General features: G+C 40.3%; 1 long non-coding RNA gene across 1 annotated transcript; it reads right to left on the bottom strand.

The window, feature by feature from the left end:
- Positions 1-31,839: 31,839 nt before the first annotated feature.
- On the bottom strand, positions 31,840-44,553 carry LOC126046062 (uncharacterized). Its single transcript, XR_007508206.1, has 3 exons — positions 44,091-44,553; positions 38,955-39,125; positions 31,840-32,521 (listed from the first exon to the last, which is right to left on the bottom strand). It is a non-coding gene; the product is annotated as an uncharacterized LOC126046062 (long non-coding RNA).
- Between the last annotated feature and the right edge of the window lie 27,536 nt (positions 44,554-72,089).

Below are 72,089 nucleotides of genomic sequence, written 5' to 3'. Positions count from 1 at the left end.
TCCAACTTATAATAAATTTATTGGTAAATGGATAACGTGCCAGAGCAGAAACAAATATGAATGATGGAACACAGGACAATCTTTCAAAAATGAAGTCATAAAAACTTAATGTGTCTGGAAGAAAATGAAGTCCAAATGTTTTACATTACATTTAGGAAACCAGTGCATTTTAATATGACTTACAATTTTTACTGTAGAGCTTGTTTTCTCAGCAGTTGTAATGGATAATATGATCACAGGAGGAAAAGATAAATATTTTAAGCCAAACTGAAAGCAACTTTATATTAGTTGCTGCAAATAAAAGTAGTTACTGTCTGTAATATACTCAATATATGGATGCTCATACAAATGCTTAGTATTATTATGAATAATGCTTAATGCGAATGCAAAGAATCTGGCAGTTGAGAGAGCCACAGCAGCTAAAAAAAAGAGAAAAGTTGTAAATAAAGTGAATCTTACTCCAGCCTAATCTAGTAGAATTTAATAGAACAAAGACTTAAGATCTTGGCATGGCACTTCAGCTGTTGCTTGCATGAATCTTAAAACTGTAGCACAAAGAACTGTGCAAGCCCTGAAGTCATGTTACGGATTCAAGGGTGAAGAGTACAAATTTACCTTTAAGATTCCAAGCTGAATGCCTTAATGTACCTCTGCAGCTTAGATCAATACACAACTATATGCAAATATCAGATGTTTTGGTATACTTTAAAAATCCCATTTGCTCCTGAGAATAATTGTTCATAAGCTATTCACTGATTTCTACTTTTATATGCCTTCATTGAAATTTGTATATTTTGTGCAAATCGGTTCTTCCAGTTCTGCTTCCTGTTTAGACTCTTTTAGGGACTGATTTGCCCAAGAATATTTTTAGTGTTCTCCTCAGTCCATATTGCCTGATGTATCACTAGAGTGAATACTGCTAATATGCTAGGATATTGCAAGCAATGAGATACATTGGTGAGGGACTCAGAAAAAAGCACCAAGCAATTTATTTATGTCTCACCAGAATATTAGACTCAATCTAATGGGCAGTGCTGCCAACGGAGCAGACAAGTGAGCAATATCTGGCATGATTCACTGCCCTTGATGCATCGGTGCCTCTAGTGACCCCTCCTGATGAACCAGGAATCTTGTGGAGAACAAAAGTAGGGAAAGGCTAGTTTCTATTAGGGGTTATTCACATGGGACAGAGAATATGCTGGGAAGAGAATCCATGGAGCAAACAAGCCATTGAGGAGTGATATGCAGGGAAGATAAGGACTGAATGATCTTTTATAGTAAGGATGTTCTTGACTTCACAGAGCTCTACAGAGCAAAACTAGAGACATTCCTATTGGGAGCTTCTGCATCAACTTCAGAGGGGGAAGTAACACTGAGGGCATCTTGGGAATCTGCTACAGACCTCCTGACTGATAGGAAATAGAGGAAGAGGCCGCCTTCAAACAACTACTCAAAATGTCCCACCTGCAGGCAGCGTATCATTATGGGTGGCCTCAACTGTCCAGGCAACTGCTGTAAGGGCAATGTGGCTTCACGCAAACAGCCCAAGGTTGAGCTGTGGGAGTGACACGTTTCCAGTGCAAATGTTGGAGAGGCTGACCAGGGGTGTTGCTCTGTGGGACTTGCTGCTCACGGACTGAGAAGGACTGATGAAAAATGTGGTGACTGGTGGCATCTTAGGCTGTAGGGAGCACAAGGCAATGGAGTTCAGGATCTGGAGGAAGGCTGGAAATAAAACTGCAGAGATAGGGCTCTAGACTTTCAGAGAACAGACTTGGTTATTTAAGGAATTGCTAAGCGAAATCCTCTGGGAAGCAGCCATGCAGGGGCAGGGTGCCCAACAGAGCTGGATGACTCCTTCAAAGTGAACTCACTGAGGGATCAGGAACAAGCCATCCCTTTGTGTGGGAAAACCGGAGGTTTCAACACAAGGCCAGCTTGATGGAAAGGGAGCTTCTTGATGAACTAAAATACAAACAGTGAACATGTTTGAAGTGGAAACAGAGACAGGCAACAAAGGAAGAATAGAAAAGGATCACTAAAGTACTTAGGGACAAAATTAAGGAAGTTAAAACCCAGGTGAAGCTGAAAATAACTTAATTAAATTGAGCAATAAGGATGGGAAGGGAAGATGTTGGGCTGCTGATGTATGAGAGACAACACAGTGTAGGTTATGTGGAAAAGGCTGAAGTACTCGGGGCCTTTTTCACCTTGCTTATCACAAGCAGAACCTTCTCCCTGATCCCTGCAAGTACCAGAACAGTTTGGGGAGGAGCCAGCACTGGGTGAACCAGTTGGAAACTACTTCAGCTGAACTTATTCATATTCCTGAGACTGACCCAAAGGTGCTGAAAAAGTTGGCTGCTGTAGTTGGCTTGCTGGCTGCTGTGATTGCAAGGCTCCTGTGTATTGTCTGTGAAAAATTGTGATGAATGGAAAAAGCAAACATTACAGTCATATTCAAGAATGGCAGAAAAGATGTTCTGGAACACTGTCAGCTGCTGGCTCACCTCAGTCCCTGTGAAGATCATGGTGCATGATCTTCTCTTGGAACCCATTTCTAAACTCAAACAGAACAAGGAGGTAATCAGAAACAGTCATTCTGATTGCGTTCTGTAGTGAAATGACTGGTTATGAGAATGAGGGGAGGTGGATGTGCCTTTAGTAAGGTTGCTGACCCTAGAGCTCTCATCCGAAAGCCAAGAATGTATGGGCTGGATGATCAGACCATTGGGTGAGTTGAAAATTGGCTGGGCTGCCAGGCCCAAAGTATAGCACTCCATGGCTCCGTGCCCAGCTGGCAGCCAATAATAAGCAAAGTACTCCAGGGCTGATAACGGACCTGATGTTCTTCAGTATTTTTACCATTGACCTACATAATAAAAGAGAAAGCACTGTCCAGCAAATTTGCAGGTGTCACTAAGTTAGGGAGGAGCTGCTGATGCAGCAGAAGATACAGTTTCTGTCCAGATTGACCTTGAGAAACTGGAGGATTGGGCCAGCATGAATTTCAACACAAAGAGTACATATCTGCACGTGGGAAACTGGGAACAGGCTGGGTGAGTAGCAGCCTTGCTGCAAGGAATCTTGGGAATAAAGTGGAGGGCAAACAGAGTTACAGGCTCTTGTAGGTTGGAAAGGTCTCTGGTGGTTGTCTTGCTGAACCTTCTGCCATTACATCAGGTTGCTCAAGGCCTTGCTAACTGTGTTTTGAATATCTCCAGAGATGGAGATTCCACACCTCAACCTGATATAGTGCTTACCTACCCTCAGGTTGGGAATTTTTTCTTGTATCAAGTTGGAATTATTTGTGTTCCAACTTGTTTGCTGCCTATTGTGCTTTCTGTGCTTCTGAGAAGAGTGGCTCTGTCCTCTCTACACAAGTACATTGTTGTAGGCAGCAATAATAGTTGCCACAGCCTTTTTTCTCCATGCTGACCAAACCCAACTCCCTCAGTCTCTCCTTGACCATCCTGTGCTTCAGCCCCCTGACTACCTTGGTGAGTCTCATACTGGAGTGAACCCAGAGGCCAATATCTTTCTTGTGCTGGAGTGAGCCCCAAATTGGACAGGGAACATGTAGTCTCACAAGAGCTGGAAAGAGGGAAGAGTCACTTCCCTTGACTGTTGGCTTAACTCTTTTTAAATACAGCCCAAAAGCTGGTTGACTGCACGTGCACACTACTGACTCATGTTTAGCTTCTTTTCAGCAAGGACACCAGGGATTTTTCTGCAGAGCTGCTTGAATATGAGCCAAAAGCACTCTGCCATTATGAACATGGAAAAATGCATAATGGGCTACTGTATACCTTAGGAGGGTGTGGCCAGTAGATTGAGGGAATTTATTATACCCCTCTTCATGGCACTGCTGAGACCACCCGTGGAATGCTGCAACCCATGTTAAGCCCCCTCTTCAAGTGGATGTTGAAAAAAGGGATAATCCAATGGAGGACTACTTCAGTGGACAGGGATTTTGAACAGATGACCTTTCCAGAAGGGTTGAGGAAGCTGGGCTCATTCAGCATGGCAAAGAGGAAGCTAAGGGATATTCTGGCAGCAGCCTAGAAATACTTGAATGGGAGTCGCAAAGGTTATGGAGCTTAACTCTTTGCCATGGTGGCAGATGATATAGTATGAGACAATAGGAAAATCTTTTTTGCCAGGAGGGTAGAGAAGCACAGGAATAGGTCACTGAGGGAGCTGATGGAGTCTCCGTTCTTGGAGGTTTTCAAGACTTGGCTAGATAAAGCTGTGGCAGACCTTATCTAGCACTGGCAATTGTTCCTCTCTGAGTGGGATTTTGAGACCTGCAGGGGTACTTTTCAGAAACATTTCTGTGATTCTGTGATCTGATGCTGTTAGGCAAGAAGCCTTTGGATGAATAAACTGTGCTGCTCACCAGAAATCATTGTTCCTTTTCAACACTCAAGAAGGCACAGCTGGAATGAACAACGCTTTCCACTGATAACCGCCAAGAAGAATGGAATCCTTTTTTTAATTTGGACTTGGCTGTAATTCACACGCTGATTTTGACCTTCCTGTTTCATTTCTTTAGTTCCCTTTAGCTAGGAATGAAACCACTTACCTTAGAGTAGCTAAAAATGATTCAGGATTAGTAACCATTCTGCTCTAAGATGGCTGAAAAGCCTGTTGTTACTATTTCTTCACTGCTTTGTCACCACATTTCACAGAAGGTGTTCTAAAATGAAAGATAGATGGGTATATTTTCTTGGAAATGCTGGCAAATATCAAGAAGTTGAGAGTAAAGACTATTGGTGTAGTGCCTGGTGATTTACCTCATCTGGTGGATTCTGAAGCAGTGAAATTAAATCCAATTTCCCAGTGAACCTCATTGGCAATTTAGTCAAGTGCAACAACTGGCTGTGAAAGAATCTAGAAGTTTCAAGAAAATCCATTAATTTATTTCTTATACTATTTTTTTGCTATTACAGATGAAAGTATCATTCGTTTTTATTAGCTTAGTTATGCTGTTAGTATAGTTATGTTAAGCTATATTCAGTAGATTTATGCTTTTTCACCTCAAATGTTACTTGATCAAGGATGTACTCCTTTATGTGCCACATTTATATATGAATGTATTCTCCTGGCATTAGGAGCTCATTTGCAAGAAATGTACATGTAGGAAAAAAAGGACTCTTTTTTACTCTGGTTCTGGTGCTCAGTACAAGTAGGGAAGAAGACTTCATGCCTGGTATTCTTTATTTTGAATGAGCAGGAGGCATGACCTGGGCTGCCTCGTTTATATGTGTTGGCCAATAATACAGATTGGATGGCGGGGGGTCGGGGGGAAGCCTGATGTGGTCAACAGCATTAAACAACTTGCACTTTGCAGTGAAAAGTGGGCCTTGAAGTAATGAATTGTGTTATTTCTGCAGAGGCAAAAATAGGGCATGGCTGTTCTGAGAGAACTCTGACATAGTAGTAGAAATTTAATTGTTCTCATTATGCAAGTTTTATTAAATGCCTATATTTCAATGATGTTTTTGCCAGGAAACAGACAGCTGTTTCAAGCTGATCAAGTGGTTGGAATTTTTTGAAGTGTTATGGTCTATGTTGTTTACTGGAGTCAGACAAAGGGACTGAGAGTTTCCAAAACTTTTAGTCCTCTTGTTCTAAAGAGCAGGTTAATTTTTAAATGCATAAATGGTATTCAGTTCTCAACCAAAACTAATGTTACACTGCAATAAAAGCAAATAATAGTTCCTTTGCAAAGAGAAAGCTTACTAAAGAATTGGAGGACTATGCCATTTGGAATGCAGGTATAAAGTTAATCACTGATATGTTTAGATTGGAGTAATTTAGGGAATGAGAAATTCCAAAATGTTTTGCATTAGCCAATGTTGTTGAAGAGGTGACCTGGCAAAGCATAAAGCCTGTGTGTCAATTAGCAGTTTTCTGATAGCCAGAAAACCATTACTTTGTGATTCTTCTTGAGCCTAGAAATGGCTCCCACACTATAAATTATAATGATTTCTTTCTCTTTTTATACTCAAATCTCCAGGTTTTTACTTCAATATTTCCCCAATACTAATACCAAATGTTTGGGTATGTGTGATAGTGTATGAACCTCGGTTTTACGGATACGTAAGAACTGCATATTCTGCTTGTGAAGAGTCCTAAATCAATGGGAATATTTTTGCATGTGAAATTAAGTATGTACATAAGTGAGGGATCAAGGCCTGAACAGTGTGTGTGCTTTCTTTTGTCTGTGTCGTGTTAGACCCCAGCCCTGGGAAAACCACGAGATGTTTTTCAAGGAAATCTAGTTCAGAAAATAGTCCTGTTTCAAGGATTAATATGATGTAAAATACAGGCTCTTATAAGCCTCTTGGAAAAAAATGTCCCTTACCAAGAGGTTAAGAAAGGAAGAAGCTGTCTGGAGAGAGCTCAAACTAGGAACCGGGCCATCGTGTTCCTTTTATAGCATAACTACCTGGATAGATGTAATTCGCTGTCTACAACCACCAAGATATGCAGAAGCCAATCCAGGAATGTCTGATGACCTGACTTCTGCAGAACTTCTAAGAAAGACAAATGGTGCAGAGCCTGGAGTCTGACCTCTGTCTCAGTTAAGGAACTGTGACAAATAGACTGAGGATTTGGTTGCAATTTTTAGCCCAAGATCTGCACAGCCTTCTTATTAGTGATGCCCAGAGGGTAAAACTCTCCTTCCCTTTATGGGATAAGCAGTACTAGTGCAGTTGTGAAAGTTCTCTTTTGTTTTATTTTGCAAGTTAGGAATGTACCAATGAGTAGTTGCTTTTTGGGGAGACAGAATATTGTCACTAGAGATTTTTAGAAGTGTTTTTGATTAATTTGAAGAATGTTTTGAAGCAGGTAAGAAGCAACTGTGTTTCTGCAACAGAACTTTACTTTATTCTTCTTAATCCCACACACCACATTTCTGCTGTATTCTAAAGCCTCCTGTCTCCTAGTGTTCTAACTCTCCCTGCTTTAGACCTTCCTCTTCCACTATTGTGTGTACAGCTTGACTAAAACCTTTCAGAAATCTTTTCCACTAGTGTTTGACTGTCTCTTGTCAGATACCCCACAAGAGACCAGCTCAGTTTTAGATTCCAACATGGGAAAAGCCGATATAGAATCATAGAGTGGTTTGGGCTGGAAGGGACCTTTAAAAGTCATCTAGTCCAACCCCCCTGCAGTGAGCAGGGATGTCTTCAACTAGTTCAGGTTGCTCAGTGCCTTGTCCAACCTGACACAAGTTTTCTCACTTTTACCCTTCTGATTCTCTCCCCCATCCCACTGTGAGGGAGGTGAGCGAGCGGCTGCCTGGGGCTGAGTTGCCGGCTGGGGTTAAACCATGACAGCAAGCAACGTTCCTTTCTATTCCTGTATTAGTCTGAACATCTAAACCCACTGCTCATTTTATTGGCTAAACTACCCCACACTAGTGCTTCTGACACAATCTACTAAGTCTAAAGACTAACGCGGTGGAATAGGTAGCACCAAAACAGATAAAGAAGGGTCAAAAATACATAGGTAGGAGTTTTCATCCTCTTGCTTACAATATACCACCCCATCTTGTTGGAAGAAATAATGCATTATAAACAAAGGTGTAGCTTTCCAAACATTCCATGAGGAAGTACTAGGCTTTACCAAGGGTACAAAAAAAGGAATCTTGGCATTACAGTTCAATCTTAAATATAGGAGGAGAGCCTTTCTTTAATCTCAGTTCCAGTGAGAATAAAATTAGTAGTTTATGAATTTTTTGTCATCTAGGAGCCAAAGCAAGGAAATAAGAGGAAGATGAACTTCCTCTACTCTAAGTCAGTAGTAAACTAAAAGTAATAGTCCCTTGTTGAATTTTCCTTAAGAAAAGTGAGAGGTAGAAAGCAGCCCCCTGCCCCAGTTCCTTGCCCACAACGTTTGTAACACCAGCATGTAGAGGAATCTTGGACCTGTAGTGGTTCATTGTGATGAGCCAACAGCAACCTCCAAAGAGGCCATCCTAACAAATCAAAATGCTGGCATCTGTGAGTCCTTCAGCATGATTTCAGGATGGAGTCTTCTGGTTACAGACCCCTACAGGTTCCTGAAATTCTACTAGTAAAATGGATTTAAACTGGGAATTCCAATACTGCTGATTTCTTGGCAGACTGGGAATAATCTGCACAATGCAAGTAGTTCATCATTAGTCCTTTGTGGAAGAATATTATTTCTTCGAATTTGCTCATTATAAAATAGCCCTGGTTTAGAGTTTATTATTCAATTTGCTAAGGTTGCTTGAGAAGTAGGTGGCTCTGTTCCAGACCGTGAAACTCATATAATGGTAAAGTTGTCTACTTTATTTACAGTCCAGGTCTTGTTCTCTGATCAGTCTTTATGACAGCTATTATGACCACACTATGACTTAAGCTTTCTGATGTCTTTGTTTTCTAGGTCAGAGCTTCCCAAATTTTCTCATTTGGGTCCTGCCATTGTGCAGATGGTAGATATTATCAGTGATGGTGCCAGCAGCAGCAGCTCCTGTCTTTGTCATGGTCCATATGCACATGAGTAAAGACTTACACCTTCACTCTTTCTCCTTCACCCTTCTGACACATGTTGTCTCCTCCCTAAACTAACTTGGATGTATATTTGCAACTTGCCTCTCTTCTGCCTCTACATACCATTTTGAAAGAAATTTGGAAAACTGCTGTAAGTGGTACAGAAAGAAAAGGAAGCTGCAGAATATTACTAAGGATGAAAGTAGCATCACGGTGGAAACTGAGAGCAATTTTTATTCTTATTCTGTTGTTTTATAGGATTTTTTTGGGACTATAAATAGAATATTCCAATGAAGATCACAGATGCAGTGTCTGATGGAGATAAAACTTTGAGGGTCTTGACAAAACTAAACCCAAATTCTAATAAATTTGCTATTCCAGAAATTATTTGGCAGTCCAAGAAGGAAGTTGGGAAACATGTATTGCTTAACATGCTGTTGAAATAGAATGGTTTGTATTAGTGCATTTTGCCTGTGGCTATGCCAAACTGAAGACACCTCCAACTTGTCACAGAAACTAATCCCAGCCTGGTGGGTAATTGGATGGAGAGACCACCTGGGAGTCTCGGGTGCTATAAACACAAGCCAAAAAACTGTGGCTGAACACTTGGCAAATATCTGACAATGGAAATCTAATGAGTGGAAAGACTTCACTTGGCCCTATTGTTATTCCTGACCTAACAGACCAGAGCAGAAGAAAGTTATTACTTTTTACTTATTAATTTGAACAATGAGGGAACATTAAGAAATTGTGAATTTTTCTAGAAAAGGAAGCTTTAATCCTAGAGACGTACATATCTTCGCAGAATACTGCTAAGCCTCAATGCATTGTGTGAATTATTTTTAGGAATTATTCAAGTGGATTTGATACAGTAATGTCAATTAATTCTTATCTGAAGTTGTTGACTCACTGGAGGGGAGGACTGCCACTGAGGGACCTTGATATGCAAGCTGACAAGTATCTCAAAAAATGTAACAAAGAGAAATGCAAAGTCCTGCACCTGGGAGGGAATGATCGCAAGCTGGGGACTGGCTACTAGGGAGGAAATTTGTAGAAAGAGGACCTGGTGGTCCTGGTGGACAATATATTGAAGAGCAGTCCACAGGATGCCCTTGTAGTGACAAAGGCTCTTCACATCCTAGACTGCAGTAGCGAGCTACAGCTAGTTGGTCCAGAAGAGTGATTAGTCCACTCCACTCAGCCCTTGTGAGTCCATATCTGCAGTACTGTGCCCAGTTCTCAGCTCCCCAGTAACAAGAGAGATATTAGCAACTGTCCATATCTAGTGGAGGGCCACTGAGACGGTTAGGGGGCTGGAGCATACAAGGAATGAAGAGAGGCTGAGGGGTCTGGTTTGTTTAACTTGGAGAAGTGCAGGCTAAGAGACATCTAATTGTTGTCTCTAACTGCCCAATGGGTGGGTTAAGAAGCAGCCAGACTTTTCCTGGAGGTTCATAATGAAAGGACAAAAGGCAGTGATCCCTGTTTGCAACAAGGAAAATTCTGACGTGAGAGTGGGTAAGTGGTAGAACATCTTCCCCAGAGATACTATGAAAACTACATCCTTGGGGGATTTTCAGAACTTTACTAGACCTAGCTTTGAAGCTGACCTTGCTTTGTGCAGGGAAGCTGAACTAGCTGACCTCCAGACTTTCCTTCCAGTCTGAATTATTCTGTGATTCTAAATACTGTAAAACCCCATTTACTGAATTCTTAACCAGAAGAAATATATCAACTCCATTTCCCCATGATCAACATTTAGAACTGATACAGTGTGTATCAAGCTTTTGCTGTTAGGGCATAATGTGTAGCTAGACAGTTTCTCTCCACTTTCCCCCATTGAAACAAATATTTCTTCCAGGCCTTGACAAGAGTTGTGTTGGGGAATCTGCTTGGTTCCAGAATGGGATTTTCAATCAGAGAAAGTCACAGTCCACAATAATGAAGTCCAAGTGGTTGAAGAGTCAGCCTGGCAAATGAACATTCAGTTTCTTCCTCTGCCTAATTCTGGAACTTGGAACTGCATGGAAAATGAACACTTCGCTTGCTGTAAATGCTATTTTTAGGTTGATCTCTCATCTTTTCTGATTTTATTACCTCATGCTTATAAATAAAAAATGCTGAAGCAGTCCTTCATAGGTTTCTCTTCAAAAAAGTCCTCAATCTTGAAAGAGCGAACTTATCTGAACACCTTCTCCTAAAGGAAATTGTTCTTGTGCTTAACCGGTGTCGGATTCCATTGTAAGCATAACTTCAAATTTCACCCATGATGTTTAGATTTGATAATAACACTTATTTCCAGATTTTGTTTCCTTGTCTAACTTTCCTCTTACAAATTCTCAATATACTGTAGTATAAGAGAAATAAAATCTCTTTTTTACTTGCTCTGACTTTTGTACAGAGTATAGATGGAAATTTACTGATGGTAACTGAGTCTCTCCAAGAGTAAAATTCCCACTGCCATCAATTCTACTTGTGTGAACAATGAAAGGTAAAACTCACCTAAACTCTAAGTTACTTGCTTAATCATCCCTGGATATTTATAATCTTTTTTATTAGGTAACTCAAGTCATGGAACTGGTTTTTCACAGTAAAATAATTTTAAATAAGGCTTTTTATGCTGTGATATTTTCAAGATGCTGGCCCATTAGAAATCACTGTACTTTTTTTTCACTGTGACTGAACAAATAGATTTATGTAATTACAGTGATTATGATACGCATTTATGGGATCAGGAAGGAGATAACTTTCTTAAGCTTTTAGACAATGAGCAAATGTTACTTGGTTTATTTACCTCTCATTTTTATTAGGTAGTGTGGAGATGGTGACGGAAAAGGAAAGCACTGTTCTGTTGCTTTCTTAGCCGCCTTTGATTTGTGGACCCCCTAAACATTTTCTGACATTTTTGTAGTTCAGTGCATAGGCTTTGGCCTTTTTCCTTGGGGTTTAGTTGATACTCAGATACCCACAAACAGGCTGTATTTTGCTGTCACTGTGCATGGCTACATAGCCCTCATTGCACCCGTACCTGAGCACACCAGAGCTACTGACAGCATTTACTGCCATCTTACCTGTGTGAGGTGAGGAAATATCATCCCTATTCTCTTTCTGGTAGAGAGAGACACAGGACAGGACACGGGATGCCCCCAGCATGATGCCGGACAAGGGGAGAAAGCCCCAGCTCTTTACAGGATGGTCCTAGCCTACGCTCCCCGTTCCTCCTCCCATCCACAAAACACCAGTTGAAGAGGGTCAGACTAAACCTCTGTCTAGCTCTTCTTCCCACCCCCAGCAGCAGGCACTGGTGGATGATGGAAGAAAGCACTGAAGAGCAAAGTGCCTTGTCAGCGTTGGCCCTTTCCTGCCCCTGGGATTCAGAGACTGGGAGGCTGCCAGAGCAGGACACTGGTGGCATGCTGCCCATCGTGTCTAACAGCTGCCAACGCAACTGTCAATTTGTCTTGTCCGTTCCCGAAACCCACTTATAACTGTGGCTCTCGAAACATCCTTTAGAAACGAGTTTCACTATTCAGCTGTACCATGTGTGGAAATATGCATCCTTTTCTTTGTTTTACATTGGTATCGAGTGCTAAATAGTTTTCCCAGTAATGGATTTTGTCATCCAGGCCCTAGAAGACTGCCTAGGTATGATTCTTGAATACGTATTTGTATACGGTTCCTCTTAGAAAAACAATTATCGAAACTTCAGTAATTATTACTCCACATGTTTCTTCATTGTCCAGTTTATTTGGGCAGAAAGCTTGCCTGGGTAAAACTCATACTGATACTGAGTAACTTTCAAATATCTGAGCCCTGAATCTGCTAGTGCCTGAAGTCCCTTGCAATTTATATGAACTTACTGAAAGAAATGGATCTGATTCAGACCTCTATATGCCAATTTAAATGAAAATTGATCTTACAGAAACCCTGCAGAACCAACCTATGTGTGAACAGCCGGCCCATTATCTCCAAACAAAGACTGAGATGCCTCCCTAAGATATTTCAGGATGAGATACTTTTATTTGGAACTCTGATCAAAACTAAGGAGCTACTATGTGAGATTAACTTTAAGGATATTTCTAAAGCATAATTCAATTCCTCGTGACTTGGGAAAGCATTCTGTAGCAACAGGAATGAAAGCAAAAGCATCACCATCTCCAGTTGGTTCACTCTCTAATTTAAAAGAAATTCTGGAAAAAGAGAGACTGGTTTCATATATAAAGTGTATATAAAAATGCATATACTCCTGTACAGCTATCTTCATTCATGGAGCTGAGAACAGCTCTGTGAATAAAATGTGTGGATGGGCCTTTGTAGGGAGTTAGCAGTCCCTTTTATTGGCATTTGTGTTGGGCCAGGACTCAGGGGCACTTTATGGGCTGGCATAAAGCATGGCAAACCGGATTTATTTAATCTAGGAGCTAGAAAGCTAGGCAGAATTTTAAGAGTAACAAAATATTTTTAAGACTAACAAAAAAACCTTAATCTACTATTATATTATATTCATTATGGCCAAGCACATCCTCTTCTTTACTGCAGGGACATGAAAAATTGGCTCTAAAAAGTGGACGTTTTACTTTAACCAACTTTAAAAATCTATCAGCCCAACAAATGAACCCCTGCTGCTGCATATTTTGGTCCACTCTAAAAAATTGTGGGAAGATTGCAATAAACATCCTTATTAATGAAAATGTAGCACAGCATGTGAAACTGTTTAAATTTCAAAATTTACCAGAGACCAATCCTTGGCAGCAATTCTGTCATTTCCCAACAGTCCACTCCAAGCGGTAAGTAGTCCCTGGCCACTGCTCTTTCATCTGAACTCTTAGGTTACTTTTCAAAGATGAAATGTCCTACTGGTTTCCAGGTTGCTGAGAGTCCGAGTCACAACCCAAACTGCCCCCCGCTAGTGAGTAGTGGGCACGGGGCTTGGGAACTCTAAAATCGCTTGGAGAGGTCTATATGATCTGGTAAGCATAGCCCTGAAATCACTCTTTAGGACCAGCTTTGCCAGCCCTGCCACTTGTGAGCCTATAAGTACAGCCTGAAGGCTGGGCAACATGCACCCAACGGAGCAGATGGGATGAGAGCAAGTGTCCTTTGCTCTCTGTGTGATATGTTGATGATAAGTTGTGATATGGCCAGAGAGCATGTAGGAAGGATAGTTGTAGCTACTGCAGCTCCAGATGCTGCTTGGAAGTCTGGCACAAAGGTGATCTCTGAATCTGATCGACTAGGCTTTGCCGTGGGCTAAGCTTTCCAGAGGACACCTGTGGAGTGCACAACTTTTCTAGGCTCATTTGATGAACAGTGAAACTCCTACAGTCCTTTCATACTCTTTTATAGCCCAGACACACACATACTGAATCCCAGCCAGATGGGAGCCTGGTTTCGCTGGTTACTTCTGCAGAGATGCAAAATAAGTAGAGCATACAACATCTATAGATCAAGTTTGCAGGACATCGGGGAAGTCTGGCTGTACTTCAGTAACTGATCTAGATAAACATGAACTTCTCTGACTCTTACTCATCACTGAAAGATCTTCTTGGGGCCCAGATCAGCATCTTCTGTGCTGTACAATACCCTTCCTCTTCAGTTCATGCACTTTCTTATGAATCTTAGTCCTCCTTAACTATAAGTAACTAGTTCTGACTTGACAGGTCCCACAGCTAAACAGTTTTTCTTTAGTATAAAAATGTGCTCTTCTCCTTCTCCAGTACATTTGTTTGCCTTCTGACATACTGTGTTTTCTGTGTTTTAAGTGCCACCACTAGAACTTTTACTTCAATGTTCTGCAGATTGGGATTTTTCACTCCCAAGTACCAGTTACTTTCAGGTCTGTGGAAGGAAAGTTTATCCTAATTACCTCGGCAGCTGTCCCCAGACACTGTTCCTGTATCAGCTGCCATTGAAAAGAACGCTGTGTCGTTGAGCCTCACCAGGGACGGGATCAGGGGAAATGAGGTCGTCTCCTGTGCCACAGAGGTGCACTCCATACTCACAGCCATGCTGAGAGCCGTAAGAAAATGTCCTCTTGCTATATTGAACTCAAAGACTGCCTCATCTAGAGGCAGGTGCCCCCAGATCATAAGCGCAGTTCCTTGACGCACGTACTGAGGTCCCGTAATATAACATGGACCAAAGAGCTGTAGAGCCCGAGTTGTTGCTTGCTTGCAGAGCAGTATGTATCTGCTGGGTTGGCTTCATGCCATGCTGGCACAAAATCAGAGCATGAATGCCCTTTGCAAAACTGCTGTCAGGGTCTCGGCAGAGTTTTACTGCTTGCTGATGAAGACAGAAGATAAGGTGGTGACTTATTGCTGAAAAATCTGTACATACAATCGAAGTGACAGATTTACTACTTCTGAAATGAAAGGAAAAGTTTTTAGGCGAGCCTCCTTGCAGCGTAGCCATCTTCTGTGTCTGACGCACAAGGGTGAACGGGGGTGAGGTGGGTGGGAAAAGGCAGCTCGGAAGAGGCAGGGAGGTCCAGGTTTGCCAGTGCCTTCCAGGGAGGGCTGAGCGATGCCCCTCTGGGTGCCTCGCAAGCCAAGCATCGATAAAACCAGCAGAACCGCTCCAGCCGTAATGCTCAACACAGTAAAACTTTTCATTACGTTCTCTGGGCAGGGAAGCATGCTTTTTTCGCAAAGTTTCACGTAATTATCCACACACACCTCCCCAGCACAATAATGACAGGTGTTTCTGGTTTACGTGCCATTTGCACTTAAGCACTTCTGGCATGGATAGGCGTGCAAGGGGGAGCTGGCGGGACGCCATCACCTTGAGGCACTGCAAACTCCAGCCCCCTGGCTCTCTTCCCTTCCTTGGCTGAAAAGAAAGAATGTGGTGACACCTCTTTGCAAAATTAACTTCATTAAATATCTTCTACTTCTCAGAGATCTCCAAATCGTGCCTGTGAAGACAGGACACCTATTTCTGTTTTGGAGAGAATTCTCTAGGACCTCATAACAGGATTTTATGAAAGCTATTTGAAGTAACTTTTGTTCAAAATGTCTGTTCAGGATAGGCTGTATTTCCAAGGAGGATAGAGCCAGCTCAGTTTACTCTGGTTTTCAACATTTTTGCATGCTTTTCTTTCCTCTTCTGCCTCCCCCTGCCCCCTGTGTCATATTAGAAAGGTTTATTTTTGGAAAGAGATTTAGGTTCTTAAACATCTAGCCATTTTAAGTGCTCTACAGTATCTGAGGCACATCTGCATGGGGTTGGCACATAAGACACAAGATCTACAGAAAGATGCCTTTCTGATGTGGTGCTGGGGTATACCACATGGGCAGGACTCTCTAAGGCATATGTGATGCTGTTAGGCAGCTACCAAAATCCTGTCTTTGGTGTCAACGGTAGGAAACATAAAAGCTGAGAGGCTTAACCGGGAGCACGCATGGGTTGGATGGCTGTTGTAGCTTCCTTTTTTAATGGAACATGGAAGAAAAGGGGAAAGAAAAAGAACAAGGCAAGTATAAACTTATAAACAAATATGGTTTTGCAAGCTGCCTGCGGCAAAGACAGGCATTCCCATGCTGGAGACCAATAGCATTTCCAGCTTACTCTTCTTGTGTTCTGTACTTGGCATAGAGATGAAAGATTAAGAGTGCACAGGCCAGTAAGGACTATCCATTGCCGACACCCCACAGACTGCCATCCCGAATCACTGGCAAAAGCATTCAGTACAACCATATAAAATAACAGTGACAAAAGCAAGCAAACAAAGAGAGAGCTTTTTCCACCCAGCATAAAAATAGCTGGAAAAACCCTCTCTGGCCCCAGAATGCAACATCCTATTCAGGAAAGCAAAGAAGATAGTCACGATAATGGCAAAACCAACTTATAACTAGTTTACACTTTGCACCAGGCTATTGGTAAAGGATGCTTCTTCAGAGGCTGAGGGGCTACATAAATGGTGTAGAAATAATGAAACCCACCAGTTCTCACATAGCAGCTTCCAACCTGAACTGAAAGGTTCTCTTCTTATTTGTGTTTACTTACCATCAGTTGGATGTTCTACAAAACACAGAAGCACAGGAAGGAAGGAGCTTGTTCTCAGGAGTTGAGAGACAAAAATACATGAATGTGTGAAGGAACAGAGAGAAAAATCTAAAGGAAAGGGTCATTTCATTGGATGTTCTTAGTAAATTTTTTTTGTATTGGGTGGTGTTTTACCATTGCTTAATTAATTTGTAAGCAGACAGGTGCTCTCGTTTTTGGCTGTGAGTTAATGAGAGTTACACTGCCTCCAGGCAGCTCAGACCATAGAAGCTACTGCAGTGTAGTAGCACTCTGCAGTATCAAACATCTAAGTGGTAAAAAACAAGTAATCAAATTCTCTTTCAGCTTTCAGCTGCTTATTCATTAAGCAACTTCCTTCTACATCACAGCTGTTAAAGCTCTTGCATATCCTCAAGGTTACGTGCAATTATCACCACCTTGGATGCACCCTCTTGAATGCAAATAATCATAAACCATGCACTTAGAGCTTTCCCTCTTCAACGGTGTGCAATGCAGGCCAGTGATATCTCAGCTTCATCCCAGACAGAAGTGGGATCAGCTTGTTGCAATTACCAGCAAGGCATTGTTAGAAATTAAATTCTCTGCCTCCTTCCTGGAGCTTGCTGCTGGTGCATTGATTTCCTGCCATCTCCTGATAAAGCTCATTTTGCTGCCTACTTTGCCTGCTCCAGTTGTAGGAATTACAGAAGCTGATATGGTATAAGGCCTGTCACTACCCTTTCAAGAGGTAAGAAGGGTCTATGTAACCTGAAATACATTGTCCTCATTAATTATTCTTGTAGTGTGGTTTTGCTCCTCTTCAGATTCCCTGTCGGTAAAGGCTTCCCTGGAGAGGTATATTTATGACTTTTGCTCTAATCCATACTTTCCTTTCCTTGAGACTCTGGATAAATGCTAGAATCTAACTTTATCCCTTCTTTTCTTCTGAAACCTGAGGTCTAACTGCAGAAGAACCTGTATGTATCATATCTCTCTTCGGCTCCTCGTTGTCTCCCGTCACTATTTGGATGAAATATGTACAGTTGTCTTTTAATCAGATAGAAGCTTTAGTCAGAGCCTCAATAATTGCTTTTTATCCTCAGAAGCTTTCTCTGAGTTTCTTCATGTGCTTTGATATTTGTTACTTTTGGGGGCAGGGTGGAGGGGTGATCCCTAAGAGAGGGAATAGGGTGTTAGTAGTCTGCAAGTATGCTTGGAGGACACAGCTCCTCATCTGAGCACCGTGTGTGCTGTTGAGTCCAGGACACGTCAGAAAGACTGCTGCCATTTGCATCAGCCCTGAGTTTTCAAACAGCAGGGCTTTTGCTGCCTCAGTTACGCGTCTGCCTCCAAAAGCATAGCCTATTTACCAATACCACTTCCAATAATATTGACATCAACCGGTTTTACCTCCTTGTGATCCCTCATCGATCTATTTCCACCGTTGCCCCTCTCCTTAAAGAGCAATATGAAAGCTGACTTCCCATTTTTAAGGTGTTTACGAGTGCAGTGAAGTTCTGGTTCACGGCAAGATGCTACAGCAACCGCAACAACAAAACCTAGTTATTTGCTGTGTGAGCAGTTGTTGTGGTTTAACCCTGGCCGGCAGCTCGGCACCACACGGCCACTCCCTTACTCCCCCGCAACGGCATGGGGAAAAGATTTGGAAGGATAAAAATGAGAAAACTCATGGGTTGAGATAAAGGCAGTTTAATAATAAAAACTAAACAAAAAACTCCCACCCCCTAAAAAACCCAAAGAAAAACAATAATGCAAAAAAACCCCCAAACTGCAGTTGCTCACCACCAGCTGATTCCCAGCCAACAGCAGCAGCCCTGGCAAACTTTTCCTCCAGTTTTTGTCGCTGAGCACTATGTCATACGGTATGGAATATCCCTTTGGTCAGTTGGGGTCAGCTGTTTCAGCTGTGTCCCCTCCGAAATTCTTGCCCACCCCAACCTACTTTCTGTCAGGGTGGTGTGAGAGGCAGAAAAGCCCTTGGCTCTGGGTAAGCACTGCTCAGCCGTAACTAAGACATCCCTGTGTTATCAGCACTGTTTCCAGCACAAATCCAAACCACAGCCTCATACCAGCTACTATGACAAAAATTAACTCTATCTCAGCCAACTACATTGGAACTACAATCTGCCTCAAAGGTAAAAGGATAACCCAACAAACTGTGATGGTGATAATAATAAACATTTTCTGGCAGAATATGAGGTGTGAAGAGATCACGTGCGTTTCGTTATCATGACCTTGAACTGCGGAGGAATAAAGTGATCAGATTATTTAGTTGCTTTGTATTTTGTTAGTTTATCTTTTCAGGTGTTTTGTTTGGTGTACCTTTGGTCAGCATTATACGTATTACACGTTCTCTCTGTATATGCATACTTAATATAAAACATTATATGCATAGTAGTATTTAACAAATGTTCTTATCCTAACCCATGACTCAAGACTGACTAGAACAGGTCAAAGCTTTATAACTAGCATAGTTATAGTTTTTTCTAGGTGCCTGAAAATGCAAAATGGGGGTCTCCACCAAATGAGAGTTCAGTGCCTTATTTGTCCAGTTTACGATAGATGCCAGTAACTGGCTGAACTTCAGGGGTTCCACCACAAATGAAAAAGTCTCCTTTGGTAAATGGAAACCTTTTGGTGAATGAATCAGAGACCACATCAGGGCTGAAACTGCAAATAAGTAAATTTCATTACAGATTTAATTGGGTCCATGTGTTCAGTATCAACAGCTTCTAAGGAGGGTTTGTTACTGATGAAGAAGAACAGCCAGCAGGAAATAGTGGCACGCTGAATTAAACTTGAGCGCTGTAATCAAGACAAGGCATTGGTGTAAATTCTACTCCTTTGATGTATCACTCCCCAATGTTATTAGCTAACAACTAGTTGTTTGCTCTATATTTCTTTGAGGCAACAGTTGGGGTTGGATGATATTTATTTTCTGTGCTATTGGTTAAAAGGACAAGTAAAGATTTTCTAAAGTAATTTCAAGCAAAGGAATAACTCAACAAGCAAATTAGCAATGCCGCTGACAGTGGAGGAGAAAGAAACCCTATTTGATGCTGCTGATTGTATGAAGTCTTTTATTGTGTCCAAAGAAAGACATACTGAGGATGCTAAGAATAGTATTTCATAGGAAAAAAATGTTTATATCGTGGGAAAAAATAACGTGATGTCTGTGATGCTGAACTTAACCCGTGCTTTACCAAGGGAGCCATGATTGCTCGGAGACATTAAAAATACATCCTTTTCTCATGGTATTCATTGAGTGATGGGGATATAAGAATGGTTGCAGGAAGGTGGCAAACAGACAATTCCAGCCAAACACAACTCAATTGTTCCTCTGTAGCTATTAATTTCTAAGATACTGTTGCTAATTATGCAAAGTTTTGTCCATTTTTCTCTGCCTTATCAAAGGACAAGACTGCAGTGCAGCTTGTTTAGACAATTTTTTGTTCTTTTGTGGAAATTCTTCAATTATTAGTCAAAACAGCAGACTGATCAAAGCCTCTTGCCATTTAAAATGAAAATATTTTGGAAACTCTTTCATGCTCATATTTAGAACCTGATGAATCTCCCAGTAGCATAAAAAAAATAATCTACTTTTTATGTGAATCTATGATGTCTGATAATACGTGCTGCCTATTTTAGGGCATTGTATGTGATTTATAGGCCTAATTTTTAATCACTGACACTAAAGCAAAATTTTAAAGACTAGATGACAACCACTAGAAGATATTCCACCTAGTAGCCCTTGGTTGGTTCCAGCCTGTAGGCTGCTCCCATCTAGTTCCCATCTTTCTTTTGGAGAGGATGAGAGCAGCTATTTGAAGAGCAGACCTCCTTGAAGAGCTGAATAGTCCTTGTGTGCCTGTGGCTGTGTGTCTGTCTGTGCAGAGACCGGAGGCTTGCCTCGCTCCGTGTATACATGCATGCATAAAGGCCGACCTCCCACGTGCAAAAGCAGAACTAGAAGTCTGTCCCAGGCTCTCACATTTCTTTCCAGAAAGAATCAGGAAATGCAGAACATCTAAGTAATCTTTTCAATCAAACTATAATTGTATTTTGCATTCTGACTTATTGTACTTTGCATTCTGACTTATTCCAAGTCCCAAGTGATAACTGACTGGGGGAATCTACAGTATATACACATTTGGTATTGCTCAGAGGACTACTCGGGGATCCTGGCTTCTTGCTCTGCCCCATCAACAGCTGTGGTTACTCTGCTTATTCTCAAAGAAAAGGACTGCCCAATGAAGGAAGATAAACCAACAAAGTCCAAGTACAGTGTTCAGCTAGAGCTGGAAGAAGTAGTTCCTTGATTGCATCAGGTCAGCAAAGCACTTGGGTTAAAGTTTGAAAATTCTGCACCATTACTTAATATTCTACTCAGTTCACTGCACTATATTCCTGCATGTCATGCAGACTCAGTGCAGCGTTTCCTAGGGTTTAGTTTTAAAAGGGAACATGATACAGAATGCATCACTGTAGGGCACCGTACTTGAATTCAGCAGACTGAGCCATTAGTGAAGGTGTGCAGGTTTTGACCAACAAAACCAAAATGTTCCTCAGACGGTAATAGCATTTCAGATTCTGAACCAAATATTAAAGAATTGTCTACTGAACCCTCTAGGCCTCTATACAATATTCCAAAGGCAATTCAAGTTTTTAGAGCCAAATATCTTAGGGGGCCTAAACTTTGTGGAAAAGAAACTAGGTGTGTAAACAGTTAGTTGCACACTTTATACATATTTGTGCGTGTGTGTCTATCTGCTATAGTTGGTGTTTCTATGAGATGAACTGTCACTGCTGCCTATGACTGTGGACACAAAATTTAGGACCTCCATTAAGATGATACCTTTCACATATAAACTGTCTGACTAGTGGGAAGAAACACATTGGTTTATAAAGAGGAGATGGCAATAACAAATGAGCAATTGTCCAAGAACCTTCTTCGCAGCACAAAATAATGCCAAGACTGTTCCAGTAATATTGCACCAGAATTCAAATCGTTCCAATAATGAAGACTATGTTTTCAAAAGCAGCAGATGGTTCTGGTGTTAAAATAAAGATAGTGTATCCTTTCTCAGCTGAGAGAGACCAAGGAGCAGCTGGGTTGTAAGCTGAAATTATCTACTGTTTGTGAAACCTCAAGCACCGTGACTGTAGAGCAGCTTTAATTCTGGCCTGAGGTGATAGGGAGAGCTTTCAAGTGGTGACATGCTTATCTGAATCTTCAGAGAGCATTATTCAGGAAATCAAACTGGTAATCCCATCAGATGAATCTTTTGAAAACTTTTTAATACTTATGCTTCTTGTTGGAGTAGAAAGCCATGGGTGGATCCAAAGCCCAAAAGCAATAATTGGGAACCACTGTTTATGAATGCCTTCAAAGGACTTTGGATCAAACTCATTGTGACAGCAGGCTTTCCCCTGGTATTTTAATACTTCCATACCCAGCTTTATCCAAAGCAGGCAGCGAACTGAAAGGCAGAAGTAAAGCAAATGTTTTTGTAATCTTGAAGGGAATCTGAAGATGAGTGTAATTACCCAAAAGAATCAGTTCTGACATGAATAGGCATGTGTAAGAAAAGAAAAGAGGTAAAGGGTACTGATGCATGATCAGTAGAAATTGAAGAATAACAAGAGCGAGGTGCCTATGTTGCAGGTCAAACTCCCAAGGCAATGGCCACTCCACATCTGTTCCTTTCTGTGTCTGGAAGTAATTCTGAAAAGTGAACACATATGGGGCCATATGTTGTGCAAGCCCAAAGGTGTCTGTGGAATGGTTTAGTGTGATTCTCTCCAAAAAAAGACGAAAACCCCCAAACCCCTCAAACCAACGTTATTTATCTTAATCATTTTTATAACTCCACCTGTCAGAAGTGGAAAGTTAATTATTTACATGTAATACATGGTGTTCAGAGCAGCTGTGTAGTAGTAAGCTCATTTATAAATGTATTTCATGACAGTGATGCTGCCATTTATTTATTTATTTATATGAAAGACATTCATTGTTGAAAATTCTTGGAGCGAAATAAAGAACATATAGATAATTATGATGGCATTTTTTCAGCAGAAACATTACAGATCTTTTCCACAATTCACAAAAGTTTTTAAAAACCGCATAATGGGTTTCCTTTGCTTTCTAGCTATTCAGCACAAATGTGGTTGTCTATTCAGTTCTAGTTAGCCACCTCCTTGGAAACCTCCTGTGGAAAGCTAAAATAGGATGTAATCGATATCCCCACATTCTGAATCCTCAGCCCTTACTGAGAAATACCCTTACCAATACACGGTTGAAATATTTAAGATGCGTTTTGAAGCTGATTCTCTTTTGGAGTTGCAGTAGGAAGAGAAAACCCTTTGAGACTTAATTACTGTAAGGACTATTTAGCTTTTCCGTTTTCAAATAGATGCTTACCAACCGCAGTCATGGTTGCTTGTCAGGAGAGAACTATTGCCATATATCATTATGAAATTAAGGTCCATTTTCAAGGCACCATTACAGTAGCACAAAAGCATGAGCATATACTGGAAAGGCAGTGAGATGGCGTTTGCTTCGGACTGTGTGCAGCATCTCTCTTCTTCTTTGTCCCATTTCTGACACTACCTGTCTATTTACACCAGATTATTCCCTGCTGTTTGAGAGGTGGGGGAAAGGGAAACAGGAGCTTGTGCAGCATCCGCCAGAGACTCTGAAAAACTAGAAATGGAAAAGGTTAGTCAGCTGATTAACCACATCAAATGGCTGCGTTGGATTATGAACGGGAAGTTTATTGCCAACATGTGCACTGTCACAAGGGAAGAGGCAGTGGGTCGTGCACCAAGCTGTCGTGTGCAAGCATTGCACATCATCTGACCAAACGGGAGAATCAGGCTGACAGACTGAGGGCTTGCCCCAATTTTTTTCATTGCTGAAGGCAAAATACACGCTGATGGCCGTCGTAACAAGTGGGTGCATCAGTCAGAAACTGCAGAGTGGAGGTAATGTGCGTGTAATCCCAGTGAGCTCTAGATTTATTGACCCTTCGATGGATTCATAGAATAGGCCTAAAAACACTAAGCCAAAAACTACATACTTACAGGGAAATAGCCAGGACTAGCCTTCTCCTGCTTCCTTTCATACATTTTTAGCACTGTATTCTTTTTTTTTAAATTTTATTTTAAGGGAAGCAAAGAAAGCAAGGTGGAGGTGAGAGCCAAGGTTTGATCCAAAGAGACCTCCCCCCCACCCCATCTGGTAACTGAATTTTGAGTCTTGCACGGTTAAAGTCACTTTTATCAATGTTCTCCAAGTCACCTGAAGGTAATAGACATAACAGAAATCTCTTGGTTATATCTATGCATGAGGGCTGGAGGAACCTGGGCTCCAAACCTGCCAAAGGCAAATCACTTAAACATTTTGTTTCTCCACCTGTGAAACAAGGATGATAATAGTGTCTCTGTGGAAAAAGATGGCTACAGGGCTCTATTTTTGCTTCTGTAGATTCTGTAAATTTATTCAGCTTTGGTTCCTCTCCAGTCTCATCAGCTTCAGCTGGAATTGCAATTTTCAGCTCTTCGCCCCCCCCCGACCCCCCCAATCTCCTCCTCGGTCCTGCTGTGCTCCTCTCCTGGCCCCTGTGCCTGCTCTCCTCCCCTGGGGCCAGGATTTCCCATGTGAGCAGTGGGTGTATTTTTTGTTTCTCTCCCCCCCCCCCATCTTCCCATACCATATACTCCCTGTATTTAATTTTGCATCCTGCTTTCCTTTAACTACCTTTGGGGACCCTCAGGCTTGTCACTCGCGGAAAATAGATTGCACCGAGAATAGAGAGCAGACTGGGATAGAGCAGCAAAGGAAAGATACATCTGATGAGGTAAACGCTGGCCCAGAGTCCTGAAGAAACCACAGAGCAGCATTAACATTTCCAGGCAGCTGGCTCAGCAGTGATGTATTCTCCTACTGGTTAAGCAGTGATCCTTGTCAGTGCTCTCGGAGCTCCGCAGGAATGAAGGGAGTAGCAGGCTCGCGGTGCTATGAAAAACATGTGCTTGCTTCGCTTGTGGTTGCGACAGGATGCTCCAAAATTCTCCTCTGCCGCACCTTCTCCTGGTCCACCTAAAGAGAAACCGCAGCCCGCAGCTCCGAAGTGACTGCCCGCCCTGTTGTCTACAGAATTGTTGCTGTGGAGCCTGTATCGCCACCAGCATCTTTGCGGTGGCGAGTGTTCAACGGTAATTGTGATATACAGAATTTATTAAACAAGCCACGTTGCCGTGAAGAACACCAGCTGAAGTCACATTTACACGCTGACAGATGCCACCTGCAGCTGCTTGTGGTTTATAGCCACGGACAAATAATAGTGTAGACAAACTGGATCCGAGTTTTCTCACTTGCTCTGTTGAACTCAGCAGCGTTACGCTGCTGTAAAGGAAGGAATAGCTAGGCCTGTCTTGGCAGGTTTAACTGAGGACAGTCTGTATTTAAGGGGCGATACGTCTGCCCGTGGTTTGGGCTCTGTGCCCGCGCAGTGGCAAATGAGGATGCGAAACGTTCCTTCCCCGCGCACCCTGGCGTTTACACAGGCTTCTTCTCTGACCTCGTGTCCAGGTGTACGACGGCAAATGGGCAAAGGCAGCTTCCCAGTGTCCAACATCTCCCAGTTCAAAGGCCATCAGGACTGGATTCAGCCACGATGTTAACGGGGAACGGTCGCTCCCTGTCCTACTTCACAAAACGCGCGCCGTACCAAGCAACGGCAACGGGAGGCTGCAACTCTTTTTTGTCCTCTTACTGCCAGCAAGTGAAGTCTCTGGACCTTTCGAGGGGGGAGAGCATGGAGGGCAATAATCTGCTGCTGGAGTCACGCAAGAAGGAGCAGGGAAAGCGTGGGGATGTCTGTACTGCTGCGAGCCAAAGGTGGAAGAGGACGGTGATGGGTATCGTGTGTTAACTTGCAGCGCGCACACAGAAGCGTGGCTGGTGTGTTGTACTACTTAAAGCCACTGCCTAAATACTGTAGTGTTAAAAAAAAATGTTTCCAATGGTTCCATCCCATGGAGATCTTGTTCCATTGTAGAGTATTTTGTACCATTTGTCATATTTCTTGAAGTTTAGCTCTTTTGCTGCAGCATGGGAAGTGACAAAGCACCTTCTGTGCTGCCTCCATCCTGCCACTAAGTTTCAAATGCAGCATCTGTTTAAAGCAGCATCGGTACAGGATGAAAAGTAGCACTTTAACAGGGAAGAAGTTGAGTGTATTTGAACTTATTCTGTGTTCCTTTTCCTTGCTTGAGTTTTTCCTACAAGCTTCTACCCTCTTATTAATTGCAGCCAACCATAAAACTCTACAGGTGATCCAAAAGCTTTTAAAGGTAGGATTTTCAGGGATAGAGTTTAATTGCTTATAAAACCTCCATGTGCATGTTGAGCTCAGGGAGGATTCCCGCAGGCTCACCATCAAAAACCAGCTTGATTTGTACTTTCCTGGTAATATCACATGCTCATATTAATTACTTAATTAGAGGACCAAACAAGAACTTACAAGAGAAGTGAATACATATTCTCTACGCTGTTTAAATATGAGTCATTAATAGTGGAAAAGGACACAGAACAAAATGTGAACATGCAGGCATGCAATTAGTTATCTTATGGAAAACTACCACTGATGTTTCACAGCTTCTATTTTCATAATATTTGTTTAGTTTTTCTGTCTTTGAGGACAAACCATTCTCACGCAGCTGTCAGCGTACGTGAAAAGTTTACTTTAAAGGTCTAGTGAATATGGCAATGTTTTTTATATTTTTGGTTCCTTTCTTTTTTTTCCAAAATACCTTTTTCTCTTAAGAAGCAAACAAACTTATGAAACAAGCTTACAAACCAGACCATGCAACGCTGCAAGAAGACATAAGTTCATGATCTAAAGGAATGCTGAGGCAAACTACTTTGACCTTGTTTTATGACCCAGAGTTCTCAAAAATTATGTTCAGAGATGCCAGGAATTATCTGGCAGTTGCGAAGGCCATTAAACAAATTGCCATCAAAATTATTTGCTGCTGGTGTAGAGAAAATACAGAAGTGAGATGTGGCCATCATCTCTGGAGTGAATAGGTTCATAACTGGGAAGAAGTTGTTATGTGGATGTAGTGGAAGATATGGGGATCAAGTTTTGGCTTCTGCACCACTACAGTAAATCCTACCCCATGGGATACGTAAAATCCAGAATATATTATTGTTTAGTGCTCTCTGGACTTCATTACAAGTTTATGCAAGTTAAAGCTACTTTAACCTACATTTGGAGATCAAGCTGTCTCAAGGATTGCTCCTCCAGGTCTCGCTGTGAGTACAGCTCAGCTGAGCTTACAAAACCTCAGCATACCCAGATCTGAAACCATCTACAGCAAACCATTCTTCATTTGGAAACCTGACTAGATACACTGTTTTGGGGGATGGCTTTGGGTTTTTTTTGTTGTTGTTTTTACTTTTAATAGCTTGCTGCTCAGCAAAGAGAAATGCCAATTTTAATCATCTGTAAAGCTGTGACGTAGTACTGTACTGAACTGCCCATAACCCTAAAATTTGTGTCCAGATACACCTCTAAATTTCTGGAGTTTCTCATGACAATGTTGGATTTTGTGCAGGCTCCAGGCACACCTGGGGGCAGTCAGCTATAAAACAAACAAAAAAAAAAAAAAGAAGAGAGGGGTTCAGAATGCTTTTATGGTTTTTTTGCCCCTTTTAGGGGTTTTACCTGTAGTCACCCTGTGACTTGGGCATAGAACTCTATTCCTAGTCTCACACAGCTGCTTCTCACTTTTTGCTCTCCAACTTGGACCTTTTACCCAGGGTTTATCTGTAGGGCTATCTCCAGATAAACCCTTGATAAGTAGAGGGATATCTGGCTTATCTCCTGCTCCTGCAGGTCATGGCATCCACATGAGAGAGGTCTAAAGACCCTCGTACGGTCACTTACTGTGTCTGCCTTGTCTGGAGGCAGTAACCTTCAGATGAGGGGCAATAATTTGCAGCTCAGGGCTTGATGACTGTATTTGCCCTTCCTCACAGGGCTTTGCTGACCTGCACTGCCTAGCCATGGAGGCTTTCTCTGAAAGACTGCTTCAAATGCTCAAGGCCCAGGAATTGTTGGTATTTGTTCAACTTGCACATTTTGTGCATGGTTTATGGATTAGTTTGTGGCTGAATCTTGAATGGCAGAATTGGAAAATGCCTAATGCACTTTATTAGAGTAAATAATGATGTGAGAGGATGAAGAAGAGATGTTTCAAATAGCACTTTTACTTAGGGAGACACAAAAAAGTGTTCCAAAGTCTGCAAAAAAAGGCTCAAAGCTGTGCTGAAGCTGCAACACAAGAGGAACTTTTAGAAGCCAGAGACAGCAGGTTATGAGGAAATAGTGTATAGAAGCAGAGAGACAGAGAAAGGAGATTTTAACTCCCATTTCAGTTAGAAAAAAACACTTAGAAAAAGTGCTGCTCTCCAGACTGAAAATGGTAGTCCCATCATTTTTCACTGTGAGCATAAACCAGCAAACGCTGCTCACAGTAAGGGTAGAAACCTTGGTCAGAAAAGGGGGGAAGATTTACCAAATGCCAGCACGCTCATTTTCAGTGTTTGGAAACCTGATAGAAGTCCCTGGCCAACTCTCAGTGATCCCAGTGGAAACCTTCCTCCCCAGTTGATTTCACTGGGAACCAGACTGAGCCTGTAGAGCAGAACCGGTGCGACCAAGAGTGAAAGTTGGGGTCACATCAAAATTCCTGTAATCTGCAGCATTTCTGGGAGGCTCCGTTGAAATTTACACCCTTCCACTCACATACACACCGCACACCAGCCAGGCAGGATTCTCAGACTTACCGACTTTCTAAATATTTCTTGAAACCTCTGGAATGTTTTGGGCAAGATCCAGGAACTTGGAAAAATAGAATAGTGGAGTTTCTTGAGAAAAGAAAAAAAAAAAAAAAAAAATCTGGTAATTATTTGAAAGAGCACTAATTTAGAGTGACTGAGGGAACCCAAAAGTTGCTGAACGGGTAGAACAGCTGGGTGAGGTTCCAGGCGGAGGGACTTGTGCTGGAAAACAAAGCCACGGAGCTGAGATTGAAGCTGCCGGGCTCACGCTAATCTCTGGCTCAGGTTTGCAAGGGCTGGTAACAGCCATACGCAATGCCATCTAGTGGGTCTGGGACAGATTTTAACCATTTCTTTGGGCTCTCGGAGTAGCTCTGAGGTCGGCTGCCTGAACCTGGGACTGATGCCTCTGTAGCTGAAGGGTCTGGGACATTGATTTTCTCATTGGCACTGTGAAGCATAGCTGCAGTGATAAATATAGGGCAACGCACAAGAAGATCAGGACTTACCAAGAATTGCATGAGACTGAAAAACAGCGTATGCCCTGTGCCAAGAAGGGATAAGTACTCCTGGGAACTGTGGCAAATGGCCTTAATAGGGCATGTGAGGTTTTTTCCCTCCAAAATAAAGAGCAAAGAGGCAAAAAGCATCTCTCTCACCTCCCACCAGCACCTGGTGGGTAGAGGGAGAGATTTCTTCTTCTCTCCCTTGCCTCTCGTTCCCTCACACTGCTGTGGGACAGCTAGGGCTGAAGAGATTTCTCTCATGCCTGTCTGCTGTCTCTTGCTCCTGTAACCAGAGTTAGACTGGTCGTCATGATGGGTTCAGGAAAGAATTTTTGCCCAGCTCTGATTAGGAAGGATCTTTGCATTTTTATTGAAAGCACAAAATTTCTGATGTGGGGAGATGCCGAGAATGTTGACTACAGCTCTTTTTGTAGTAAAGGTCTGGAAATTATTATAAGATGTTGGGAAATACTCTGAGGGTTTTACAGCGTGGAAAAGAGTAGAGTTCTTTGATCCAGCAGTATGTTACCTGGTTGTGGACAGGGGATGGACTCGATGATTCATGTAGTCTCTTCTAGTCCTTTGTTCCTCCCTGGGAGTTTGCTCCACTCTTCTTTTTCTTCCAAGGAAAGAAGAGTGCAAGATTTCATCCCCTGGGTCTATTGCATGCTACTTTCTCGCTTTGTTTAGCAACATGAATAACTGTTGTCCGTGAGATAATTCACCCGTGTGAATTCACGGGGGGATGAAAAGCCTGGCCTCGCTCACTCGCTGTACGGAACGTGCTTAGAGATGGATTTCAAACCATCAGGGAAGGTTTGTTTGTGCTAAATAGTGGTCTGCCTCTTGAGGCTGGTGGGGTGTAAGTGTCCCTGTTCCCTGAAATAAAAGTTGACTGATGTGTCGGAACACGGTTTCCTTAATATATGTGCAGAGGATCCTGCAAGCAGATGGAGCAACAAACAGTGGCACATCAAAGGCACCCAGGAGAAACAAATGCTGAACGACACAAGTGAAAACTTCAAATTAGTGATAGAAAATACTTTTTTTTTTTTTTTTAAGTTTTAATGTGGCTTCGACTTTACCTTCCAGAGTTATAGCCAGCATCTGCAGTTTCCTTCTTAGATATTAAAGGAACCAGACAAAGATAGTCATTGTGTAAACTTGTGTTTAGATATTGCTGTTGATTTTCTACCTTAGCATGCTTATATTTTTCTTCTTAATATATCTGCAGATAGAGGAACATCTTTCTTCAAAAGAAAGGATACAGATTTAGGCAACTCAGAGTATCCAGCATGACTTGATTCCCATTCTCCTGTTTTTTTCATTCCAATTTTGTTACAGTGACATTGTGAATGCTATTAATTTGAATTGATTTTATGAAGAACGTTGAATCAAGGACATAATAAATGCTGGAGAAAGAGGAACGATTGTGATTAAAATGAATAGGCCATATTTGTTCTTTATCAAGCTCTCCTTCTCTCATACACACATGAGCAGAATTTTTTCATTTAGAAAAAAAAGCTATAGCTATATAAAAACTAAAATATATATATAATACTTAAAGCATTGTAAAAGAAAAAAAATAACACCCCAAATTCTTTGTCTGCTCATGGTAATGGTTCCCTATATACCAGTAGTGATTCTCTGTAAGACCTAAAAGAAGACTAAATTATTCCAGTAAGGACTTCAAGTGCAAATGGTTAAGCAGACATTATAATCTTGTAGCAAGGATTTAAACTAAGTTGGAATTCCACAGTCTTAGCTGTGGAAAGAACAAATCCAAGAGTCACAAAGAGAGGTTAATAACACATAGGATTGAATATACATGATTCTGCTAGTCAGTAAGTGAGCCAATAATTAAATAATACAGTACAGTAAAGCTATAAACACAAATTAACCATTTAGCACTTTGGGTCCTGATCTAGGAAAACAATTCAGCCTTTGCGTAATTCCAGGCATGTGACTGGTCTTTTTGAAGTAAATGGAAAAGGGTTAATTGGGGTCAGAGCCTCAAAACAGGGGTTGTCTATTTATTCACTTGAGTACCTCCTACACAGAGACAGCTCGTGGCTCTCTGCCAGGTCGTGTGCGTACACAGCGGTTGGGGGTTTTCAGCCTCTTTCATTCTTTTGGGATCTTCCCTTCCCTTAGCACACCTATTTTCTTCACTGCTCTATCTCACACTCTGCTTTCCTAAACCAGAACTATCTCCACCTCCTCTCACCTCTTCCCTGAGTTATCATGGGAGTATCTCCACACCGGCAAATCCCACCCATCGGCGACCTGGATAGGCAATTCCTCTGTGGCTCTCATACCTACCTCCACGTAGGGAATTACTGATGATCAGTTGTTAAATTCTGGTGTGAACATGTTGCTGTGGACCGACGGGCTCGGTATAGACAGAGCTAGACCTACTCCCCTGGCCGCCACCAGCCAGCTGTAGTGATTGCATCTAAAGCAGAACTCCTAAATTTAGTTGATTTGGTGATCACCGTGTGCAGAACTGGTCTGAAACCATTCCAACACCACTAGCAGTATGTACAGCACAGTCTGGGAACCTCTGCCTGGAAAGACACGTACATTTACTGGAGAAAACCACGATCCTTGAATATCACATACCTTCCCTCATGAGCCATCAGACACATCTTTCATTTAGGCAGGCACAGAATCAATACTTATTCCCGTAACAGATATCTGACTAATAGGTTAGAAATGTCTGGTGTGAGTCATTCACTACTATCTTTGCTTCTGTTGCTTGGTGGTCCAAAAAATGGTGAAATACCCACCAGAAAGTAAAAAAAAAAATAAATATCCACACTGTGTAGGGAATCTTTGGTGAATATACGTGTCCGAAAACCTTCATGTCCTTTTTCTACAACACAGACCAAATGTGTTTCATTGTTTTCAGTCTCAAGCACACTCTTTTGCTCTAGAGCTATACATATATTTTTTTATTTATTTAACGTCTTGTTTTCCCTTGCCTTCCTTCCATGTAATTTTCTTCTCTTTGCCTCTGGCTATGCACGGCTTTTTCAGAAAGCATATTTTGTACCCAGTCTCTAAGCAGGTTCGTTTCATGTGCACGGTGACTGATGGGGCTGGGACTGGCAGCACCAGCTCATGGGACTTCTGAATCCCCTCACACTGCTTTTTGAAAATTTGGAGGGGGATACTTTCAGACTGAAAAGCAGAAAATCACTTCCAACTTCTATGAATATGAGTCATGTTGCCAACTCCTGCTTGCTGTGCTGGAAACGTATTTGGAAGAGAATCTTTTATTTTATTGCTAGCAGCAAATAGTTACTTTGATCCATTTGTCTCCCCCCCCCCCGCCAGTCTCCATGCTACATCCCAAGCTATTTCTTGTTCAGACAGGTGCCCGCTTCCTCTTTCCTTCTTCTCAACAAAACAACCCCAAACAAACAAGGATTAAGTAATGGGTGACTTCTGTCACCAGCAACACATCCAACGGGGATGCCCCTGTGCATCCCTGAAGGCACCTCCTTAGGAAGTGCAGGATGTGCTGAACCGCCCCAGGACCCAGCCTGGGCTCTGGTTACTCTTCTAGAAGCGTGGTCCAACTGCACGGCTGTGACGGGCCTGACCTGCAATGGGAAAAGGGGGGATGTGACCACAGATGTTCCTTCACTGACGATTCATTTGTCGTTCTTCTCCACTTAATTTACTAAGGGTGATCAAATGGCCCCTTTGACCCTGAAACATCCCAAAGAGGCTGAGAGTTAATGCTTCTCACTCTTCCATAGGAGAACTAGACTTGTTGTCTAGACACCATTTCATACTGAAATATATGCAACCGATTTCTGTCTATTATATGCCTTGTTTGTGTCTACCACACACTTTTCAGGTAAAGAAGGATAGAAATATTTGTTAGTTTAATATATGGAAACTCAGCTGAGAGTTAAAGAAAAAAAGGAAAAGAATGAAAAAGGAAAAGAAAGAATAGAAGAAAAAGAAAAAAGAGAATAATAATAAGAAGAAACTGAAAACAAAATTGAGAAAGAGAAAGAAAAAGGTGAAAAAAGTCAAAGAAATAGAAAAAAGAAAAATAATAAGAAAGAGAAAAGCTCAACAGCTTCATCTGAGAGAAATGCCAGGATCTGAGGAATTCACTCACGAGAAGGAAAGATATGTGACTGTCCACACGTATAGAAGAGTGCACTGAAACTCACTCTCTCTCTCTCTCTCAAAAGTATTGAGATAAATAATACTGTGATGCTGGGAAGGCAGGAAGACCAGTGTAATCGGTGTTCAAAATGGTTTTTTCTTAAAACAGGCTTGGTTGCTCTGGAAGCTTTCACTCTCTGGACTGGAATTTTCCATTCTGGTGGTCTCGTCTTACTTGTATAAATACTGGTGTAAATTTAGAGGAACATAGAATCATAGAATAGTTTGGGTTGGAAGAGACCTTTAAAAGTCATCTAGTCCAACCATCCCTGCAATGAGCAGCAACATCTTCAATTACCAGCTCTGTGATTTTTAGCAAAGTGTATCTGGGTGCAGAGCATCCAGTAAATAACAGCTGTGTTTGGCAACACTTAGCAAAGTGTTTCAGAACTTTCAGAGCAGTCTAAGAGTTTGCGTGGACAAGAAGAAACAGTAGCAGCATAACTGCACAGCACTTAGGCTTGCTCTGCAGTCCCTACAAAGTCACGTAGCTCTGCCTAAACCAGCCAGCTTTTTATCAACCCCAGGCACATCGATGGGATATGCCGAGTGTTATCTGTGTACATGTGTTGAATAAACAGCAGTTCAAATGGTGGAAATATTCCTGGGAAATTATTTAGAATAGTGTAAAGATGTATTTTCTTCCACAGAAAAGGTTCTTGGTCATTTTCTAGGAAAAAAACACCACCCTCCCCCCCCCCCCCCCCCCAAAACCCCACAAACCTATCAGAAGAATCTTCTCCCTGTCCTTGTCTCTTCTACACCTGGGTCATTTCTTCATCAAGTGGATGTCCTTACCATAATAAGCCCTTAACGTATGTTTGCTTTGCTCTTTCTATTTTCAGAACACAGATTTGTTGACTTTGGTAATTTTCCTACCTTTTTTTCCTTCCCCCAGAAGCTCACTTTAATTATGTTCTTTTTATATTACTTGTCACAGCTCACACTCAGTGGATATCAGGGCTCAGCACTCCTGCTTATATTGACTTTTTCATGCTCTCTTGTCACTTGTACCACCGCCAAACAAATTGGCTAGAGCGAACGCTGTGACCCGAGTGCGTTATTTCTAGGCAGAGATGGTAACCTCTTTGACGTGAGAACACAGGCTAAAGAGTGTCCTGAGAGACTTCATTTTGTGTAAGAAACCTGCTCAGGCTCTGGACCTGACAGCCCCGGAATATGAAATCAAGGGAAGAATTTGATCTAGGTCCTGTCTGCCAAGGATCGCTTCCCTCTGCCTGGGGGCTGGTAGCATCAGCGCTGATAAAACGCGAGGGACAGGCCTGTGGAGTCAGAGGTAACGTATGAAGGGAAAACAGAAACAGCTTTATTTTGTGCCTCATCTTTATTTAGTATGAGCTCATATGTGGAAGGGCTTGGTGCTTTGCCTCATGTTAAAAATAATTGTTATGGTTATGAGAAATGCATTTTCTCATTCAATAAAAGAAAACAAAAAAACCCAAATATTTGATCCTGTGTACAAGGATGGGATTGACTTTTAATGAACTCTGTAGTGTCTCTTGTTAGTTTTTATGCTTAGACTTGTAACTTTTGACCTTTTCCTGGCATGCCAACCATGCCAAACGGTTTATAGAGCTATATTCACAAAATATGGGAACTTATGAATTTATGCCCCTTTATATACTTTCCAAAGCAGGATGCCTGAGCTGGTACAAACTGTACTCATATTTGTTCCTCATCATTAACAAATTTACTCAAATTGGATTTGAAATGTGGAGGGTGTTTTTTTTCCAGAAAATAACAGTATTCTTAGGAGACATTTGGGATAATTTATGGCCTTGTTCTGTAATACCAACTGACTGTTAAATAATATAGTGGAGAAATGTGTGATTGAAAGCAGAGAGTATAAAGGCCTAGTATATTATCTAATCTTCATCTTTTCCAGTACATTGATTTCTCTGGTAAGTACTGGCTAAACACAATCCTTACCTGACAAGTCTCTAGATTTAACTTTTTAAGGTGTATTTTTGAGCAAAATTTTTCTGGAAACATTAAGAGGGCATCACAGAACAGACAAATGGAGTATTTATTCTACAGAGCTCTCAAAACTGAGGCTTTATTTCTACCCTTATGTCTTTTATTTGTTCAGTGTCCTGTTCACCTCATGATGTTACTGAGATAAGAAATACAAGAATACCAGTAATGTAGGCCAGCATTTATCACTGAAAAAAACCCCAAGCTGCATATTCATCAATGAATTGTTGTGACTTGCTTGCTAGATAAGTGGAAACGTTTAACGCCGGTCAGGTGTCCAAATCCTGCTCTCTTTCTGAATTGCCTCATTGTTTGCTGATGGCTCACAAGCAGAGTGATGGCATGAATGGGACTTGGAAAGCACCTGTGCTCAAAAGAGAATTGATATGAAGAGGAGAAAGCAGTGCCAGATCATGCTCCCATAAAAAAGCAAATGTGGCAGATAGACAAAGACTACTGAAAGAAGGGACCTAAGGAAATAAGATTTGTAAATATCCATCAGGTGAACGATGCCTTAGTTGAATTATGAATACCACAGAAGAGTTTGATAATCTCTAGGAAGGTGAAGTTGATTTTTTTTTTAATAATTAAAGCTAATCTCTATCTGTCTTCTTGTTTGTGTACTTATTTCCGGCAATTGGAAAGTCAAAGGCATTAAGGTCATTTAGTTAAATATATGTATATAAATAAGGAATAAATACACACACTACAATTTAGAGACATCCGACATGGTGGCTATTTGCCAACATGTGGTTTCCTTCTCTAAAGAGGAAACAATGAGAGAAAGTGTTAAGGCAATTCATTTTCATTCTGTGCCCCTTTCTTCAGTCGTTCCTCTACTTCTATTTTTTCTATTGCCTTTCCTTGTCTTACCATGATTTTATTTAGATTTGACTAAGTGGCCGCTGCTTCAAACTAGTGCAGTGTTTGCAACTTTTTGGAAGATTGCAAACAAATGCAATAAATAATTGAATGAAAATTTTGAATTCAAAGATTCAAAGCCTAGAGAAGTATCATTACCTCTTCTGTCTTATGTATGACACTTGTTAATGATCCTTAGGTACTTTGTTTGCAACTGTCTTGTTCATAAATTAATTACCTGTCTTGTTATTCAAACCACTCATGTAAATATTGAATATTATTTATAACAATATATAATAAATAACACATAATGAATAATAACACACAGTAGATTTTAATTACATTTATATAATAAATTACAATATTTTGCATAATGGTAAGATTTTACCTAGTTAGGTAGAACTTTTTTTGAACCACGCATGCTAAGAGCTTTTGGGTTGACAGTGAACCCTTGATAACTACTTTTTCAATTTAGTTTTTTCAGCTGCTATTCACCTAATCTATTATGATGTCATTTTGTCTAGTGATGTGCAGAGTTATTCTGGTTGTGAGAGACTACTTACAGACTGATAATTTTGTGCAACCCAAGTACTTGCATAAACTACTGAATTTTGTTTGAGCTTGTAGTCTAATGACAGTCATGACCCTAACTGGTGTTGTGACTCCAGTTTGCAAACAACCGCTCTAGACTGTATTTCCATTCTTGGTTTATGAGGATGTCATGTGAGGCACTATCACAAGCTTATTAAAGCCACATATATATCACATCACATCACATCGCATCACATCACATCACATCACATCACATCATCTTCTTCCTGTCTACCCTATCAGCCAGTTATCCTACCGTACAAGCCAGTTATGCTGTCAAAGAAAGAAATTTGATTGAGCTGACAAAATTTGTTGGCCGGCACCCTACCAGGTATCAGTGGGACCTGCCAAGATTTGTCTTGGCAGCCTCTCCCATCAGAGTTATGAAAGCTGGCAGGGCACAGAAAAGCAGATGGTGTGCTTACTCTAAGGAATTATTTATAATGACGTTGTTTAGGATAAATCTATGCTGTCTGTTTCTTATCACGTTAGGAGTTTCCATATTAGCGTTCTTGCACCAGGTGAGAGAGCCATGACTGCGGAGGCATTAATGATTTCCTCTGAAAAATTGTGAAAAGAGGTTGAACTTATACAAGACTGCAGAAAGGATCTTGTGATGCCTTTCTTCAAGAAGAGAAATGCAGGAAAAATCCTAAAGAACTATAGACCAGTCATCAGCGCTTTTATTTCTGGACACAAATACTTAGAAGATAAGATAACGAATATGCAGCACCGGGTCATAGTGAGCAATCCAAAGGCCCTGGCCATAGTTTCTGCAGATGTGCAGCGCCAAAAATACCAGGGAAGGTCAATGAGTCAGGGTGATGGAGCCATCCCGCATGGGACCGGCACCCTATGAGCAGTGATTGTGCCTGCCCACAGGAGAGGACTGTTAGTGCGAGAAGCTACACTGGGCCAATTCCCAGATCTGCCAGGCTGAGGCACCTACGGGACCACACTCCAGCCTCCTTCCAACCAGGATCCTGCCTTGCCTTTCAACGGAGGCGGTCATGGAAATGCAGGAAAAAAAAGTGGGGACAAGATGTGCAGAAAGCGGCTGGGAAGACACCAAGGTGGAGCCCTCCAGGCTCCACAATATAAGTGCGGTGGAGGATACTGAATTCACAGCAAGTGAGATGCAGACACAGCTGGGCTGCATTTCATACCTGTAAGTTTGATATATCTTGTATCGGACCCCTTACACCAATCGTGACCATTTTGAGCCAGAAGCAGAAGGCAAGGTGTCTCAGTTATTTAAGCCTTGAATCAACATTAGCACCAAAATGGATTTATCAAGAAAAAAATTATTTTAAATCCATTTAATTTAATTCTGGGAAGGGATAACAGCCCTTGTGGATAGGAGATCAGCAGTAAGTGTGATATTACTTGGCTTTATTAACAGTTTTCACACTGTTTCATAGTATTTTCTTATGCAATGAAAGAAGTGTGGTCAATAAGAAATAATCGAAAGGTGGTGCAAGATTAGCTGGAACAAACACACAGGGAATAGCAGTCAGCAGTCCAGTGTCAAAATGGAAGGACGTATGGACTGAGTTTTTCCTGTGTCCAAAGGTATTTACATTTCATTACTTACTGAAAAGTTTTGTGCTGGAATAAGAGATATGTTTATTAAAACCAGAAATCATGCCAAAATAAGAGAGGCTAAAGAACTCTCTGGGACTTGTGAGAACTCAAAATTAACCAATGGTATTAGAGATACTTTCTGAAAAAGGATGCTGTTCACTAGGGATAATTGCGAAGAGTTTAATTAGGTTCATCTCATCTAAACTTTATCTAACAGTTTGGGATCTGGTATAATCCAGTCAAAGAGAGTCAACATCCCAAAAGTCCTTGAGAAGTTGGAAAATTACCAAAAAAGACTTTGCTGTTTTGGTTAGAACAAGTGGAAAATACTGAATTTAGAGAGTAACCACCACACAGTTTGAAGATGCATTGACCAGACATTCCTGGATCTCTCTCTTGAGCTATGAACTTGGTCACTTTGGTTGACAGTTCCCTGTCTTGACGCTGCATTTCAGCTTTCATTTCTCAGACTCCTCTGGGATTCAGGGAGGGACTAGTATATAAAGTTCACTCTTTCGATACCTCCACACTCACCTGTCTTCAAATTGAAGATCTCAGATTTGCCCAGTTGAGGGTCATGCCAAAATGCATTAAAAAAAAAAAAAAAAAAAGCCCAGGAGATGTGTAGACAGCATCTAGATATGGGAGGGCTCTTACAACCTTTGCCAACATCTGTGCCAGAGGAAGACATCTTGGGACGTCTCATCAATATATCTCTGAGAGATCTTGGGATGTCTCATCAACATATCTCTGTCTTCTGACTCATGACTGCCTTGTAGGCATCCAGCGCACACCTCATACAGCCTGCCTGGCTTCACATACCTGGTCATGTAGGGTCCCACATCCCCTAGAAGGCTCTCTGCGGCTCGGCTGGAGTGAAGGAGATGGATTAAGTTGATCCTGACAGCAGGCTTGGAGCACCCATACCATAGAGAGTCTGATACAGTCATTGATATAGTCACTGAGATTTCTGTGGTTCCAGCACGTAAAGACCTATTACCAGACAAGACACCCACGTCAGTTTGCTCCGTGACTTGGGCTTGTTATTTTTTTTTCACATTGGTTCATTTATCTGTAAAATTAAATTTCTTAATTTTTTTTTAACTTTTCTGGGTGTGTACGCTCTGCTTAGTGCTGCTTCTCTAACCGCATGGATCTGAAGAGATGCCAAGTTACTGTACAAATTACAGCTACCACAAAAATGAAGCCCTACAGTGAAAAACAGCATTGTCAACAGTCCATCCTTAGAAATGAAGATAACTAAGGGGTAGGATAATTGCAACCACAAAAATGAAGCACCTTTTGAGGAAAGAACACACGATATCACCAGATTTTTCTGCTGGGCCGTTGTCATAAAGCATTTTGTCAAAAGTGGATTTGGGGACCTAAGAGCTGTGTTTCCAAATGCAAACGGAATCTATATGTAGTAATTAGCAAAAAAGAAATAAATGAACACATCTTTAATTAAAAAAAAAATTAACAAATTCCTACACAATATAGTTCATTTGTTGTTGATGCCACAAAACTGGTATGTGGCAGCAGTTAATTGGTATAAAGTTAGTGCTACCGTCTCACATATTTTCTCTGTCAGCTCTATAGCTTTTAACATGTGCCTAGACATGTTTTAGCAGAAATGCTCCGATGTTTAATAACCTACTTCTTTCCATCATCCTTTCAAGGATACAAGAAACCAAGGATGGGATTGCAAGAGTTTCTGGAGTGAGATCTCAACCATTGGAATACTGGCTTTTTTGAGATGAGTCAGCTCTGCATAAGCTCAGCTTTTCTGGATTTTTTTCCTCTGTCCTTTTTTTTTGTGACTTATTTATTCCTTATGGTAGTATTTTATCTTTAAAACTCTATTAGAATGCATGAGTTGAGCAAACTTCTTCAAAACTCAGTGCTGGAAACAGGAAGAGAGGTACAGAATTTGTTCCTTGGACTTAGTAGAGAGTCTCTGATCACTAAGAATTAGTGCAAGCAACATAGCACATCCACACAAAATAAGTCTGAAAAGATGTCTGTTTATGTAAATTTCTACCAGTCTAAAATTACAATGTGGTTGTCATTTGTCCAGGCAGAGGTCAGGACAGCAATATCCCTGGGATATCACTGTCAGACCATGAGTCAGATCTGTGCTGTTGCCCAAGGGCTATTTATGCCACCCTGGGTAAACCACACCAAAATTTCCTTTGCCTCAGTGACCCATTGGTTAAATGATAATTGTGGTATCTATGAGTTTTGTCAGATTAAAGTTTGAGGGACACTGTGATACAATAACAAATAGGCTCTGTAAAATGGATAAGTATCTCTGACAGTACCTGTTTTCTAATTATATGTTGTAAGCTTTAAATAAATACCAAGCTTTTGAGAGAGTTGGTATGTATAGGGCAAAGGCAATACTTTCTGATCACCGATGTTTTTCTAGCAGAAATTCATCACATTGCAAAAAAAAATATCCATGACCATCTCGTCAGTAGCAAACATCTTAGAAATTTTTAATGGGAAGACTATTTTGGCATATATCTTTTTTTTTTTTTTTTTCCACTATAGAATGAGGATTTGTACTTTTTTAAAAAATTTAAAGCAAAATTTTAACAAAATTGGATTATTTATTTGATATGGGATAGCTCAGGGGCAGGGGGAAGAAGGATTATGTTTTCCTACATTAAAATGTAGAAGAATACACTTTGAAAATTGTTGGCACTAAAGAGGCATTAGAGCCTTGGCCAGCAAAGAGAAACAAGTACTTTGCTAAATCTGGATGTCTTGGTTCGGAGCCATGTATTTAGGTTCTAGTACATTCAAATTTCACACATTATGGAATTTTTTTAAGGTTGTTTAAAAAATTCTGTGACTGTTTCTTCAATTAAGTTCCAATTTTTGAGTACTTGCTGGTGGAAGTAACACCCATTAATCGGACGAGGCTATTTTTTCTCGGGTGCCTACACTCTCACTTGATGGAAATAGAACTGATCAAGAGAAAAAAACCTTTGCTACAGACTATAAAATTAGGCTGCAGGAATTTTCTGATGTGCTATCATGTCACTCAGTGCCACGGCTGAATTGTTGAATAAATGGTAACCCCCCCCCCCCCACCCCCTGTGCAACAGAGGAAATTAAAGGTCACGTGCAGCAAGAAAAGGGAATTAAAATTCTGCATTATATATGCACATAAAGCCATTACTTCTCTGTGTTATTTAAATACTTCATTTGATACTCATGTGGACAAAATGAGGATGAAATGAGTATTGGACAATGCTTTTCTGCCTCACACTTTGTGTCAATATGTTTTTGGGGGAAACTGTTCCTCAAACGCCTATAGCAGAAGCTTGCCTTTGATGCATTCTGTCCTTTAAGACATCTTTAACAGTCTAGTTCACTACTGGAGAACACATTCCCCCAAGTGAGAGAAAGCAAACAACTTTTGCTTTTCACATCAATGTTGTGAATTTCTGACATTTTAAAACCATATTGCTTCCTCAGTCTTATTCCCAGAGTCCTGAACTGAGAAAATAGTCTTATTTTGTAAATTTAGGGTAGAACACAGCCTCTGTAACTTAGGTGCTTATGCAGAGACATACAGTAGTAATATTCTCCTTCAAGAGCTCTATCTATCTACCTCTGTTGCCTGAATAGGAAATACAGGTATTTACTGCCTAGATTAAGACATAAATTAAGTTCTCAGGCTAGGCGGACTAGACGCCACCTTGTAACTCTGCATGTTGTAACCACCTCAAGTTTCTTACCACCAGTACTGCTGTAAGGGAAACGGAGCTAGCATCTACGACACAGAGGGGTAGAGGGGACGCTCGTGCCCTTCTGGAGGGGAGCTGGTTGCTAGATGGGACGCTTCTCCTGCTCTAAAATGGTGTTAGATGCAGATGTGGCACAGCTGAATCCTGCTTGAGTGGTCTGTCATTGGGGAGGAGGGCTCCAGCAAGAGATATTCCACTCTTCAACTCTATACATGTCTTTGCCTTTGGCTCAAGAGAAATTAAATGGTAGACTATAAGGGAAAGAATAAATTCAGTTGGATTCCTGCTTTCAGGATGTGGAGACTGATCTCTCATCTTTGTCTTAGGGGTAATCAGTCAGTTACAATTGAAGGTGTCTGAAGAAAAGCAGTGATACCCCAGGAAGGGTGCTTTCCATTTTTGGCTGGTACCATTGTTTAGAATTTTACCAGATAGACAGAGATATAAAAAAAAAATCGTAAAAAAGTTTTGTGAAGTTACTAATGATCTTTATCTAATTAAATAACTCTTATCTAATTAAATAATGGAATAAACAGGCTTCAACAGCAAACTCAGTTCAACAACAAAAACTCTGATTCATGGCCAAAACTTAGGGGAAGTTTGTGGTATAAAAAGAATTTGTATCAACAGAGATTTGATCATGTGTACTTTAGTTTGAATGGAGAAAGTTTGCTTTTGTATAGAGAAAGAAAGAGGATTCATAAGAAGTCCATTACTTTGGCTGAAAGACTAATCAGCACATGAATCTTTAGATTTAACCCTGATGGCTTTCCTCCTGACCACAAGTAAGAACAAGTTGGACGAAATTGTTGCCTGAATGCTTGCTGAGCAGGGAATTTAATTAACTTGCCTTCAAAGGATAATTATCTTGGCATACCAAGATAAATGATCTGCACGAACCTATAATTATTAAAATCAAATTCTATTTTAATTTGCTGTTGGATGAAATCACAAAAAGAGCTTAATAAAATGAACTGTCTGTCATTTCAGCTGAGATGCAAACAATCACATTTTTGTGGCATGGACTTGTCTTTGATCAGGAATTTTTAATTGCCAGTGAAGTAGTAAATGTGATTGTCATGTCATGGGCATATTACTACCAACATAAATACCAGCTGAAATCATTATTTTCTCCCCAAGACCTGCCTATCTTCCATTATTGTATTGCACCACAGTATTCTACTCATACAGGCCCACAAACTAACATCTTCAATTTAATAATTGTGACAATAATAATTAAGAAATAGAAATGGTATGATGGGCCACGACTCTTTAAACAGAACCAACACTGGAGTTTAATTTTACAAGAAACTTACAACTTTTCAAAAATTAGCTCCAATTTTTTTTTTATTTTCCTTTTTACAAAAGTAACATATACAAGGGCAGTGCATTATACTTGCATAATAAGTTATTATTTTGTTTAGTTATAGAAAGCACAAATAACTGAACCAGCTAGTAAGTGTGTTAGTGGTGGTGAAGACTGGTGCAGGTGATTACTCCCAGAAGATTCTGTTCTTGTCGCAGTCAATCTCATCCTCTCTTCCAAATCCTCCTCCGCAACATTTACAATATAATTTGTTGTGTTTCAATTTAGTCAATGTGCATTTTGGACAAGAATTTTATAGATATCAGGAGATAACTTAAAGACCCAACAACATTTAAAGAACTATCCAATCTCTTAAGAATTAGAGAATGATGGAGTAGATCCTGAGAAGTGAGGAGGGCAAATATAAGACTTTAGAAATAGGACAAGAAGAACCTGGTTGATTTTCTAAACTCCATTGTCCAAAAAGGTGTTGGTGCAGCTGGTCTGTGAACACTGAGATGACATTACAATACAACAAGATTGCGAGAAACAGCTAGTGTAGCTCTTTTGCTAGCGAGTCAGGCCCAAGTAAATGATCCTTTGACTAGTTCATTTGTATAGCATCTAAGGAAGAGGGCAGGGACAATAGGGTGGTTTTTAAGAAACTTTTCAGCAGCCTCATACAAGAATGTCCTTTCACACAAATTAGTGAAATATAGTCTGCATAACATTACTGTAAACTGGATGCCCAGTGCAGGCAAAAGCAATTATCGTTAGTGCATTGTGAAACTTGAATTGGCTGGGATTCTTCAACGTTTTCTTACAGGAAAATCACCATGTGTATTTATAGGGATGAATGCAAAGTACATCCATCTATGTGTGGATAACACTTACCTGGGAGGAGCTGAAGCTTTCTCGAGGACAGGATAAAGTACAAAGAGGACAGACTCCGGATACTGGCCTGGTGCCCTAGATGCAATTCATCATCATCATCATCGGTGGAATCTTATATCTTGATAAATAGCAATTTTCCAAATTTTGGGTCTTGTCAGGCACTGACAGCTTGGTTTTCAACAAATGAATTCTATGGGAGCTTCATGAATTTCATGGGAGCAGGAGGTGGGCTTTGACTGTTCATATTATACAAGAATAGAAAGAAGGACTCATCTTCATTTCAGTCTCTTGAAGTGAAATCATTAAGTGGAAAAATTCCTGTTCACTCCTTTCTTCTCTTAATAACAGATATGCAGAGAAACCCTTTCTGTAACTATCTATTTCCTTTCTCCAAGTTGTATTTTGTCATCTTTCACTTCAGGCTGACGCAGCTACATCGTTCAAAGCTCTGCTCCATGCCTTCTCCCTGGGAGCTGAAGCAGAGGAAATGAGAAGAGTATTGTGGCTCCACTTCTTTCTTTAGCTGTGGAACAGTGACAGGAGGACACATGCCTGAGTCATATACTTGTCAAAAAGTTACTCTGAGATTGCACAATCACGTTGGGTTGAGGAATCAGGAGAAGAAATGCAATGTAAACCCCTAGAAGAACTACAGTACAGCGTCATTTACTTGGCCCGAGGAACTGGCCAATATTTGGGGAAAATTTACATTAGAAATATTTGTTTCTTTCATGTGATAATTTACCAAATCCCATACACAAAATTCTCTTTTCCAGAACACAGTAAGAATAAGACACCTAGGGGAATTCCTTTGCTTTGCTTTCTCAGCCTAATTTTCTATCCTGTGCTCTACCCAAGAAACTCCTTGTCGTGTTTTGTCTTATTTTCTTTCAAGTTTACACTCTCACTGATTGTTTTGAAGCCTCCTCAGTTTCTTCCTGTCTGCTGGCTGCTTCTCAGCTCCTTCTGACAAATGAATACAAATAGCTTCAGTAATTAATTCCTGGCCCCTGTGTTTTCCTTCAGTTTGGTTTGGGCCATGGCTTTCATTATATCCTTTTTTTTTGCTCAACAAGGGGCATTTGATCGTTCCTTCTCTTAGTGTTACTGGAAGGATGTGATTGTGGTCTCCGGCAGGCTTTTTTATTTGAAACAGTGAAATTCAGACTTGTTACAATGAAAGATTCTTTTCTGGCCTACTTTTAATTGCCATTTCCAGGCATTCTCAAATGAGAATTCTTGGTATGGATCCAGGAAATTTTTTATATGTTTCTTTCGCTTAGGTGTGGCAACCGCATAACCAGAGGCACAAATGGATTCTCCTAGGGTCAGAGACTCGTTAAGTGTGAGTGGAAAATGGAGTGTGGGGGAGAGATGGATGGAAAGTCTGCTTAAAAGAAGAGCCTGGCTGGCAATATCAATTAACATAACTATTTAATCATTTTTTGTCATAACATATGTACCGTAATGAATGATGGTATAGTTCATAGGAGAGATGAACCTGTAAAGTTCCTTTATTCACTGTGACACATGAATTTGCATTTGAAATATTATAAAAGCTACCTATGTAACACCTTTTATATTCAAAGGTATTACCATTGCACTTAGCTGCCATGTAAACTAAAAAATGGCATTGATTCCAAGGGAATAAACATTAATTTTCATTTCTCCAGTGGTTATGCTGCTTTCTCAAGTAAGGTTTTATTGTTTTATCTCCAGAAAACCTTTTTTTGAGGGAAAGCTTGTGAAAACAGCACACATGGTTTTGCAAGGTGGCATTGTTAAGACATGAAGTCTGGGGATTATAGTGATTCACAGAAATTCCTGAAGCAAGTGTCCCTAGGTGGGGTAATTTTTCTTCTGTTGCCTGCCATGAACGAGGGGTGTAATTCCTACACATGAGGAAATTAGCCCCTTAATTTTTGTTGCATTTTAGTGTGCCGGGTCAACTGCCCCTTCAGATCCCCAAAGGGGTGTACCCGAAAATCACCTCCTCTATGAACTTTGACATCTTAGTAAAACTACACTTCAGAGCGTGAAACCACTTACAGGATTTAGGTGACCGGATCCCAGTATCTAATAAGAGCTTTTAGACACCGGTCTGAAAATTAGAGTACTTGTCCAGGAAGCGGGAGACCTGGCTTTCAGGCCAGAAAATGTACCAATCCCCCAACATTTTGCATAGGAAGCAATCCTCACTCTGGGTGATGCCGGGCTTTGGTACAGACAGGAATGCACAAGGAGAACAGACTGGCTTTGTATCGTAGTGGTTAGAGAACTCACTTTGCTTTTGGAAAAGCTTGGCTCCTGGGCCATGTGCCCAGAACTGTTTGTGCATTTTACTTCAGATCAGCACTGGATAAAAAACAGAACCACTAGACGAGAACAATGACTGGAACCGCACCTCTCCGCCTTTCCAGCAAAGTCCCTGAGTCATTACAATATTAAGTCAAGCACCCATTGCCACTGTGGTTTTGACTGTCCATGGTTCCAGCATCAACAAGAGGTATGGAAAGTGAGTGTTTTTCCAGCACAATCTGTTTAGTAGTTCAGGCAAAATAGATCACACATGTGAAAAGTAAGTCCTAAAAGAAGATCAGCTCTCCATGCCACCTGAAAGGTAGGAACTTACCATAGGTTTTTCAGCTGATCTCAGAGAAATATGCTATAAACACACCTCACATATGAGATGCACAAGAGACCCAGTTGCTGTAATGACTTTCTGGGTTGCAGCTTCATGTTGAGGAGGGAGTTTAAATCACTGCAAAAGATGATAAACCATGATAACTCAACTAGATAAGGCGAGAAACGGTAGGTGTGCAGCATATCTTAAGTACATAAGTGTTCCAGATGATTAAAAGACCACCCAAAAGACAGACCTTCAATTGATCAGTACTTTGAATTTAGGCAACAAGATTATTCTTGGAGCACTAAAATGCTCTCTAGATCTTCTTCCAGCTTCCCTGAACAGACAGCCTTTCCTAAATTTCTTCAGTTTCAAATAACACTGAGTGAGGCTCAGCACCTTTGCCAGTCCTTGGAGTGTTTTCATGTAGTTGTCATGAATCTTTGTTTCAAGCTTCAGAGATGTCCCTCTGAAGCTTCTTTTTATTGTTGTCATTTGACAAATTTCAGCCTAACTGAGGACAGAACTCATGTTGGTCTGTTCTATCATAGAAACATTGGAGGAAATAAAATCTCTATAATTTTTTCACTCTTCTTTTATTTTCTTTATTGGCCCAAGATGAGCCTTTTAGCTCATATGGGAAGCTGACAGTCAGCTATGTATTTTCTAATTCATATTTTCATGAAATTTGAGATGATGGTTGTTTCTATTTGTGTAGCTCTTTGTTTTTGTAGAAGCACCATGTTAGAAAAAAAAAGTATCAAAAACATATGAAAGACCATGTGAACAAATGAAAGAGCAAAAGCATATGAAAAATGCTAAAAACATTTTTTATTTAATAAAATTTTACTTAGGATAACCGAACTGCTGGGAGAGCTAAGTAAAAGAATGTTCCCAACTTTTGACATTACACAGTGCTACAATAGCTTGTCTTTGGATTATTGTCTGTTCCTAAAAATGTATGGCCTCCAGATCCCAGTGAAGATAATCTCAATAGCACAGCAGGCTTCAGAAAATGGCTCCAGTGGCTTCAACAGTGTTCCGGATTTCCTCTGGTTCTTTTCTGTTTTAATTCTTTATTATACCTTTAACTTCTCTTTCATAAAAAGTTCTGGACTTCTAACCATCTATTGCCTGAGTTACATTTAAAACTGCTGTAAATGAAAGTGATTAAAGCAGAATTTTATTTCCCTTATTTTTAGGGAGATTTCCACTAGTGTATTAGGTAGGACTCTGTTTATACTCAGCTTCATTTTTTGCTCTTTAGAAGAGCGATTCCCCTTTATCATTGATGAAATGAGTATTTCATATAGTCACAAGGGAGTAAAAAATATTTCAGAACAGGAAAGTATAATCAGAAAAACCTTAGAGGGGAAAAAGCTTGAATGTATTTTTGAGTCGTTTCAAAAATCAATTAGATTTCAAGGGGTCTGTGTCTAATTCTGATTCTCAGAATGATTTCTTGGGAAATAAACTTCCCAATCAATTTAATTACACTATCTACATCTGTTCATATTTATCCTGAGTTTATGAGATGGATCAAGATTGTTGCCAACTCTTGTGATTTTATTACGTCTTATGAGATTTGGTTGAGAGTTTTTCTAAATATCACATGACCTCAGATTTATTGTTTCAAACCTAATGAAATCTTCCTCAAGTAGAATGGTTCCTATTACTTTCTGCAGGACTTAAATGAAACTACCTTTAGCTGTGGTATCATCATTCCCTACAATCTTTGTCTTTACAGTAAGAATTTGCCCGTAAGTAGTATGATTGCTATCACCAGCTTCTCAAGATCTTGTCAAATATGAGAAACATCTGTACCTGTGCCTAATAGGCTCTTTAGCAAACTGTTAGGAAAGTAATTAATAAAAAATCTGTATTTAAGAAGGAGAAATTGTATTTTGGGTTCTAGAACATATTTTGAAAGAAAGGATGAAGACCACAGAAAAATGGGTTTTAAAACCACATGGATTTATGTGAAACTAATCCAAAGCTTCTTTGACAAGATAAAAAACATTCAAGACCCTCCCTCCCCCCCGGGCTATTAATCCGATGTATCTGGACTTCATTAACACACATAATACAGTTCCACAAAGGAAAGTATGGGCACTGGGCCAGAGTTAGACAAGAATTGTGTTCAGGAGAACTCTCAGGGAGATGTGTTGCCTGGGGAAAAATCAGGCAGGACAGAAATCACAGCGGAGTTCCTCAGCAGTTAGTTCAGGGATTGTTTTCTGTTAATTTTCTCATTAGTGATGTAGAAAAACCTGAGCTCCATTGTTTATGGGTTCCATTATCAATATGAAAGAAAACTGAACTTTGGTAGTGAAATTTCATAGTAAACTTGGGTAACCTTGAACTCATGTAAAAGTTATGATAGAAATACATTAGTATAATGTAGAACTCTGATTTTCTGTTGGTTTGCTTTTTAAATGGGTTTTATTTTGTTGTTGGCTTTGGATTTTATTTATTCATTTATTTATTTATTTATTTTAAACTAGCACCTACATAGTGAATTTGACCTGGAAAACGTCAAATATTTTTGGAATGCTAAATCCAACTTGTGAGATATACAAATTCAACCTTGCTGAATTCTTTACTTATCAATCTCTTACTGAAATTAAGATGACTTAGAAAGAGGAATATAATTTGTCATAGCATGTTACAGCCCAGAAAAGATACTAACAGAAGTCAAACAAACACCGGTGTACAGGAACTCATGAAGAAAAAAACCTTGTTTAAAGGTTTCAGTATTAGTGTTTGGGTTGTAATAGTCTTAGAAAAATCAGTATGTCTTTTTTTGGTTTTGTATCTCTCTAAAGGCAAGTTTTAAGGAATGTATTTCAAGGTAAAATAGAAGAAGAAGAGAACTTGGCAGGCAACATGAAACTCCACATAAACCTGAATAAATTGTCTTCATGTTGCCAGCATTAATTGAAATCAGCCATAGTATTATAAACAAAGAGCAGAAACACAACATGCATTTTACATAAATGCCTATAGGTAGGCTGTATTTTATCTCTCCAGAACCCTTCCATATAATGACAATAGCCTAATTGTCTTCCTGTTGACTTCCTACTATTTCAAACCACTGTCCCGTTTGGCACAGGTATTTTCTGCTAGCAGCTAAACGTAGTTTGTCTTGGGGCAGAAAATCTGTTAGTTTCAGCAATGTCTTTAGAAGGGAGCCAGCATCAGTAAGAAAAGAAACCAACCTAGAGTTTCCCTTTGAAGCTTCTGGCTATTGACAAGTCACAGGATGTAAGAAAGAAGAGATGCTCTGCCAATATTTGTGTTAAATAATTCTTCTGCTGTATATTAAGGCACAGGAGTTTAGTACGTGCCTTGAGCACTCTATGACTTTGCAAAGTGATACTCTTCTGGTCTGCATCCTTCATGACTTTTATTTACTGGCTCTTTGATGCAAAACTCTTGCCATAAAAACTCGGGCATTCCCAAAGAGTGTTCTCATCACTGAGTACTCTTCTGTTTCCATTTTGTATCTCTGCTTCTTGCATACACTCAGCATTTTTTTCTGCAGTGATACGGTTTCTGCAGTGGAGATGGAGAGTCTCCCCTGGCTCCAACTTCTTCACAGGCTATGCTACAGAATATTCTGGTGAAGTGGGCATTTTCCTAGAAATGAATAGAAGGCTTTTAAATGTCCTTTCCTGCAGGGGCTTAAAACTGAGAACTCCTGGTTCCTGTATTTCAGCCACTGGAGAATTTTTCAGGCTGAAATGTAGGGTCTGGCAGCCCTGGCTGGCAGCTGATAATCTCTTGAGTTTAAATTCCAGCTGTGTACTCCACTTCATTGTAGGTGCGGGAGCTAGCTTGAATAGAACTCCAAGTTCCCCTAATGGTTTACATTAAGCAGTTCCTCTTTTCTGGTATCCAGCACGTATGCCTGTAATGGCTGCCTTGGAATCTGTGGTAAGAACCAGTGAATTTGCATGAAATATCACAGGGGTATCATTTCAGAAGATGCTATGCTTTTTTTCCATAATTTTGAAGCATGCTGTTTGAGTTTCGAAATCTTCCATCTAAGTTTGCGAAGTTGATTCAAGAAGAGAATTTTCCTTTTTTGATGCTAGCTATCACCTGTGGGATTATCCCACCTGTATGAACCCCCTCCAGCAATTCCGCTTTTGCAGTCTCTTGTGGAAACGGCTTGGCAGCCATCTCACTTTTAGCCTTTCTTCTGAAACAATTCTCGCTTGTCTGACATTTCCTCTCTACTGCTCATGCTGCTTGAGGCCAAACAAATAAATCTGTAGCCAGCTCCAGGTTTCTTTGCACTCTTGTGCGGTTCATCTCAGTACGGCTTCCTCGTCATGTCAAGTTGTGAAGAGTGGAAGGATTCATTAGTTGTTTTAAAACTTCCTTTCTTCTCTGAATCTTTCAGCACCAAACCCATCTGCCATAAAAACCTCTGGTTATACGCTTTTATGTGCTGCCGAGTATGTCTCTTCCATCTTATCATGATTTGGTCCACAGCCAGGTTCTGAATAGCAAGTCATCCATTCTACTTGCTTATCAGATCCTGGTAAAGCCTTTCTTTCAGTAGGATGAAAATTTTGGACGTTTGGTCTTCCGGGCCATAAACTTGCAGTTGAAAATTTTAACATCCTGTTTCATCATGAAGTAGGCTCTTGCTGTAAGTCTGAGTTGCTGATTATGCTTTGGGATTATCCTCTGGTGGTTTGAGATGTACTTTTTGCAGCTGCATGACTTTTTCAGAGCTGCATAAATCCTCACATGAATGCCAGCATCTGACAATAGTGCAATTGTCTCTGCTACTATCAGCTAAACAGGTTGGGAATAGACCAGGAGAAAAGGTTCCTATTATTTAGGTGAAATTCTGACTCAGTAACAGCCTGGCAGAAAAAGTGGTGAGGAACCAGAATGACTGGGAAGGTTTGATGATGTTGTGCACTACATAAATGAAAAATAGTGTTATGAAATTTCAACTAATTCAAGGGATGAAAATATATATTGATATAGAAGCCAGAGAGAAACACACAAGACCCACAATGTCAAGAAACTTGGTGGGCATTATTTAAACAAAAGACAGAAGTCTTTGTCTATGTGTTTATACATATATGCACATTCACTTCAAAACACTAAACAAATAAAAAGAACGGAAATCTTTGCAATAGACAAAGGAGAATGTATATCTGGTGAGATGGTCAGTGCCAAATATTTTTACCTGAGCTTTCTGAGAGCTCTTATTAGAAAATTAGAATTCACTCTTTCCTAAATATACTACTGGAATTCCTTTTGGACCTGGATTCTTTAATTAGAAAATACGAAGTATGTTTTTTTAATGATATAGAGAGTTGTAATGTCTGAATAGATGACATTTTGAAGAATAGCAAAGCAAATGCAAAGCACCTTAATGTGCTTTGGTTAGTTTTGAAAGCAATCTGTCGAGCAACAATTTGAAGAAACCTGTGCAATTGCAGAGCAAAAGTAGCATGACTGGAGAAAAGCTAATGTATAAAAAGTGCACAACTGTTTACGTGAGGGTTTCGGCACTTTGAGGCATGCCTCAGCAGAAAAGAAAGCAGTGAAAATATTTCCTTGAAATATAGGCAGACAAATTTGAGTGTCTAGTCTAGATGTCCAAACCAGCCACACAGACATTCAGATCTCAAGAATGGAAAAGATGTCCAGCTGGTGTGGTATGCAAATCTTGGTAATGGGTCTAAAAAAAGTAAAAAGTTTTAGTTCAGAGGCCTCAGTGTTGAGATATAGTGCAAGCGCTAAGAAAGTGTAAAATAAAATTCTGCCTAGGAGGGTTTGTATGATTTCCTGTTAATAGCATAGGCGGTATAGGCAATATTTAGCCTATTTATCCCAGTGATTTATCCTAGACAGAAGGTAAAAGAAGTTGACTGTCAATCCACTTAAATAAAGAAGGAAGATTCATTCTGTGTCCAGGAGTACATAAAGTTTCTGGCACCGGTCAACATTTTCATTAATGACATGAATGATGGAAGAAAGAGCATCTTTATGACATTTGCAGATAACACCAAGCTGGAACAGCACAGTAGAGGTCAAGGTTAGAATTTAGCCAGGACCTTGACAAATTGGAGGCGAGATAGGAGAAAAATAGGATGTGATTCTGTAAGGACAAAAGAAGAGCTCTACATTTAGTCAGGAATTGCCAGCTACAGAAACACAGGATGTGAAACAACTGGCTGCCTCGTGGTTCTGCAGAGAAGGATCCCAAGGTTGTAGTGGGTCATAGCTGGACATCAACCAACATCACAGCATATAGTAGGGCAGGCAAGCCGAACATCAGACTATATAAAGAGTCACGTCTTTTGTCAGACGTGAAGAAATTCTTCTGCTCAGCTCAGCATCAGCACCAGCTTAGCTGGAGCACTGTCTCCAGTTAGGGGGCTATACTTTAAGACAAGTGTAGATCAGTTTGAAAGAGAAGAGCGGTGAACATTGGCAGAGGCTAGAAAATACAATGGGTGAGGGAAGATGTAAATATTGTAGTTGTTTGGTCTAGAGAAGGGAAGGTTGATGTGAGACATGATAAAAGACTTTAAATATTTAAAAGCTGCTGCACAATGGAAGCGAATATACCAGTAGTGGATAGTGTAAGAAATAATTGGCTTAAACTACAGCACAAGAGACTTAGGCTAGACATTAGGAAAAACTTTCTAAGGATAGTGAAAAACCAAGATAGGTTGCCTAGAAAGCTTGTGTAATGCTTGTCTACATTGTTAGAGGCTTTTAAGGATCGGTTAAACAGGTATCTGCCAGGAATATTTTAACTAAGCACTTAAAAGTGAAGTGTACACGTAGATGAAATGGTTCATAATGAAATAAAGTTGCATCGATGGTGCTGAAGTCACCTTGGTTGCGGAAACAGGTGTCAGGTACTCAGCCGGTGTAACCTGTCGTGGTGTAAGACACTTTCATGACGATTAACAGAGACCTGGAGCGTGACCGAGTGTCCTTGTGATTCAAGCGGCCACATGTGCCGTGTGTCAGACAGCGCGTATCCTGCCCTGCTACAGTTAGTGAACTCTTTTATGACCTTGGGGATACTGTTGAGGATAGCCAGATGTTTTGGACCCATTCCTGGTCATCTCATTTCTACAGAATGATGTAATCCTGCCTGGAATACTTCTCTCTCTGACACAAAATTGCAAACAATACCTGGGTGGGAAGGTGAAACGTTGCTGCTTGGGCAACCCTGCTTTTTCCTCAGTATATTGGTCAAGAATAGCTTGATTGCCTGGTTCCATTGGGTACAAGTGACCTGAGCGGTGACACAAGGTCCCAGCCTCCTCATGCCCTCTGCATGAGCCACACACAGAAAGTCTGTTCAGATCATGTAGAACAGGAGCTCAGGGCTGCTGCTGAATTTGATTGAACTTGACCTGTAGTTGGATAGTCACCTAAATGGAAGCAAAGTGCATTACAGAGGAGGAAAACCACCTGGAAGAGTTATCAAGTGGCTGTGAGATCCTCTGGGCAGGTTGAATGGATGCAGGCAGCTACCACCAATCTCCCTTAGCTTCAGGGCTATAAATGTCAGCTATTGGGACTCCATAGGTTCCCTCTTGCATGTATTGCAGAGAAAGGATCTAACAAGCTGTCAATAGCACCAAACAATAAATTTCTCAGGGAGGAGAAATCTGTATGGGCTGCTGATAGATTATAGCACAACATATAGCACAAACAACTGAGTACTTAAAATAGCAAAAAGCATTGAAAATTGAAATCTTTTCCATTTTATCCTACCTAATACCCCCAAACCAGAACTGCAATAATTTACTTTGGGTGAGAAGCCATCCTTCTAAAAAGAGACCAGGGGAATATGGAGAGCGAATACCTGAAGAATGAGAAAAGGAGATGTAAACATCAAAGAATATGAATTAAAAGGTAATTAATAAGGAGCATGATGGCATACTGATGGCTGATTGAGCAAAAGATAGTAAGGTGGGTTTTAAACATGGATTTAAAATAAGGAAAAATCTTAGTGATTTACAGTGAAATGTAGGTGAATAGGAAGAAATGCTCCATCAGTTGCTTATCTACGCTTTTAGGATTCAACAGGAGGAATTCAATATATGATACTTTTGATGTGAAATATTTCAGTGATGGCTCTGAAGCTCTATTTGCTAAGATTAAATGTTCTCAAATCTTAGTCTAGGCTGCCCTAGACTAAGCATATAACAACATTTTTAGTGTTAACTATAACAGAATTGCTACTCATATAAGGTTTTTTCTCTAGAGGAAAATTTAAAATAAATGTTTCAAGGTATGAAATATCTAACCTCAGGTAAAAATGTAAGACTGAAATTCAGAATTTTATACCAATTCACTCCAGCATTTCTTACTGACTTGTGAAAACTGAATTGATCCTTCTAGTTTGCTCTTTTTCTAGCTTCAAATATCTGTTTGTCGTGCTGTTTAGTTAGCACATCCTGTTCTTTGTTGCCTGCTATTTACTGCAACTCCCCTCCATCAAACACTGAACACATGTCACAAATCACTATAATCATATGGCTCGTGAGACCTCTGGTTTCTTCTTGGCATTTCCCTGTTCAACCCTTGTTACTCAAATACAGAATAATATTACAGAGTTAATAATTAATATTGCCACTTATGTCCAATGCTTTTGTGACTGATCCAAAGCCTCTAATTTTTAACGGGCTGTTGGTTATGTCTCAAATGAGAATATGCTTTCGCAGAATTAATAAAAGAACCACCCACTATCATAGTGTAAACAGTATTTTATCACTATTTTTTCTGGCAAAGCTTTTCTTAAAATGTATTGCTCGCTCTGACCATCTGTGCTCATTTAAGTGAAACCAAGCAGTTTCTTCTCCTGATTTAGATTCCAGGCTTCCCAAATTTTTTGACATCAGAATTATTGCCTATTTTTTCATCAAGCTTTTTAATTCTTTCCTGATTTTAAGACTTATTAATGCTTTCACAGAAATTTTAAGAAAAATTAATATCAAGAGGAACTCCAAAGTTTTCTAAATTTAATCTGTATATTACAGGCCAGATCATTTCACTCAAATGCACCACTGTCTTTGGCAAACCTTTGGTAGACATTAACAAAAACCAGAAGAGACCAATATTCCATCGATAGTGGCAAAATAGTTGAGACCACTATAAATGGTGTCAGTGAGTCAGATATGAGATGCCAGATGATCTCTGAAGGGTAAATCAGGCTCCAGAAGGAGGGGAAAGCTTGCTAAGGAAAAAAAAAAACCCACCTCCTTGCAAAAAAAGAGAACCAGTGACCAGTATAAATATTGTGCAGCATACTTCAGTCAGACACTTAGGAGGGTTCTGCATGCACAGCTGAACACTGATCCGTCTTTCTCAAGACGCTGCAGTCTTCAGCTCTAGGGTTAGCACTCTGTGGTCAATGTCCTATGCTGTAGAGAAAGATAAAAAAACATTAAATCAAAATTGTCCTCATTTATAAGTCATCTTACGCAATTACTACTAACCTGCTGAACCTAAGAATTTATTAATAAGTATTATTGCTCTATAAAGACACAAACGCTACATTGTAGTGCTGGAAAGGGTTGTCCTAGCCAGCCATCTCAACTCTGCCTTCAGCTGATGCAAGAAGAAAACCTACCATGTTATTTAAAAAGTGCACTTAATTTTTCCTCAAAAATCCCAACCAAATGTCCATCCACTTTCACCCTCGGACATCTCCTTCTGTCAGTGTTTAATCCCATATCTGCTGTCTGGCTGCCTCAGGCACACATGGCAAAATATATTTTACAGCTCTAGACCATTTTTATGGCACTCTTGAACAAAACCCAGGACAAAATGTCCTGATAACAATGCCTGGTATGCGAGGGTGACAGCGTATGTGATGGGACACCCAAGAGTGAGAGGGAGTTTGCCCCAAACTGATTACGTTGAAGAGCAAGATGAAAATAAGCCAATTACAGAGTATCCAGTGAATTACAGAGACTTTAGAAACAAAGAAGGCACAGCCAAGCATTAATAAATCAATAAACTGCTTCCATCCTGATTTGTTTAAAGTAGGTGAACTCCGCATTTTTCCCATGCAGCAGTCCCATACATCTGACGTTGCATCATTGTTTTCTGCTCTGAAAACAATGCACCCTCTCCATAGCACACATGTATGTTCCCAGAGGTAATACTTTTCGGTTAGTGGTATTGAACACATCTGGTTGCATTCTAACAATTTCAGAAAATGATGTAGAATGCTTTGTGTCAGTTACTTGTTCTCATTATTTACTGTCATGCCTTTTTTAAAAAAAAAATTATTTTTATCAGAAAGATCTGATAAGATAAAAATACTTGCTAGCACTGGTCCAAGAACTTTTCTTATTAGTGATCCTTTCTCTTTTACGTATTAGCTTTGAAAATTGTATGTCGAGCTCTGTCAACAAGACAGTTTTCAAGTAATTTTCATTTTTTTAAATTAGTGTATAATGCAGTATTGAAAATGTCATATAGTAGAAAGTCAAGTACTGGCTGTAAAACATTGGAATGTGCTATCTTCCAAATACACTATGTCAGTGCCATTGCTTTTGGAAGCCAGACTTGTACTGCTGTCAATAGAGACCACAAGTTTATTTCTGAAACGACTTTTGTCTGTGAACAAGGTTGTCTTATTTAAATTCCAGGTTTTATCTTTATTTGCATGTATCTATGAATCTATAAAAATTTCTTTATTTTAGCCTTCCTGTAAGTTAGACTAACTGATTTGTAGTTTACAGGGTTATTAATTTTATCCTCTTTAAATACTGGAACTACGTTTGCAGTTATCCAATCACTTGGAATTTCTTCAGTTTCCCAGGACTTGTGAAATATCGCATGAGTTGTTCTGAAAGCTCCCAGCTGGTTTTCCTAGGGCTCTTGGGTGTCAGTTATCTGGGCCTGTTGATTTGCAAATGTTTAATTTCAACAGATGTTCCTTTACATCTTTCTTTGCTACACATGGTAAACTTGCTATTACAGCAGCAACAGCATCTGGGATACATACAACCTCATGCTTCTTTCCACAGGCAGTGCGTAAATGTCTGTTGGCCATTTCTGCCTTGCAATTCATTTTTTTTTTGCCAGAGCCATCTAGATGGACATGTACCTGTAATCCAGTCTTCTCAATATTAGCTTTCCTTCTGTTTCAGCAGGCCTTCAACATCTCCTTTTAACGACCCTGGCCTCCTACCCAGAAAAACCTTTTTTCATCTCCTTGGAAATGCGGTTTATGGGATACCGCATAGGACATTCATGAACAGTTCCTGGCTTTTATTAAAACACTCCACATTAAACACATGTGCTTTGTCAGTTATCAGTTATCAGTTGCTTCAAATGTGGTAAAAGTGACCACTTCAGCGTTCATGTATGATAATGGGTTAGTGCTGTGTTCTGTTCTCGTAACTGAAATCTAACCAGACTAAGATCGCTGGCATCTTTTTTTTAGGTAAGTCATTGCTGCATCTCTGCCAGTAGGAATAATGGCCAAATACCGAGTTACATCATGCCGTCTGCTTTTGGCTACTCAATATGTCCAGCAAAGACCCCTTGAGTTGAAGTCATTCTTGGCAACACTGGTGTTCTTCCTATTGCATCTCAGCTGTGGTTTCAGGAGCAGTTTGCGCTGAGCATGAAAGATTGACTGTAACAGAAAGGTACCTTCTCTAGTTTCACTAACCAGAACTTCTGACCATAAACTTTCATAGCGCAGTGTTTGGAGACCTCTGTTGCTGCAGCGTCTTTGATGTGAACTGTTACTTCCTCTCCCTCGTCTGTCTTCCAGTCATTCCATTTTTCTAAAGGCAAATTACAGGATGAGTTGCAATATTTGTGAAAAAAAGATTCAGCTTGCCAGTTTGCAACACTACCTGCTCCGTAGCCCTTCTCACACACAGACATCTCCATGCCACCCATCACGGCAACAGCCTAGAGTCCCAGCACCGTTATATAGATGTTAAAGAAGGATGTCTTCCTTCTGTGCTTAGATTATTATGAGGTCACAAATTTTGTGTGTGTAGCTTAGTGTACATCCTATAATGACAACGCTATTATTCTGCTCTATTTAAGTAGCTGTAAAACCTTTCTGGATAATCTTTGCTGCAGAGAAAAGAACCATCTGACTTGTACGGTGATCTCTATGGCAAATGATACCTCCTTGCCCAAATTACACATTTCTCTCTCCACTCACACAAAACAAGTTTTCTTTTGTAGTAGGTACTGCCTTTTTTTCTCCTGTTGCTCAAGAAACAGAAAAGATTTCTGAGAATGCCAGTAGGCTACTCCATCAGCTTCCTACCCAATTTCTTGCCCAGGAGGTAGCATATGTGATTTTCGAATTTGGAGGATGACTCTGGTAGATGTTGCATAGATAATTCAAAAAGCTTACCATCGAGAGCTTCTAAACTAATGGGCTTTTACAAGCTCACTTTTCCTATCTAAGTACAGATACTCTAAACTGACAAAACTACTGGAAGAATCAAACTTGCAGAAGTCAATTAGTTCATTCTAGAACATTGTCCGATATAAAGGAAGGACCTCTTCAGGTCAGCAGGTTCAATGGGCATGTAGGCATAAATACCTCATGTTTATCACCCCTGACTCATGAAACTTATTTTAGTCATAAAAAGTGCTTGTCATTGCATGACAAATGTGAAGAAAGTTATGATAAAAGTTTGGCTCTTTACAGCCAGTTCACCCTAAATGTGCACACATGAAGATCATGAACTAAATCTACATTCAGGCATCTAACCACAGGCTATATACTCAGAAGAAATGCAAGGGTTTTTTTGTTTTTTTTTTTTTTTTTTTTTTTTGTTTTTTTGTGTTTTTTTTGTTTTGTTTTGTTTTGGGGTTTTTTTTTGTTTTTTGTTTTTTTTTTTTTACTCCCAACTGGTTTGATTTGGGTAATAAAAAGCTTTTAAGAAATCACTTCTAGGAAATATGTTATTTGATATAATAATATCTTGAGGCTCGCACACTGATCTTTCAGAATGGACATTTTGACATAATCACAGATGCAAGCAAAAGTGCATTGATGGTCTGGCTCCATCTTGCAAAGAGTAAGTTGGCTACAAAGAAGAAATATATGCAGTAATGTAAAAGGAAGATCAGTGTTATTGCTGCACAGAGTGTCATTTGTCTAATTTTATTTTTGAGACAGATATTGCAGGTGTGTGCAGCAGTATATGCACTCTGGTGCATTCCATGTTTGATGTAAAAGAGGTTAGGAAAGAGAGTTCAGTTCAATTTCTTTTCTATGACATGTAGAACCTCTTTGTGAATAATTTTTCTCCTTAGTTACATGTAGTTTTCCACTGTTTAATAAGCAGCAGAAAATTATTAATAATTTTTAAAAACAAAGCTTTTCATGTAATTTATGTATCAGGTAACTAAGCAAGTTTTTTTCCCCTTGCTTTTTCATATCAAACTATAAATTTTTATTCTCAAAAGAACTAAAAAGTAACTTCTTAAAAATGAATAGGCAAACTGCTATTTAGAGCATGAAAGCATTATGCTGCTTTGAAATAAGTGATTGCCTAGCAATGAGACAAGAGAAATCCCCAATGTGAGGTATTACTATGTTTTGAATAGCTTTTCAGTTACTGACACTGAAGGTGATATCCATACGTCACATCTAACACAGACTAGCTCCTTTGGCAGGATAACCAGGAAAATTCCCACTGCCTAAAGACCCATTAGGAGAGAGAGAAGATATGTAGTGGACAAAGGGAAGAGGGAATTCTGTGAACGATGACCTTAGAAAGGAAGACGTGCTATTCATGTACACTGACAAAGGTCGCTCTGCACTGACAGCAAATCTGGGGGGAGAGACACACTACCTGTGGTAAAGGAGGATAGTGTTGGCACAACTTGAGTAAACTGAACATATTTAAGTCCGTGGGACCAGGTGGAGTGCAGCATGTTGAACCGGCTGAGGTCCTTGAGAGGCTGATCTCCGTTGCCGCTGAACAACGGCAAGGCAAACGTTGCAGCCATCTTCCAAAAGGGGTGAATCATCCTCAAAGAAGGAGAAATCGGGAAACCAGTCAGCTTCACCTCAGCCCCTGTAACAAGTTGTGGAGAAAGTCTTCCAGGAAGCCATGTTCAGGCATTGAAATCCCAACAGAACAGCTGGTTTAGTCTTCAGGAACTTTGTTTTCAGACACATACATAGATTAAAAAAATGTACCCTCTTCTTCCTTCTTTAGTCCCATGCCCAGTTTTTCTTTTCTTTTCATTGGCTGCCTTGTGGCAAACACGTAGCTATGTTATGTTGGAGTAAGTGTATTTGTCTACAGAGTAAACCTTATAGAAGCGTTGTGGGTGATTCAGCTTTTGTCTCCTTTTCTCCAAGTATTCCCAACAGCGGGCCCTCATCCTGTCACACTGACTGAGTTGCACTATTCTATATTAATCGTAGTCATCCTGAATTTTCTTGTTAGCCAATGATGAGACACTGAAGAGGCACTTAAAGGCACTTAAAAGAACATGTTTACTCATATACTGTATTTGTTGTTGGAAAAATTACTCTACTGACCTGAGGAGAGCATAGATATTTCATGGCTGGAGAAATGCCAACTGTAGATTAGATCTTCGGTAACTGGGCAAAAGGTAAAGGCGTCAGGGGGACATCATTACCACTGACACAATTCAGGACCAAAAAGACTTATCCCCACCACACTCTCCTTAAGCATGCACTGTATAATAAAAGAACACTGTATCTTGAATTCAAAGTGGGGAAAACTTTAGCCCAACAGAAGCTGTGGTAGATAAGCGACTACGGAAACTAAATACATAAAACTAAACTGTATAAATTGCTTGCCCATTTAGGTATAAGGTGTGCTAGCTTTGTGGATTACCACATAGCCCCTATCTTTGAGCAAACACAAATTGGAATAAAATACCTCTGCTCTGTGTGTGTGTATTGGTGTCTCACACACCGGGTAAAAGACCCCACTTTTGGGACTACGTTTGTATTTGATAAAAATGTTAGTGTTATTTAGAGTTGGAATGGCTTCAGGTTGCTCATTTAGCTGTAATTGTTGCTTTTATTTATTTGTTTGTTGATTGATTGATTTATTTATTTATTTGCAGTTGCAGGGGACTTCTATTTCCTTGATTGCATAGTTCATTTTCGGCAAACACAAAGTTATTAACTAACAAAAAAAGTATTTAACTCTAAAAGTTATAGTAATCCTATAAAAGAACAGTGGATTTTGGATTAAATGCCCTAGAAAAAAAAATGAAATTCGGTTTGTGTTCATGTACAAGTTCAAAAGTTGTCTTAACTTCATTTATACCAGGTCACATTCTTCTGTGGGTTGCCTTTTTGCACTCTGTTGTCTGCACTTTAAATTTGACTTTGTGTGGTCTATCATTGTCTTTGCTGAGCAGTCATTTCTTATTTCCTGAGACACTGTGGTAGTGGAGATCAGCTGAGCTATTTGAACTGACAAATCCTTGGCTTAACACTTGGTTCAGCAAAGAACTTGAAACTGGGATTAGCTTTAAGCACCATTGATTTTCATGGGACTGATCATATGCTTTAAAGCAAGCAAGCCCTTCTGCGCTTCCCTGGAGTATGTCTATCCAAAAAATGAGGGCTCTGCTTGGCGCGGGAGGGGAGCTGTGTTTCCCCCTCAGGTGCTCAGAGATGACCGACCACATGCCAGGAGTGCTCAGGCATTTGGAGAGGACCTCGAAGAAGAAAGAAGAAGGGTAACCCTGATTTCTACTCAGTCATGAGCACTTCAGTAGTAACTTGCTATGAGCTTTTGTAAAGTCAGTTGATGATTTTGGGTCGTTAATTTTGGTGAAGATTTAGACCAGCACACAGAGCCTACCTGTAGGAACTGCAGTAAGTGTGTGAGACCAGTATACTTGTTTTACTAGCACACGGTGCTATTATGGCTACTTCACAGCCCCTTTGCAGCCATTATCATCTCCTAAACAACTTCTGCTACCACCAAGTACTGGACAAAGTTAGCCCTGCTGCTAGAAGGCAGACTGCAATTTATAAGCATGCAAAGTTTTTAATGCAAAATTCAGCTGAACTTTGTACCTCTTGTGGTTCATCTCCCTTTTGAGAAAAGATTATTACCATTACATCAGAATGGAACCAGCATAAGCATACATGTCTGAAACTGTAAACTACAACTCAGATGCTATTTTTAGTCTTGAAAGGGACTGTTGTACCTATTCTGAAATTGAATATGTGTATTATGCCTTCAGATTCCCTGGAATGAAATCCCCAACATACACTTTTCACCTGAAGATCTCTTTTCCTTGCCTTTGCCTTGTCTTGTCTTCTCTTTTCTTGTTAACTAATTCCCCTTCTAATGAAGACACATCTGGAGTTAACAAAGAAAAGGAGCCAATGCAGCCGTTTGTGCACCATCACTGGGCTCAGCCTTCTGCATGTTCTGTCCCTTTCCCTGCCCTTTGCCTCTTGTCTCTTCAGCAGGTAAAGCCAGTCAGAGAAGGAACTGCATTTGTACGAAACAAAGCACCGTGGAGACTATTTTGCAGTGAGCTCCTGAGGCTTACTGTAATATCTATAATAGCAAATAGTTTAATATGGCAACAGTTCAGTAAGGACAAGAAAAAAATAAAAGGCATTTAGGTCACATTCCTAGTTTCTGAGAAAATACTGAGGGGCAGAAGAAGGAAAAGAAATAGACTTATGTCTGGAAAAATCTAACATACGTAGCTAAGTCCCCTAGCATGAAAAAAGAACTGTGTCACAGACATAGCTGAGGTTAAGAATAGACATGTTACATCATCTTTTGCACAATGCAGTAGTGGGAAAAGGGAGGAAATGAGGCCTTAGGAGAGGAATAAATAAATTACAGCCAGATTTTATAGAAAAATGGCTAGACTGGAAGCTCCTTAGGAAAAATCTGGATTGTGGTCTGTGTTAGATACAGGTGAGGAAAGAATGGAAAGAACTACTCTAACAAAAAGAAAAGAATAGCTGGGGTTACTGATGACATGGAAGAAATGGTCAGAGGATGTGAGAACATTCAGTTAATTCTTTTTTTTTTTTTTTTTTTTTTTTTTTTTTGGTTAAGAGATCGTGTAATTACTTCTGGCACGTTAGCAACGATGGCAAGCTGTGTGGTAGCCTTTCAAACTCCAGTCTCCCCAGGCCCAGCAGGAAAAATGTATACAAAACTCTGAACAGTTTCTTTCCCACGTTAGACTTTATCCAAGACTGCAATCAAAGTAGTCAAGAGAAAGTTCTCCTGAGAGCAAATTCTACTTTCAGGACCATACTGCTGGCACCTCATCTATAACATGTGAAAAAGTAAGGGAGTTTCATTAGTCCGGTGAGAACACAGAACCTCTGTAGGATGGGAGCTGTGCTCAGCAGTGGCAACATCTCATCCTCCTTGGAGAAAAGTGGCCCGTAGGTGGAAGGACTGTTGCCAGTTGGGGTGTGCAAGGGAGCTCCTCATAAACGTAGCCCACAAGCCAGCTGAATGCTAGGCTCCTTTGCACAGACCAAACAAACGGTTCAAAACCCCTTTCTTTATTTCATTGATGGCTTTAATCATGAATAATCCAGAAAGGAATACTTAACCTGTTAAACCATAGTGCAAGGAGCTGAGCTGGATGACCTATCAGCCTCTAAATCTTTGGGTAGGGTTTTGTGGAAAGGCCTGTTCTCTGCTTCCATTTCTAGGCTGGAGCAGAGAGATGGAGGGAAGGAGAAAATAAAGTGTGCTCGGTGTTTCTCAGTTCAGCTGGAAAACAACAACGTCCCAGCTCTGAAAATATAGCCTGAAAGTAATTTAAACTGTTTGGAGAAAAGTTTGGAAAAATAAACAAAGTGCACATAGTTACATGGGGAAAATGCTGGATGATAAATGATTAAGTTAGAAGCCGGTATCAGACAAAGATTGGGAAAGCTATAGCCTACAGATAAAGGAGAACTGGGGATGATACAATAGGTCCACTGAAACCAACCATTAGTTTAATTCTGGAACATTGCATTGATACGCAGGACAGGACGGGGTCTACTTCTTGGAAGGTCTCTTTTGTCTCTGGATGCTAGAAAGATGGAAACATAGTCTGGAATATCCTGGAATTTAGTGCCTCTGACTGCTCTGTGTTTTTAGCAATTGTAGTTCTTTCTGAAATTTTATTTAAAATTCTTCAGCATGCCAATACAGTCTTGCTTCCAACAAGCAAGCAGATTCAGGAAAGGTGTGTGTCATGTCATTCCACTCTCACTTGGAGCCTGTGTCTAGGAGAGTGTGTGTCCCAGTAACAGACAAAGAGCAGTTTGTAATCGGTTTGCCCCATGTAAATTCAAAAGCAAGCCAGTGACAACATAAGATGTGCTCACCTTGTAAAAGGGTCCAGGGTGTTCCCTTCTTTAGGGAAGTAGCTCTTAAGATTACAACAGGCGTCACAAGATGTAGAAGTCTGATGAGATCTGTAGAGGGACACTGTGAACCAGAAAACTTTTTGCCTCAATCACAGCAGCTCTTTTCAGGGTAACACTGGCCCTGTGCTGGCCTCCAGAAGACCAAGTAATGGATTCCTTCCATTGCTTCCATCCTCACAGTGGCTTCTTGAGCCTGCTGGCTTCGGTTTCACTAACTTACTGCTGCAAAGCTCTTAGGAGACTTTGGGCAAGCTCTCATCAATGGAGACTAGACAGAAGATACTGCATATGTGTGCGACAGGAATAAGTTAAGGATGACTGAGTAAAATTAACTTTGGCATCTTTAAAATTTTGATGTTCAAATTTGCAACTATAACACTTTTTTTGAGGAGTGCTTTTAAATAATTTCCTGCTGTATACGATATAAAATGAAAAAAAAAAATTATCATTGCACGGCTTTATGCAAAGCTAAAATAGAAGACTGCCTTCTAATCGTTGCACAATCAATGAGACTCAACGTTACAGGAACAGACAGTGGAAATTTATGCACTTGGATCAATTTTAAAGAAGAAAACAAATAATATTTAGGTTTTCATTTATTTTTTGTCAATTCAGAGGAAACTGTCTTATAAGTATGCTTCCTGTTACAATTTCAGGTGATCGTTTCCTGATTCCAGATAGATTACCTGTTCTCAGTCCGCCAAAGTAAACCAGTTAAAAACCCTTCCAAAACTATAGGGGATTAAGCTGTCAGAAATGTAAGTCTAAATGTAGGTAAACCTGCTGTGATTGCTATTTTAATCTGAACAGACACTAGCTCAGCCTACTCTGAAAATAAAAATAAATTTGAAACAGACGTCAAGAAGTTACATACTTTACAGGAGCCCTGCCTGGAATGGCCTAACCAAGCAGGGTCACTATGGCTGAACACAGACTGTTTAAGAATAAGTAGCAGTTCCAAAGAGAATTGGCATATTATGGCAGTCTTCATTGTTTCCATTATTACCATGGTTTTATAGGGTTTAGAACTCTTCTACAGTATAAAATGTCATATCCCAACCAAATTCAGTGTGATGTTATTATTGCAGTAAATCCCCTCAAAAAGAATTTTTTTTAGCTTTCATTTTGAGTTTGGCAAATGCAATAAAAGAGATAGCATCATTTGGCTTGTAGTCGCTAGGCAGTCCCGCAGAAAGCTGTCTTGCCAGCGAGGCAGCTCAGAGCTTCTCAGCACTGGAAGCAACATTTGAATTCTACCACCGTGTTTCGGCCAAGATGTTTCTGGGGGAGAAGGGTAAGTGATAGAGCTGAAACGGTAGAGTGGGAAGGGAGACAAATGCTGCTGCTATTCCAAGACTGCCATATATATACTCCAGCCTGACTTTTGGAAGTTGCTGCTGCTGCAGCCAGCGACTTTTTCAGGCTTCTAGCATGGGTAAAAAGCCTCAGACAAATCCATTTTGCTGCTGCTCTGTATCATTGTATCTTTCCATATATGCCAATAGAAATGTCACCAGTCCCGCAGGTGTAACCCCCAAGGGTGGGTGAAGTCAAGCGTCAGTGGGTAAAACCCCTGCCCTGACTGCCTCATACCCTGGTGGGGTAACCTCTGTCAGCTACTGCTGGTACTAATGCCACTCGTTAATCTACAGTCCAGCAAGAAGCACCTTAATTCCCTCATCAGTACACCCTTCCACACAAATCTTCACTTTAAATAGAAGGCTGAAACGGCGCTTACTGGTCCTTGATCGCTCTGTGTGGTAGAAAGCCCCGGGACCTCACTAGGGTAGAGAGTTGGAAGGGGGAAGAGGACCATGGAAGCACGTGTTGCCTCAGGAATGAGCTAAGACATTCTAGCAGTTTTCTGGAACTAAAAACTCCGCTGGTTTTACTTACCTTAGCTGGGGATATTGTTCAGAATTCCAAAGTCATTTTTTCACACTGTATAAAACCACTGGGTCTGAAATCTACTTCTTTAACAACGCTCTTGAGTTCTCCTGCTTGTTTGTGCTTATCTTGATTGCCTGAATGGGATATTTTAACACTAGAACTCTAAGGGCAACTGATACAGGACCCATGGTATGTGATCTAGGGTGTTCATGTCAAATGCAGATATTTGTCTACATGCAGTCTTACGCTGGATTTTTAAATTGTATTCCCTTCTGGAGAGATGTTAGCACACCAGAGGGAGGAGTGGGAATGGGGATGATGGGGAACTATGTTAAGAACCAGAATCACCCAGAATCAAATGATTTTCGTGCTGGCATTTTGCCTTCCAGTCTGGTTTTTAGACACCTACTAGTACAGAATCTCCTTGCTGGCATTAAGCCTTGACATATTGAAAGTATATTGGAAGTTATGACTCCATAGGTTTGTACATTGCTTGCTGATGATTTGCATGTACATAAACCACACAGTTAAAAAAAAAATTAATAGTCTGTAAAATAAGCATGAGAAAGCACTAACAAGGACTGTTCAATTCATCGTTAGCTCATGAGATAATATGTATCTTACTCATTTTATATCATGTGAAATGCTTTCAGGAGAGCTATTTAGAGGCTCAGATGCACATTTTTACACACAACCAAACATATAGCTATAAACTCAAGCAGTTTATCTTTTCGATATATTTTTCTTCTTTAACGTCCAGTATGTAATTTTGTAAAATGCTTTGGTCTTAATGAGAAAAATGGAGGAAAATATTTCAAGACAGAGCACTGAAATGGAGTCTTGAAATGTAGAGTCCTGGGTCTGAGGGGTTTTTGTTCTGAGTTCTGTTTGAACTGATAGCTTGGCATATGTAGATCAAAATAAAAGAAGAATCAAGTCCAACAGTAGTGTTCCAGCCCTAAAATAGATAAATATTTAGTTATTTTATATGTTAGGAGTGCAAATAAACCAAAGTGCTTGGTTCCTTCTCCCTTCCCTTCCCTTCCCTTCCCTTCCCTTCCCTTCCCTTCCCTTCCCTTCCCTTCCCTTCCCTTCCCTTCCCTTCCCTTCCCTTCCCTTCCCTTCCCTTCCCTTCCCTTCCCTTCCCTTCCCTTCCCTTCGATAACTTCACTAAAGCGAGGGCTTAAGTTGCTTATAATAATTTCCTTTAAGTGTAACTTTCCCTGTTGCTTAAGAGAGCATTACAAGACTGATAGTCTTCTGCAAACAAACCATGAACCAATCTGTTGCATACTGAAAACATCTGCCCAAATTACAAAACAAACCCCAAGATACTTAGATACCACAGAATTCTGCTATGAACACATTTTGAATTTATCTGTTTTCTATCTTTGGTATTGCTTTGCTTCATTTTCTGGTCTTTTTGCTTGTTTTTTTGGATGCATATGACAAACAATGATGACTAAGACTATGATTGAAGGATTAATCCTCTATTTTCTTTTTGCTTGGGTGAACCAAACTAAACAAATGATCACAAAGTTTAACTTGGTATCAAGAAGAGCATCTGGAGCTGTTTGAGTATGTACCTTTTTGAAACGTACATCCACAAAACATTTGCAGCTAGTCTCACGAGGCTCAGTTCTTCTCTCGTTTAACCGGGATAAGCCAGGAATTACTCCTCTCAGTGGAGAATGTTAGGTTGCTCACGTAAATGAAAATTTCAAGTAAATGAGAACAGAAGCTTTCGTCAGCTGCGTTTATCTTTTTCTGTTTCAGCTTTTGCATTTACTTGTGTGCCAGACAAAATGGCAGCTTCCCAAGTCTCTGAGTAATAAGAGAATTATAAATTATTCTTTTTGGTTACAATAGCTCTGTGTGAATTGTAGGACTGGGACATGCCTTTCAGCTCCTCTCTCTGCTGCGTGTCCCACTTACTACCTGACTGCACTGGGGGGAACCCTGGGGCTGGGCAGTAGAAGCACAGTGCCGTGGTTCAGCGACCGGACCCCAGGCAGGACTATATATATATACATATATATATATACTCTGTGAATTTATATGCATGGGTCTTGTCAGTGAAGGTCACCAGAGGATTTCCATTTAGGCAGTTTTTAAGCAGCATGAGAATGTATAAACACAGCACTTAGGTAGGATTACATTTTGAGCTGAACAATGACATTCCAGTATAAAATTGCATCGATTTCTCTTCACCAGTGTCTGCTCCTGCTGTTTCCTCAGCAACCACTGCAGCTTGGAGACCGCTCCTTACCACTGTTATGACTCTTATAAATGATATGACCAAATAATTTATGATGACAGGCAGCAGGCAGGAAAACTGAGACACAGATAATTTGCTGAAGTTAGAAAGGAGACAGGTCGTAGCTAGAAATGGGGACGAGAGCTTTTGATTTCTAGACCTATTACCTAACTATGTATTTATTTTTGCATCCTCATAGGCGAAAATGTTCATAGAAGCTGTTCAGTTATTTTTTTCTTTTTAATTGCTGTGTTCTAGGAATTAATGGATTACAATCTGAAATGCAAAATGAAAGGATTAACATACTAATTGGTATGTTTTAAATCATTGCTTATTTTATTTGTAATTTACATATTCAAAATATGAAGACTGGACCCAATGGCTGAAGCTAAAAGAACTTTGCCTGATTAAAGATACTGTTTTACTAATTTTCATAGTATCTCAATGAAACTGTATCACATGTTAATGCACTGTATTGTTAGTAAACCAAAGTTAAGGAATAGACCAGAATGGGCTGGAAAACAAAAGGATCTGGGGCAAAATTTGTTCCTGTTATATCTCCAAGAACTTCCATGAACTTGAACTCTACACTAAAACATAAATTGTATGTTCTGCTGGCTATGGGATACTGGGAAAATCCCTAGAATTTTCTGTGCTTTTGGTAAACTTCCTGGGGAAAACTATGCTTAACAACTGCATTTCATTGAAAACCAGGTGGTACACCTGAGCTTCACTTTTTTCAGCAGTCATAAAATCCATGTTATGATTTAATTGTAAAATGTGAAGAGACTCTGATTTTTGTGACCATGTGGATAACATCAGATTTGGGGCTTCTTGTAATAGAAAAAGATATTTCTGCTAGCGCCCATGTAGCTTGCTCCTGTGAAGGAAGCCTCTCTTGTTCTCATACTCCAACTCGTGAATGTATATTGGTGGAAGTATTAGGCTACTTCTTCCTTATTGGTACAATTTCCAGCCATCCCATCTTTTGCCACTTGTCTCTTATTCTTCTTGTCCTAAGAATTTTCCACCCTCCTTGTTGAAAACAGCCATTTCAAGTGATGACCTGTTGTTACTATTTCCTCCCTTTGCATCTTTTTTTTAATCTGAAACACTGATTCAGCTCTCCCATTCAAAAGGATTTCTCAGCTTCATGTCTCCCTTAGTGAATTTACAGCATAATATAAAGATATCTGAGCCTTACACTGACAAAGCACAGCTAAATACTGCAGGCTAGCTACGGTAACACAAATCTTAAAATAAGTTGCTCAAGCTGCTTGAGAAATTATAAACTAGCTCACAGCATGCTTGTTATTGCATTGGCTGTAAGTCATGCGTAATCCAATTAGTCTGATGCTAGCTCATTTACAAGTTACTTCATGTCTGTGGTGGCTATGTGGCATAGTTTAAGCCCAGCCAGCGACTAGGCACCTCGCAATGGCTCAGTGGGATGGGGAAGAGAATTGGAAAAAAGTAAAACTTGTGGGTTGAGATAAGAACAATTTAATAATTAAAGTAAAATAAAATATAATACTAACAATAATAATAATATAATCGTAATAAAATAATAGTAATAAATTTAATAATAATAAGGAATATAACAAAATAATAAATAAAACCAACAAAAAAAGATAAGTGATGCACAATGCAATTGCTCACCACCCGCTGACCAATGCCCCAGCAGTGATCCACCCCTCCTGGCCAACCCCCCCCAGTTTCTATACCGAGCATGATGTTCTATGGTATGGAATATCCCGTTGTCTAGTTTGGGTCAGCTGTCCTGGCTGTGCTCCCTCCCAGCCTCTTGTACACCTGCTTGCTGGCAGATCATAGGAAAATGAAAAATCCTTGACTTAGGATAAGCGCTACTTAGCAACAACTAAAACATCAGTGTGTTATCAACATTATTCTCACACTAAATCCAAAACACGCTGTACCAGCTACTGAGAAGAAAATTAACTCTATCCCAGCCAAACCCAGGAATTTATAGAAGATTTGCTGAAGTTTTGTCTTTTTGACCTTTCCCAGCTCCTGCTCACCTTCTCATCTCGTTGATGATTTTCTTCCCTTTCATAGTTACCTCATCAGCATCTCTCTTCACCATTCCCCTCTCCCTTCTCTGAAGCTCCATTACACCACTCCTCTGTGTTAGCTGTTTCACAACAGGAGGTGCTGAGCTGTTATTATCTCAGTAAGAAAGGCGCTCAGATTCTGTAAAGTATCATTTTAAATGCTATTTGTTAGAGCTAATACAATAAAGAAATCTTACTTCCCTGTAGATACTGGGAGCCCCAAGTTGTGAAGTATCGAACGAGCCTCCATCAACGTGCAGCATGCTGTGCAAAGGGTTACTCCATTTTGGTCATTTGAGATACAACAGGATTTTCTTACAAGAAAACAATTCTACTCGTCATTGCTACTGTCAAAGAGAAAGGATGTTGGTGTGAGAACTTCTTGCTGCACTTTGAGATAAGGCAAGGACACGCAGGTGGTGAAATTGCTGGTTCCGAGAGTGAGCTGCCTGTGGGCTCCTCCGTTACAATTAGCGGACAAGGTTTATCCTGCAGCCAAGGAACACGTACGGCACAGCGCGGGCCTGAAGGTCATGCTGTATGTGCAGCACAGCACAAGCCTGTGCTTGCTCTGGTTAAACAAGATGTGGATCATTAACTCCTGGATGTACAAAGGTCTTCCAATCAGGATCACTACACAAGTCCGTATACAAGTTTGGTTTATTACTTGAAATTAATTTGTCTTACTTCAGTAAAATAAATTAGTTTTTACTGCCTTTTCCCAATGAGGCTAAGAACAGAAATATGAATT

The sequence above is a fragment of the Accipiter gentilis genome, chromosome 15 (genome assembly GCF_929443795.1).
Source record: "Accipiter gentilis chromosome 15, bAccGen1.1, whole genome shotgun sequence".
NCBI classification, from domain to species: Eukaryota; Metazoa; Chordata; class Aves; order Accipitriformes; family Accipitridae; genus Astur; species Astur gentilis.
The sequence above is the reverse complement of the archived record's forward strand: the minus strand, read 5'-3'. Positions and strand labels throughout refer to the sequence as shown.